A 72,089-nucleotide genomic window follows, 5' to 3' on the forward strand; every position below is an offset into this window, starting at 1 on the left:
AGTGTCATCAGGAGCATACATTTGTGCAAAATCAAAATGTCCTAGATTACTAAGAGAAGAAAAAGGCAGAAATGCTACCTTTCATTCTAGTCTCGGTTACCTGAGTTCCCATACTTCTCTCCCTTACAGAGTTTTAATCAAAGGAATGAAAAATCAAGTCCTTATTTTCTGGTGCAGGCGAGTTGTACACATACACACATGCTCAGGCTAGCTCAACACAGGCCAGCCTGCATCCCCCAAGACTTACAGCACTAACAAAATCGCCCGACTGCTTCCACAGGTAGCTCAAAAGCAGTATAGTCACTTCTGTGTGGAGCCCGGATTAAGTCAGCTTATTGGATCCAGGCTGGTTCTTCAACTTCCAGAGACAGCCCATGTCGAAGAGAATTCATGACCCCGGGCTCTGCATACGCTCTGCAGGTAACCCGAGTGGCTCCAAGGGAGATGCACTGCTTCCACAGGCTTGGATCCAAGTGTCTGGATCCACCAGGAGCACATAACTTCAGAAGCACTGACATACCCACATGCAGAGGCAATTCCAGAAGCAAGGGAACAGTAGAGCTAAAAGAATTCAAGCTGGGTATGTTCTGGCATTCAGAAGGGACTGGCATGCAGATGAATTGCATTTTATAGACAGTCTCCCCTAATTTTCCACACAGACATTCCTAGCATAGAATGCCTGAACAAAACCACAGTATGGCCAGTAAAATAACTCTTCTTTCCTAATAGCAAGAAATCTGTTTACATATTCAAGCTTTAAATCTCTCAAAGAGCTAAATCGTTACACTTCCACTCGTAATACCAAAACAAGCAACCTGTAAATGCTGGGTCCCTACACTACATAAATGAAAGGTGTTCAAACAAGATACAGAGCTAATACATAACAGCTTATAACACAACTTTTATTAGAAAAGTTATACATAACAGCATCAACTATTTTCAAGAATATTAACCTTGAAAAGCAACAAAAACAGACTAAAAATGTGTAACAAGAAACTAATGACCTTTTCTATAATTAAACATTCAAGTTATCTACAATGTCTCTTTTTACAAAGGGGAAAAATTATGGTTTTACAGGCACATCATGTTGAAAATAAAGCTGCAGTAACTTTATACAATTAACTTTTTCAAGGATTATTAAAACATGGTCATCATGTAGTCTCAGATTTTTTCAAACATTCACATAATTTTACAGTTGAGTACACACTGAAATTTCAGAGTCCCAAAATTATTTTGTAAAAGTGCCAACATTAAAACCAGAACCTTCAGTGTGAATAATTTTGCCCTAAAAAAAGTTAAGACAGGTTTCCATAATCAACATATTCACATAATTTCTGGTGCTACCTGGTCTAACAGTAAAGCTTCATTCTTTATAAGTAAGATCAAATGGGACTTCTTTTGCAAAACTGATAGAATGTTTTGAACACAGGAGTGTGCATTACTGGAAAAAATTGATACTAAAACCATAAATATATCCAAAGAGCCATTAATAGACTACACAATTAAGTGGAACCGTGCCCGTTTGTACTGTATATTCAAGTTTGTTGCCCTTTCGGTACAGGTGGTATCTGAATTTAGCATCTTTACAAAGGCAATCTGTTCAACTTCTCTTATCCTTATCTTCATATGCCTGCTTAATAAAAATCAGATAATTTACAATCTAGAAGTCTGTTTTAAAAAGTCTGGAATTTATATACAGCTCTAACAAACCTAAAGCATTTGATATCTTAAAGGTTTAAATGAAATGACTAGAGTTTTTATTTGACGCTTATTAACAGTAATTAGCCATTATCAGTAGTGGACCATAACGAGGTGATAAGTGAAAAGGAATGTTTCGTCTAAAATGCTTAACACATGTTCCATCCTTTCATGTATGCAATAGTATCACATAGAGGAAGTGCTTTCCACAGACACCCGTTTCCCCTTAGCATCAAGGGCTACAAAAATCTGACTGCAAAAACGCAGTGACAAAGCAAGCTGACATATCAGGCACTACCTTTCATATTGGCAGCTTTATGAGACCCACGGTATGCACAAAGATCTAGGGAAAGGGAAAAAAAACACCACTATGAGAAGCAGACTGAACATTTTAGACGAGTTTGGCAAAGTTTTTAATCAGACAATAGGTTGGCCATTCAGGTTTACTTGTATAGGTTAAAAATATCACTATTGAATCAACTAGTCAAATTATCGTAAGACATTTCCATTGATACTCAACATTACATGCACCAATATTGCACACATCTGCTCTGAGTTGTTAAAACAATCTTCATCTGGGTCCTTGAGCTGTCTGGTTTCTGCAGTTGGAACTCAAGCCACCCAACCCAGCAGTTTCACTAAAAATTTAAGTGGTAAATTTAAAATACAAAACCCAAAATAACCCGAAGAGAAAACCAAGGACTTTATACAGACAATAAAATCTAAATTTTCTGCAATGGTCTTGTGGGCCCTACAGATGGGGCAATACATGTATGCACTAGTGAAATGAACACTAGCTCTGCTGTACCTAACCATTCAAATAATATGAAATCTTGGACCAGGTGTTGCAATGATGTCACTGTAAGGCTCCTCCTGTGTCAGCTCTATAGCTTGCTGTTTTTTAAGTACCAGGAAACTGTAGAATTTTGCAGCTGCTTGTTTTCTATTCGTATTTCTGCACAGCTCAAGCAAACTGATAGATTCCGCTCCAGTCTTAGCAAGAGCTCTCTGAAAAACACAAACATTGATACCATAAATTAAACAGAGAACTACATACAAACAAGAATGTCCGTTGGCAATATTCTGTTTGTTGTCACTCCCAGGACACTGTGAGGGATTGGGAAGGACTCAACATTGGATGGGGGGCATTACAGCATATACATGAAAATTTCTATACAGATCTTATCTAAATGAAACCAAGTAGGCTTCCCAGAGATGTGTGAAAAAAAATGCAATCTTGAATCTGTGCAACTTATACCAGAAACAATGCAGTATAGCACAAGGTTTTCTTTCTGCACCAATAGCTAGCCAGTCTTTTTTGACTACAGGACAAATATTTTTTAAATAGGAATAAAAAAATGCTGGTTTATTTCTCAAAATAAAAATAACTAAAAAAAAAAAATTATCTATTGTTTAAAACAAAATTTTAAGAGCTAAGGTTCTTTAAAAGATGCATAATTTTCCCAAGGTGGAAGCCTGTTTATTTCCAAAACTCCTCTGTTTGTCTGAAACTAAGCACCCAAAGTCACTTACATTTTTTCAAAGTCTTAGCCAGAATATAAAAAAATGCAGGAAAATACATCTGTTTGCTGGCTAGAACAACAACTGACGTCTTCAGTTTAAAACAGAACCGTCTGCTCTGGAATATCTAGTAGATGAAAAAATATTAGGCTGGCCAAACCAAATTACTTTATATTAAACACATCTTAAATTCAAATCTCATTACAGACTTAATGTTTCAGCCATCCAGTGTCATGCTCTTTTGGGCACATGGAAGAAAGAATCGGGGAAAAAAAAAAAGCTAGACATTGTCCAAAGAGAATTCTGAAGCTCTTTTCAGAAATCATGATGAAGCATTCGGAGGAGAAAACATTATACAACATTACCGACTAAACAGCTGTATACTTAAAAATTTCTTTTAAGCAACAATTGTACTAGTTTGGGCTGGGACAGAGTTAATTTTCTTCACAGCAGCTCATATTGTGCTATGTTTTGGATGGGAGCAAATGTTCTTGGTTTTGAGCAAGTAGGCTGGGGGTGCACAAGAAGCTGAGAGGGGACACAGCTGGGACAGCTGACCCCAACTGACCACAGGGATATTCGAGACCATATGACATCACGCTCAGCAAATAAAGCTGGGGGAAGGAGGAGGAAGGGGGGGGATGTTCAGAGTGATGGCATTTGTTTTCCCAAGTCACTGTTACGCGTGATGGAGCCCTGCTTTCCTGGAGATGGCTGAACACCTGCCTGCCCATGGGAAGTGGCGAATGAATTCCTTGTTTTGCTTTGCTTGCATGCATGGCTTTTGTCTTACCTATAAAACTGTCTTTATCTCAACCCACGAGTTCTCACTTTTACCCTTGTGACTCTCTTCTCCATCCCGCTTGGGGGCAGGGAGCAAGCAAGCGGCTGTGTGGGGCTGAGCCGATTACCAAGGTTAAACCACAACAACCATTTAAAACTATCTTACTTAAACTAGCAGAATTCTTGCAGGTGTGCAAGAGAACTCAATTAAATCACATTAGTTTACAGTGTAATCTGAACTAAATTTAAGTGTATTTAAGTGTCATAAAGACTACTTAGGAGTTTAAAATTGTTTCATTGTTTAGAGATATAAGCAAGTAATTCTTATGATATAACTCTAGTAACATTTTCCAGAAATGTATAGCTTTTGCTTGATTATATCATACTTTTGATAAACTTAATAGAATATGAAACACTACTAAATCTCAGTTTACTGAAAATTCAGCAGTATTCCCCCCTGCCCTCCAAAATCCACTCTACTGGAAATTCAGAGATACAATAATGACAGTGAACTTTTATCAGCAGAGATGGAGCCTATCAATTTCACAAAAAAGTGAGCATGACTTTGGAAAACAAAAACAGCTTAGAGAGAAAGAACTGAAACACTTCAGTGACAGTAGAATCTCGGGAGTTGCCAAAATGTTTAAGGGAACAAAGGGGTAGGAACCACAACCTAGATGGAAAGACAAAGGTAGTCCAAGAATATACGAAGTAGAGACCTAAATGGAAACGGACAGCGATTTGTACTTAAGTTCAAGTATATACTAGGGATGTTCAACTATCTTATCAGAAAAAAGCTCTTTAGTTCTAGCAAGCAAGAATCCATCCTACAAAGATTATCTGTCTGTGCAGACTGAAGCCACATGCTGAAAAGTAATGCTGTACCTCAGCCAAGGTCAGATTCCCACAGTTGTTAATAGATTCAGCTTATCATAGCATGGAAGTTTTCAAACTAGCCTAGCTGGGAGTAAAAATCGTATAAAATGGTTTTATCCCTAGATTTTGATGGGGTTTGCCTAGGGTCACAGAGCACAAAGTCAGAGGTGCTACAGTTTCACTGAAAACACAATCAAACCCAATTATTTTAAAATTCAAATTTCTGGGACTCTTACTTGCACACCAAGTGTGGACATAAAGGTTGAAAAACACTTCAGAAAAAAATTTTACTTCAAATGCTCTTTGGAAAAAAGTGACAATTATATTATCATTTAATCAATTACAAGCTTCCCCCCCCTCTAAGACAGAACCGATATTTTAAGTCTGTAACATCTACTGCAAAGAAAGCTCTTTCTTAACCTTTTAACTCAGGTCAAAAGTGTCGGTGGGCACACTCAAAAGCTACTTTAAAAGAAAGCAAATTATCAGGTGTACCTGAAGTCCATGAAGCATTTGCTGAGTCCTCTTGTTCCATCTCCTTTCTTCTTGATCCTGATCACCCCCTGTGCCGTCTTCTTCCTGCAAGCAGCCAAAATTCGCATGTTTAGAAAACAATTATCGTTACATAAAAGTTCTAGATATCACTGCAGCTTTTTCTAGATATCACTGCAGCTTTTTCTTTTCATCAAGCCAGAAGGTTTAGAAAACTTGAGTCACAGGATACATCTAGGGAAGGCAGGAAGCGGGATGGAGGAAGACACACACATAAGCTGATGTACCATAGTAAGGTTGCCTGCCACTATGATTATACCTCGAATTGTTATTCTGACAATTAGTAAAACAAAGAAGTTCAGTCATGACAGCTGAATGAGAAGAGACACTTCAGTCTAATCTAGGATTGCTAGTACTGAACACTGTATCAACAATGCTTTTATTTTGCAAACATTAATAGACACAGACATTCTCATTTCACTGGGGAAGCAGAACCATTGAAAAGGAAAATAGGTTGCTGCTAAAAATTGTGAAGGCCAGCTGTAACGACTCAGCTCCCCATGTCCTATGAAGCACTCACAGAGAGCAGTACTTGTTTATGGAAGATGTGTTAGATATGGCTTTTAAAAGAACTTTATTTCAAATCAGCAATTAAAAAAAATCACCACAAAAGCGACACATGCAAGCAGTATCTACTTTGTTTCCAGTCTTAACCCAAGAACCTTAAACTGTGCAAAAAACTGTTTGGCCAATTTTTTTATTTCTCAAAATTAAGTCAGCATGTATTTCTTCCTTTTTATTGTACAACTTTTAAAGTAACATTTCTCTGCATTCGACAACATCCTGAAGTGGTCAGGCAGTTGGACTAGACGATCATTGTAGGTCCCTTCCAACTGAAAATATTCTATTCTATTCTATTCTAACAGCTTTCTACATTGCTAGGACAATCACCTTGACTGAAGTAATTGACTAAAGCAATTCACATTTCTTTGTACATGTGACTTGTTACAGAAGGAAACTTCACATGTCCAGATACATTCTTTTTCCAACAAAACAGTTTTTAAAAAACTAATTTAATATTATACATTTTGGGTGTAAAATGAAAAGAATCAATGAAGTTTGTTTTGATAGCCACAGAGTATTAAATATTGTATCTAAGAAACAACTTCAGTTATCACATTTTAGGACATGGACCATCTCTCACAAAAATCCACTTTTATTAAGTGGCACGAACTATTTAAAATGCAACCATAAAATTAAGTTCAAAACTGCTTGTATAAGGCATCATAAAGTGGTTTAATCCAACCATGTGTGAGAATAGGAGAACCCTCTAATTCAAAGCAGAATGTATATGCAGTTTATAAAATGGAATGGTATAAATAAAATAAAATGTCCGTGGAATAAATTTTAAAATCTACATTTCCAAAGGTGGTAACTTCCCAAGTAAGGACTGAAGATTTATTTCTTATGCCATTTAATGAATCCAAAGTCAAACAGTGCTGGGAAACACACAAACCCTTTCCACACAAAGTTCTTACCTCCTCTTCTTCCTCCTCCTCTTTCTCTTTTTCCTTCTCCTTCTCTTTTTCTGGCAGAAGTTCTAGCTCTGGTATTAGCTGGCAGATGTTTTGGGGCTCCTCTGGAGGCATTTCTACAGGTGGTATTTCCAGCTGTTGTGATGGTGGATGCTTTAAGAGTATGCAATACAGTTAAACCTATGGCATCATTTTATCAGTGCTTTTACAATAGAATGCTGATGCTACAAACCAGTTTCACAAAATCCAAGTCTCTACATCTTAGCCGTTTGTCAGAATTTTTCATTTTTGAAAAATGAAAAGCCATCTGTTTTGTTTTGCTGTCCATACATGTATTTTTAATCCTTTAGATTCTACCCAAACCAGAAATTATGACACCACTGTAAGGAAAAAGGCTTTTCAATAACTTTATTTTAGTCCACCATCCAAACTACTGATCTTGTTTCTCAGATCAGCACATGCAACTTTAAATCCCACATAACCAGATGCAGTGCTACATGAACACACTAACACACTGGAACAAGACAACTTCAAAATATCAAAATGTTGCTCTTTGCAATACAAGCATGAAGGCATTAAAACGTAGGTACTTCGTAGTTTCCAAATATGTATGACTGACTTTAGTGCTCAAGTATAATTCTCAGAAGATATTTGTATCAAGAGGAAGAATCCAGAAAAGCAGCTTAACAGGATTTATGTAGTTGGTTTTAATAAAATTAATATACCGTATTCTCCCCCTGAATCTATACGCAGTTAAGTTTTTGCTAGTAAAGTTACCCTGACACTTGAAACTGTTTCTACACATATCCTAATATAGCTCAAAATAACTTCTGTTTTAGAGTCACACAGCAGGTATCAGTACAGGTATGCTGCTAGAGGCCTGATCTGGTTGGCACGATAAAAGAATTCCCAACACATACCAACAACATTGACTTCAACACAAGGTACAGTCAACGCCAATTTCACCCAATGACATGGCCAAGGAGCAGCAGCTGCCACTCTTTTTAATAAGATAATGTAACACCTAACAAGTCTCATCCTATGGTGAACAACCTGTTAGCCATGAAATATGTGCAAAGTGGGGTTAAAAAATGCACAAGTATGAGAAAGACAGCATAAACCAGGACTGTTCTCCTCAGGTAACCATTCAGAAAAAGAATACACCTTTCATTTTTCCCATTTCCTCTCCCCTTCACAAATATGGTTTCCTTTCACACTGCATCACAGCTTTTACAGAAGAGGTAGATATGAGCTAGTTTCCAAGTCTACTCATAACTCAACTAGGAAATCTTTCCTGAAGATCAAAGTTTTTCTTTGAACCCTTAACCCTGGAACATTAGGACTGACTTAAAAAGAACGTTTGTGCAGCTAGCACAATCCTTTCTTCATCAGTGAAAGCCGTTCACGTACGCTTGCCAAGCAGAAGAACTTGATAGCTTTGTAAGCAATACACTTTACTCCTTAAGACTTTTTCTGTAGGACACAGTGCCATTTCTTTATCCTACATGCATTTTAAATGTTTCAGTAAGCTTTCATAACTCTGTGGATGAAAAACACCATAAAGACTACCCAGGGACAAAGATTCTGATACTAGTCCACCTATCTTACACCACCACAGAAAGCTAGTGCCTCAAATCTGTGTCACTTCCTGCTCAAAGACACTACTCACTTCTCGCTCTAAAAAAATAATAAAAAAAATAATAAAAATCTTACTCACAGGTAACACTGGCTCTGGTTCTACTTGCTGCAGTTTGCGTTTAACACCTGTCTGAGGTGGTGGGGGTGGCATAACAGATTCATCCAGGTTGGTTCTGCTGCCTTCCATCATCGATTCTTGTAAACGACTTGGTTCTTCCAGAATAGGTTCATCTATATTCCACAACAAACCCAGTTTCAGATACTTTGGTACAGTTTCAAATTACATTACTAAGTCCAATCTGCTATTAATTTAGAATTGAGCACTCTTAAACAGCCTGCATAGCTTTTGCAGTGACTTAAATAGAATTGGTACAAATGTGCATACAACCCAATCCAATATCTATTTAATTCACTGGATCAAATGGAATGTCTTAAGTGTCTTCTACTTCAAAAAAAAAAAAGCTATTTTAACCCACAGACTGTGTATCAAGCTAAACTACCATTCCAAAGCTCTTTGCTTTATTCATAATCTTTGGTGTCTTAATATAAAGCAGAAAAGAGAAAAATAAGCTCCGAGGGAAAGCAGAGCATCTTTGACAAGACACAAACCAATGACATCTCGTTGCTGCTGTTGCTGTTGTTGCTGCTCCTCTCTGGGAACCTCTGGGTTTTCAAAGTCTTTAAGGAACTCGTCAAGGTTGTCAGCTTCTCCGCCTTTCCTCCTCTTTCTTAGGTCTTCTGGTACCAGGGGTGTAAGACAACGAGTAAAGAGCTACAGGGGAAAGGTTACATTATTCACTATTGTAGTTCTCAGTGTCCCTAATTTAGTTTCAGATCACTTAATTATGGGCCATCTTCCTTTTCTGTTTTTTAAGCTCCTCTCCAACAGTAGTAACATAAAAAAAATTCATTTATTTCTGTAAATGATACACATTTTAAGCATTGGTGTTATCTTAGTTGTTTCAATGAGTTGTTGTTTTTTTTAAAATTATGAATACTGTTATCACTACATCACTATTCATATGCTGATGTTTACTATATATGAGGCACAATCCTGAATATAGTCCATTTAGAAATGAACCTGCACAAAAACATTACCTTCAGTAGCCTGTTATTCCACAAAGGCTGTGCAGGCAGAGAGAAAAGCTTTTCAACTCCGCCAGTTTCTTTCCACATCATCAGTTTCTTAGTAGGAGGTGCCAAGTCCAAAGTAGTAACAATATCAGAGTAGTCACTTAATTGGGCTCGAATAGTCTTGCTATCCAGTTCTTTCACACTGTCCACAATCAGTTTTCTCTTCCTCTTTGCTTTGGTTTCCTTGACTGTTGAGATTTTTAGCAAGTAATGAAGGTTAGTTCATACAGATACCACACTGTAGAAGAAGAATCGTGCAGGTTCTTTATATGTCTTATTTACCCTCGTATAAAGCTGCCTCAAGAATCTAAGGCAATGTTAGCTTTCAGAGGAGGAATGAAAAGCTATAAGCACTATGAAAGGTCAAACACTAGCAATGCTGTCCCATAACCTACAAATTCTTCTGTGTATACTTGTAGCTCTACTGAATCTACTTAAGCCTCAATGCCCTCAGCTGCACATGCCTCCCTCCCTCATGGCTTGCTTGTCAGGCTGGTGGTCTTCAGGAGCAAACCCCCGAGATGTAAGGTCCCTCCGACCAAAGAGTCAAAATACCACACCAAGTTTTTCCCCTACACACTAGCTGAGCTTTGGCAGTGTTAACGTGGGTGGTTATCTTACCTGTACCTCTCATCCTGCTCTAGAATGACTTTACTGTAAACTGCTTACAGCCTGGCACTCTGCAGCAGACCCTGAAGCTCTGGCAAACGCTGTCTTTGCTGGTCCCAGCGGATCAGCTAGGACCTCTGTTGCTAGCTTGCCACCAGAGGGCAGTGCTAGGGCTTTTTAATTGGCCAAGCAGTAAATCAGGGCCTGGAGTTCAGTCTGAAAACACAGGACAAACTACATTTTTTCCAGATCTTTTTTTTTTTTTTTTTTTTAAATAAAGCAGGGATCTGTTTATAATGAGCCAAATACAGTACCAGTTAAAATAAGTGTCTTGCATTAGAGAAAAAGACAAGGAATTTCACTATTTAGTAGAACTTCAAATACAAAGATGCATCTCCTGAACTCAGCAATTCATTAAAGCTATGAATCACTAGAAGAGCACTCATTCTCAGTGTAAACAGTCACTCCTGGCCATCAAACATAGCATATCAAGAACTGTGCTGCACTACAGGTACTGTATTAGAATTAAAGACTTGATGAGTTCTATTCCAACTCATTGTATTTTAACCAGCATGTTTATCAAAAGCTACAGTATCATGCCACTACACATACTGACTGCATAAACTTCAAACTAGTATCCTCCAAGATCATCAATGTAAGCTACCTACCTGGAAAGTACTGGAAGGCTACCATTAGAATAAAAGGAATTCAGCACTTGGTCCCTGGTTTCTCTTCCAACTGAGAAGTAGAGTTAGCAGCAGTGCTAGACATTCATTTCCACTCCATCGAGCTAAGGTGGTCTCTGATGACCCAAGTAAAATATTCCTAAATAGCTTGCTTACCAGTTATGTCAATAGGCTCCAGAGCAAAAGCTTCCTCTTCATTGGGAACAAGCGTTGTCTGATCAGTCATAGTTGGTAACGGTTCAACTGGATCTACTGAGTCTGGGCTGTCTGGTCCACCCACTGCCAATTAGAACAAGTATCTTGCACGATGTAAAAACATTAAGAAACTGTGCTACCCTTCCCATTCCCTCCTCCACACTTTAAAGTGGTTTACCACATTTCATACTTTTGAGCTCAACATGCTTTTAAGGAATTAGAATCCCCATTAAATTAGTTGAAAAAAAGTAATTCTACATCTAAGCCCTAGAACATACTCACTTGATACATTATCATCATCATCCATATCATCATGGGGAGGCTGCTCTGGCATCATTACTCCACTTTCTGAGAGTGCAGGTGGGTCATCAAAAATACCACCATCATTATTACTGAGAAGTTTGTCATCTGAAACAACCACATGAAAGAATCAGTTTTGCATCCACAAATTTCATGAAACAAACATAGACAGTACTGAAGTACAGACAAATTTATGACAACACAGACAAAGATAGTGCAAAGGTTAGAGAAACCTATACTTTCAATGCTGACACAAAATCAATTAGGAGTGCTTTACCAAGGTGCATTTCAGCTAAAATTTTGAGCTAACAGATAACATTTACTACAATACACTTGCCACATATTTGCATCTTACTAGGTTTTTAGTACTTCACAGAGAAGCACTCAATACAATTCTCAACATATTAATTAAGCCCTTGGAAGGAGTCAGAGAACAACAGTTGCATATTGATTTTTCTCTAAAGAACGTTACATATAGAATGGAAAAACTCTGGATGATTTAATTTTACTTCATTTGAAATATGCAAACACTTAACATGCTATGCATCATCTGTATTGCTGTAGCATTCACAAACCAGAATTCCACTGCTGAAGGGATAAGCTAGAGGGGGACCCTTGGCAACAAAGGAAACAACCTTCCCCCTATCCCCCCAAGAACTAATTATTGAGGCAGAAGGCAGGACAGCGGAAAAACAAATTTCTCAAACATACCCAATATTCCACCATCATTTCCTTCTCCAAAATTATCATCTTTGTATTGGTCTTCATATTCCAGGTGATTAGATTTCTCATTGAGGTGACTGGTGCTCTGTTCAGGTTCCAGTAGGAGATTGGAAGCACTGGTGCTGACTAGCATGTCATCCTCAAATGCACTACCTTCTCTCATCATCTCACGATCATCCATCCCAAAGTCACCTGCAAGAATACGATTTCACTGCTATAAATACTAAAGAACCAATATGCAAGAGACCTAGCTAATCAATCAACAAAGGCCCAAATGTAAGACCAAACTTCATTTCAAGTTATCTGAATTGCAGAGTTAATGACAAGATGTAAGGAATTATGACCAGCTATACCATAGCAAAAATACTGTTCAAACAATTATAAAAATAACCATCTCCTCTTCAAAGCATTTTATTATACTTATTTGAATTGATTTTAGCCAAATCTGACTACATTTTAGCTGCACTGAAACCAAAGAATTCCAAGAATACAAAGAAGTTGTACTATATGCCTCGAGGTTGGGCTCCATGTACAGAGAGCAAACCAATACAAAGTCAACATCACCATCAATACCTAGATTATACTTTCAAAATGGTTACTATATTATGGATTACATTCTTGTACTCTGGAAACTAGATATTAAAATACAACTGTCTTCAGGCTTTAACTCAGATCTTAGAACACTGTCCTTGAAAAGATACTGAAAGAAGCTAGTCACCACCAACTGCTTCAGCTTTAGAAATCTCCTAAGTTTCTGACTGAAAACATGCTTATGATTAAAGCCAACAGCTGCCTTCATATTCACACCATGTTTTGAAAATTATATTTGACATAGTTCTTCACTAATTAACCTGACTGAATATTCTTCAGCTTTATATAGGCAGCTACAAGCTTGCTGAATATTAGAGGACAGGCTTTTTGGAAAAACTGACATGTACAAACTAAAAATTAAATGTTGGAAACACAGCATTTTTGATCAAATTTGTTTTGTACTTAGTGGGAATTCCGTAGTAATTGCAAAACCATAACTTTACAGTTACCAAAACTAGCTTAGTAACACATAATAATACACGAGATTTTTACCAAAGTCATTATCCTGGAGGATACTGATGTTGCCTACTTCTTCTCTCATTGTAATTTCTTCCACTCTACTCTGGTTCAAACTGAACTGCTGGGCCACATCAATATCACTTAAACAAACAGAAGGCAATTATTAAAAATCTCCATTTAAAGAAAAAATTATCAACAGATAAAGCCTGCTTAGATAAATGTGAAAGTAGTTCCTAAAAAGTAAACTATACACTTAAGTCAATTAATGAAAAAGCTGATGGTGAATATAGAATAGAAAACACTACTTAAAAGAGTAAGACCATTCATGGTTAAAACCTATCATCCAAATTGCATTAGCTTCTAGGTAACATATCAGTAACTTCTCTTACTGCTTGCTGCGTAGGGGTCACTACTTTTAAAGGCCCAATTAGTAAGCAATAAAAGACTTCGCCCCCCCTTCAACTTCAAAAGCTATTAATATAATTTATCAAAAGGTATATCTAGTAACACTAGTGTGTTAAGGCACATTTCTTAGAAGAACACAGAATTTTTATGTAGTTTCAAGTTAGCGTATACTATATATAAACATACAAACTTTTCATATAAACTAAATAGAACAGTGAGTAAAGCAAACTGTACCCTAGAAATTCCATTATGAGTAATACAGAAAGGAACATCAATTTTTTACAGATCAAGAACTATTCAAGTTGTATACTTGTTATTATGTTTACAAGTAACTCATTAGTATTAAAAAGTTTTAAGAATTTAAAAGCGCCCCTACAGAAGGTCAACAAGGACATTTCCATAAAACTAATCTTGTCTAACCTGAGAATGTATGTGTTGTAGAGTGCCTAGCCTAGAAGAAAAACAAAAGCGATAATACACAGCTGAGTTTTTCCAAAGCTTCTGTAAGGACAGCTTTAACTTCGGTTAAAATTACATGCTACTATGAACTTAAAATCAATACAGAGATGATTGTGTACTTGCTTGGTATATTAAAAGACTTAAGAATACAAGTTACCTACAGAATTTTTTTTTTTAATTCAGCAATGAGTTTGCTGTTTAAAACCAGCTTCTCCTCAACTAAAACCAGACATCATTTGCATGGAAATAAAAAAAATAAAGCAAGCTTACTCTAGATCAGGGAGCGGTTGGTCAAAATCATGAAATTCCTCAGGTAAGGTAATAGCATTGTAAGCAGCCTCTCTGTTTTCCTCAGGCAAATCAACAACCCCTGCGAAGAAGAACACTCAGACATGAGTTCCCATTCCTTAGGACAACAGCATTTTCCCCTGTGCCTTCAGCATTGTTTTCTCTGCACGAGCTTCTTGTCTTTAAGTTGTTGAATTGAACTGATGCTAGACACCTATGAAGAAACCTCAGGTAATGTTAGTATTGAGATTCAGTCTAAATTCAAAATATATACCCTCAAGCCCTTGTACTGTTTTATACAACCCTGGAAGCCTCATATCACTCGACAATGGTTGTGTAGCAATGCAGAGCTGTGTAGCTAACACAGGCGCATGTCATCACAACACTATGCAGGTACCTGCTACAAAATCATTTTATCACGATACTCCAGATGAGCTAGTTAGTCCTATGTTTTGGTTCGGGTAAAGCACGGCAACATGGCAGCCTGGTTTGGGTAAAGCAGTAGCAACGCAGTATGACTAGTTTGCTACTGGTCATTTAGTCAGTTCAATTAGCTCTGAAAATCCCAGCACAGTACTGACTGTACTTGGGCCACACAACTTTTAGGCTTCTGCGTTTAAAAGAGCTGGATTACCTAAACCACATACATACCTCTTCTTAACCTCCTGAGGTGCTTAATTTGCTCTTCAGTGGGCACTCTCAGATCATGACTATCAGATTAGGAATCACACAAAAACAGTGCCAGTAGTTGGTGCCTCACTTTTATTCAAAGACTTAGAGGTCAGGACACTTGAAAGTGCATGGGAAATGCAGTTCAATTCCTTCTGTAACTTGCAGAAGATTTGAGGTCTATGTTCTGCCTCTGACCCACATGACACAGGCAATTCTGAGGTACAGATACTTCAGAAACACTCTGCCCACTGTGTTCCCCTCTGCAATGGATAATCAAAGAACCACTGTCCAGAGAGACCAGGAACAAGCATGAGTCTGTAGTTTGCTCATTTTGGTACCTGGCTAGGAATGAAGAAACCTAGTCCATCCTTTCAGGGCTATCCAACATTTTTACCTGGTGGCTGCTTAAAATAAAACATGTAAATGATTCTCAGAGCAGCCAGGATCAAGACAATGCCTAAGAAACAAAGCTGATAAACTGAGAACAAAGACTAAGTGCCTCAACTTGTTTCAGGTCAGCATGCCACTTTTTGTTAATCTTGTTTTGAGGCGATTCACCTTCTACATGTGGTCTGTTGGGAGTGGGAAAATTGGGAAAACAGATTGCCTTGTGAAATTAGACAAATTTATGTGTTCTCATCACCTGAGGAAGTTAATTGCAACAGTAAACAAAAAATAGGCAACTGACAACAAATTGCCACTGAAAGCTACATAAAATTGAATGTCTGAATCACAATGTGAAGATCAGGAAATGAAGATAAAGGCATTATATACCTTTTCTCAAGTTTACTGTTGGGCTGGCTTTCAAGAGTTGCTTTTAAAAAAAAAAAAAGTCTTCCTTAACTTCAGCTTTTAAATCTATTACACTCACAAATTTAAAAAGGTAGAGTATGATCCAGCAGCTGTGAGTATCCAGCAGCTGTGAGTATCCAGCAGCTGTGAGTATCCAGCAGCTGTGAGTATCCAGCAGCTGTGAGTATCCAGCAGCTGTGAGTATCCAGCAGCTGTGAGTATCCAGCAGCTGTGAGTATCCAGCAGCTGTGAGTATCCAGCAGCTGTGAGTATCCAGCAGCTGTGAGTATCCAGCAGCTGTGAGTATCCAGCAGCTGTGAGTATCCAGCAGCTGTGAGTATCCAGCAGCTGTGAGTATCCAGCAGCTGTGAGTATCCAGCAGCTGTGAGTATCCAGCAGCTGTGAGTATCCAGCAGCTGTGAGTATCCAGCAGCTGTGAGTATCCAGCAGCTGTGAGTATCCAGCAGCTGTGAGTATCCAGCAGCTGTGAGTATCCAGCAGCTGTGAGTATCCAGCAGCTGTGAGTATCCAGCAGCTGTGAGTATCCAGCAGCTGTGAGTATCCAGCAGCTGTGAGTATCCAGCAGCTGTGAGTATCCAGCAGCTGTGAGTATCCAGCAGCTGTGAGTATCCAGCAGCTGTGAGTATCCAGCAGCTGTGAGTATCCAGCAGCTGTGAGTATCCAGCAGCTGTGAGTATCCAGCAGCTGTGAGTATCCAGCAGCTGTGAGTATCCAGCAGCTGTGAGTATCCAGCAGCTGTGAGTATCCAGCAGCTGTGAGTATCCAGCAGCTGTGAGTATCCAGCAGCTGTGAGTATCCAGCAGCTGTGAGTATCCAGCAGCTGTGAGTATCCAGCAGCTGTGAGTATCCAGCAGCTGTGAGTATCCAGCAGCTGTGAGTATCCAGCAGCTGTGAGTATCCAGCAGCTGTGAGTATCCAGCAGCTGTGAGTATCCAGCAGCTGTGAGTATCCAGCAGCATCACTACCACAGCTACACTCCAGCTGGAAAAAAGTTTCCCAGGCTAGAATTAAAGAAAACTATCAACCATGTATAAGCCAAGTAATGAATTTCTGGATGGAAAGTCATTTCAGGTATTAATATGGCTCCCCATCTTAGTGGAAAAATCTTAGAGTAAGCAACAATTGAGGGAGAAGTTATGTGTCACACAGACAAAAGGGAAAACATCTTTGTTCTGCACATTACAGTTCACATTATTTCCAGAAACTAAAATGTGAAAGTGGTAAAAAAACCAAACCAAAACAAAAACCCAAACCTACAGCTTACTTCTATGTTTCTTTTGTAACTCACGGCAAGGCAACCGTTACCCTTGATGGAAACAAGCTCCCTTCTGTGCTCCTATTCAGTACATGCAACTGACCTTTCTCAGACTTGTGACAGAAGGTAAAAACCATGCAGTGTATTTCCATTTAACATCATAGACCAAAACCAGCCAAAATCATAATTGAGATTTTACTGAATCAGCACTAATAGGAAAAATTTTCATTTAGAATTCAATTAAAAGATGTATTTCAGCATACAACTCAGTCACACAGCCAGCCTGAAGCCACACTAATGAAAATAACTTGTCCTATAAACCTGTATAACTTCATGTAATTCTTCTACAGAGATGGGAAGGTAGAATTGTATACCTTCTTAACAAATATCATTATATAACAACGTAACTTGTCACAGAGTGCTTAAAGACAGATACCTGGACGAAAAGCCATCTTAATCTTAATGAAAGCCTCATTACAGTCTGCAAGAAGATATTTTGCTTTCCTGTGGTAGATTCTAACAACGCCTAGTAAGAGATGTCCTGAGGTTCGAAGTGCCATCTTCACCTAAAAACATATTGCACAATCAGTGAATTAGATGTAGCCTTACTTTTTTTCTTCAATGAAATTTCAGTCAGCTTTGCGTGAGTTTTTCAATAACATTAAATATCCAAAACAAGTATAAAAATCAGCACAAAACTGATGAAAGAAAGAAAGAATTAGTTCAACATATTATTTATAGATGACCTGGCAAATATCAGTAAATTAATAGCAGCTCTGTCTAGTAAAATAAAATAAAAGACAAAACCCATTTTACCACATCTTTTTCTGACATCTTTTTTACTTTAATTGCGAAAAAAAGTGAAAAATACAAAAACTTGGACAGCCATAAATTACAATTTGGTTAAGTAAAATTTGGTTAAAAACTGTTACCTCTCCATCTTCTGTCCTGCAGTTAAGGAGAAAATCAGAGAGAAATAGTGGAAGATGTGGGGTGTCCATAAACAAGCACTGCCACATTAAAACAAGTTTAAGTTCCTTTCCTCTTTAACCTCTCTGCTTTACTATGTAATAAAGTATCTGCTGTAGGAACAGAAAACTGATAAAAGAGAATTCAGGCAAGGACTCTTAAGTACTTTAGTCTGAAAGAGCATGAGACTGCTGTTGAAGGGTATATGGAATAATTGTCTCCCTGGAACATTAATCCATAGAGGGTTTAACCTCAAGCTACAAGAATTCAACATTTTTATTGCATACTATGTCTTTCTAATATTTCATCTGATAAAAGTGTTACACAAAGTTAAATATATGAAATAGTGCCTATCAATTTCTCCTTTTTCTGAAAGAATGCTGCAGCTCACTAGTGAGTCCATGAACATTACCTTCTTCCTAAATCCTTCCAGAGCTGACACTGAAGCAAATCACTGTTCTGGAATATTAAGTATCACTGCAATTGTACTATACATTTTCTGCCTACACTTAGCAGTTCTTCCAAAATCCAGAGTAGCATTATAGAAACATTGTTATATTTGTATCAACCAAAAGAAAAGATAAAAATAAGTTTTCTTTCTTTTTCAAATAGTTGCTTTTCTTATAAGACATTCAGACATCTATTAATTGAGCAAAGTCACAACCATATCAGTCCACTAGTTCTTAAATGGAAAATTTCATTTTCATGAGTAGTAGAAGGGGAAAAAAACTCACATTTAAAAACCCAAGTTCCTCAAAATTTCCTCTGGTTTCACAATAGCCATCCAGAAGTGTTATGTTCTTTCAGTTTTGTTGCTGTCTATTCACTTCCCAGAAAACCAGAGACTAAAAGCTTCAAAAGCAAGGCTTTTACACTACAGTGTAGCGTTTTTACTATATGGAAGACCATCCTCACGTAACCAGTAACATTACAAGCTACTGCGATACCTCAGATCTTTTTGCTGTAGCTAAGCCCAAACATGCTTTGAACTTAGGTCACAAGCATAAACAAAAATATCTTCATTATTATTTCTACAGCTCCCAGCAACAACAGCACTGAAAGAGTATTATCATAAGGCCTTTAAAAGTTACTCCTTAGAAAGCCTAGGCTTTCCTCTTTTCCAAACATTTGCTTCTAAATGATGCATGGTACATCAAGATACAAGTCTTCCATCTACACAAAGCAAAACATTTTGTAACTAAATTGCACAATACTTTAGCATTAGAAGATTGACAAGAAAATACACTTCAGAATCAAAGAGTCAATAGAGTATTTCACATCTGAAGGGACCTTTCCACTCTTTAGAACAGCAACATTAAGAATTTTATTTGTTTCAGTGACCCAAATGCAACTACCACCTGTACACACAACTTCTTTTCACTACAAGATAATGTTACATCAGTGTAAAATAGATACCTTTGGTGAAATGATACTCTCCACGCTGCTCTCCAGATTACATTCAAAAACATGGGCTTTGGTTAGCTTCTTATCCCAGTGGGCCGCCAGCCAGATTTTGGCCAGCGGCCCACGCTTGCTCAGAACAAAGTGGGCATAGAACATGGTCCCAGATGTCTAAAACAAGGTGCAAACCTGTAAAAACAAAGGCAAATTTTTTTTTTCCTAGAAGTTTTTTTATGAGGAATGTCTTTGTAAACACACCTCTTATCCGCAGTAAGCAAAGCACGTGTTTGCTTTTCAATCATTAAGGTCAGACTATTTGTATAAAATTTTTAAGAAGCCAACACTTACAAGTGGTGGCCATGTAATAGCATATACATTTATTGCAGAGGAAATACAAAGCAGGAAGAACAGCAACCAATGACCATTTACATAATTTAAAAATGTTTACCATCCCGCAAGGAAAAAAAACTTGAATATATTAAAATTTATGGTAATGATACCAAACTCATATAATGCAAACAAACATGTCTCAGTTTTCAGTCCACACTAGTTTTCTACCACTTCCACTTCTTTCTACTCTTAATTCAGTAGCTACTACTATGCTACACCAGTATATATTCTATATGGTTTCAGTAAAACATTCAGCATTATAAAATACACAGTCCTAAACTTTTTGGACTTCACCATACTTTCCTAAACAGAAAGTACAATTATGTCTTCATTTCTGAACAGACTGCTCTGCATTTCATAATCCTCTTAGTAATGCTTCATATTTTTTATTCAAGTGTTAATAAAAATGGTAAGAAAATGGACTGCGTTATTCCAAACTTCCTGAAGATTTCATTTTCCTCTTTCTCCTTCACCAGAAAAACAGAATTCCTTTTATCTACTTATCTAGTAACTACCTCTTACGGCTGATAAGATGCCAACATATCAAACCATGAGGAAGCAGAACAGCATGATGTCTTATGATCTAAACATGCCAATTTCATGCATGAGGTAAGCATACAATTCAGTTCAACTACAAGTTGAGAAAACAAAAAGGTTGCTTTAAAGAGGTGGAAGATTCTCCACAAACAGCTTCTTCTCCAGCAATATCTGTAACTAGGGAAAAAGAAACGAAAGATAAGAACAGGAGAGATGCAACAAGTGCATTTCAGTTTTTACCTCCTCCATGCCTACAGAAAAACTTCCAGGGGAAGCACAGCAACCTAGCAGTAAAAGCAGGGCAGTTTAATCTGGGCAGAGCCAGTGCAAGGAGCATCAGTTTCTAGCCATGAAAAAAACCACCAGTGTTTCCCAAATGCACGCCAACACAACTTATAAGCAAATAGGCAACACAAGGAAGCACAAAGCATTGGTAAAAGTGACAGCCAGAGAGAGAATCTCAGGAAGCCAACTCCTACACCATACCAATTTACTTGGAGGTGAAAGAAACAAGTTCCAAAGCAGCTAGGGTAGAGCTGTTGATATTTATAGGGCATGCTTCACAAAAAAACCCAAACAAAAAACCCAACAACCAAAACAAAAAAAAAAAAAAAAAGAGGAGGAGCACAATTGTGACCGCTAGAAAAATAAGTATAGGGGCAAGAGAAGCACTGGCATTACTGGTTCAGTGGAAGCAAAGCCAACCTCTTTGGTTGGATAACAAATGAAAAACTGTAAATCTAGGGGTAGATCTCTGAAAGTAAAGGCCAATAATTTTTTTTGTTGTGCTTTTTTTTTTTAGTTTGTTTAATAAATGGGATCTGAAGGAATATAAAGGATATGGAAAATTATCTTTGTAGTGGTACCATACTCTGTACTTGTACCCACTTATAGGTATCATTCAACATGCAAGATGATGAAAGCTTTGATTTTCAGCTGCATTAAACAGAACAGCACTGTTTGGACAACAGAATTGATTATCAAGCTTATCTGTCTTAATGACAGACTGGCCACTGCTTCTGTTCATCACCAAGAATGGACACAGTGGACAGGATTTAAAGGAAATAAAGGCCATGTTCAGCTTCAGCTAAAGTTAACACAATAGACAGAAGGGATTAAAACTACACTTGGGAGTGAAGTTGATAGTTTTGAGTCATAACAAAACTGCAGATTAACAAAAGGTTAAAATGCTATTTTTATTTGTTGAAATTGTGTGAGGGCCAAGGACAACACTGCACAAAGATGGACATGAGCAAGCTTTTCTAGGAAGCACAACGAAACAATTTTGGAAGTCTTCATCAACAAGTTATCTAACAGAAGGTATTCTACTTCCCCCCCCGCAACAGTGTTTTTTGAAAGATATCCCACTGTCTCAAAAGCCAGCAGACAATTCAATCCCTTCTGCATTTTCAAAGGCCTCACAGTATTTTTGTATATGCAAAGACATAACTTTACAGCACAGCATTTTGATATCTTGAGTTGCTACCACAACCATGCACTGCTCTGGTAACAGCAGGCCTGTAAATTACCCCTTGTCATGGTATAACCCCAGCCAGCAACTAAGCACCATGCAGTCACTCACTCACTTCTCCCCCCTCCCAGTGGGATGGGGAGGAGAATCGGGGAAAAAAAAGTAACTTGTGGGTTGAGAGAAGAACAGTTTAATAACTAAACAATAAACAATTAATAATGAAAATAATAACACAAATCTAATAATAATTATAATAATAGTAATGAAAAGGAATATAACAAAATGAGAGAAATTGGACCCAAGAAAAGACAAGTGATGCACAATGCAATTGCTCACCAGCTGCTGACTGATGCCCAAACAGCGATCCACCCCTCCCAGCCAAGGCCCCCCAGTTTATATACCAAGCATGATGTTCTATGGTATAGAATATCCCTCTGGCTAGGTCAGGTCAGGTGTCCTGGCTATACTCCCTCGCAGCTTCTTGTGCACCTGCTTGCTGGCAGAGCATGGGAAACTGAAAAATCCTTAAGTTAGGATAAGCAATACCTAGCAACAACTAAAACATCAGTGTGTTATCAACATTATTGTCACACTAAACCCAAAACACACTATACCAGTTACTAGGAAGAAAATTAACTCTATCCGAGCCAAAACCAGGACACCCATGAATATGAGGAACAGGGGAAAACACAGACAGTTAACAAAACCACTTGTATTACTCCACTAAAAACTTCCAACAACAATTGCAAAAGAATGTACTTTGATTCAGGGAGTTTGGTGCAATTATTCACCAATGTTTTACAATCACTAAAATATGTAGCACAGGCTTCACAAAACTTAAAAAAATACAGTTAACTGTAACCCTGAAAATATACTCAAGATTTCCTGTTAAACGTGAAACATACTACTTGGACAACTCAGACAGAAACAACTTACCACTTTAAATCCCAGAAAGCAAGGATAATGCAAGTGTTAAGACAACTATCTAAGATATCTAAGAGGAAGCAAGGTTCCCCAAAAAACTGAGGTGTCAGGATCACACCAAGGCTAATGATTTCACAACTTTTTTTCTTTTTTTTTTTTTAAACAGACAGATTCTGTCTTTTAAAGAACTAACAGTCCAAGTCAAAGTACTCCCCATAAGGGGGCTTAACATATATGAGGGAGTTTCAAAACATATGCTTCGTTAGCAATTAAATCAAAGTATAGAGGCTGAAAACTATTGCACCAAGGGAAGGCACAGAAACAATAAGTGGTCACCTGTGTTTGTGGTGTTTCATAGGTTTGACTACCACTCGAGTTATGGATCAAACCTAAAACTTTCTTGTAGGACTAATGAGAAGATTATACTACATGTGCAGAGTACTTAAACTTTTGGAGCAAATAAGAACCAAAAATAACTAGCTTCTGACAGAGGTCATCTGTTTCTCTTCATCCATTAATGAAGCCTTGCCACAGCAAAATACATGAAAAGAAAGAGTGACAATCAGAATACAGATAGTTTTAAAGTGTGTATTAATCTGAACTGTTATTAACAAATAATACTTCTATTCCCTGAAACACTAATTTCCTGTCACAATATGAGTCTCTGCCACTTCCAAATTCCAGCAGATAGTCTGCTCTGTAAGGTAATAGCTGGGTTACAGGAACTGTAGAAATCCCACCTTTACGGTTCTGAGCTGCAGCACTCCAGCTACTGTTGTGTAGAGCATCAGCACAATTGCTTAAAGCAGGCCCCAATGGTTGCGCTCACTTTCTCCAGAGTTTTTTCTTTCTTTTCAGATAATCGTTTTCCTTATTTCAGGCTTTTTGTCTGATCTTTAATTCATAGGGCATTATGCTGATGCAGTGGCATAAAAGGAGAAGAAATAGATTTTCTGGCATAATTCGAGACTGGGATGAATGTTAAAGGAACCAAGAGTTTCTTGGAGTGGCAGAGTGCTCATGCAGACATGTAAAACATATGTTGTTGGCTGCAAAAGCAACTCTTAAGAATCCTCAAAAGAAAAAGGATAGCTGATGGCTCTTAAAAAGCTTGTAAGGCAAAATGTAACTGTTAAATTCTGAAATTGACTGGGTACAAACCAGGACCTTAAAACTTGTTCTAAGAACTTACTCATTTTTCTGTCTTGCTTGCACTGCTCTGACACAAAAATAATATGTACTCACACAAGACCAGGTGGGACCAAATCCTGATCTTGCCAAACTGTGCCTTTAAAAGACTTTAAACTTGATTTTAATTAACTTCAAATTTGCTTCAATGGGCCACAATTGTCCTCAGGTTCCTCTGCCTAAATTGGTCCTTAACAATTGCAAAATCTCATTTTAAAGCTTTTTCTTTCTACAGAAGTGTAGGGAAAAAAAAGGACTGTAATTCTATACACAAAGTAACTGAACACGTAAAGCGAAACTAATACAATACTGATAGTACACACAATCTGATCCAGAATCTGCCTGTTTCATTCTGAGTATCTGGTAATTGATCCTCCCAAAGAAGCAACAAGAAAATTGGGTAGATGCTACCTATGAACTTGATCTTTACCATCAATTCACAAATATTAAGTCTTAAAATCCTTCTGCATATTAGAATGGCTAACTATCTAAACTCTGAAAAGCACTCTTGTGTAGCTTGAGTCCCATCCTTCAAGACATTCAGAAAGAAGCTTAATGAACTAACAGTTGGCAATAATATTGCAGACAACAAATACAATATTCACCATATTTTAATTTGGCTGTGGTTCACTCTAGCCCATTAAATCCACTTGCCTGTTACTCTACGAGGTCAAGTTATGTATACACACACCAGTTCAGAGGTTAAGTTCAGTCTTCAATTTGTTTTACTGTCACCTACTTTTTTTCCTGTTCTAAGGTTACTCCAGAACCACACTCATTCACTGATCAGCAGACAACTTCCATAGTACAGTTTAAAAATCAGCCAGTTATTTTAATTCATTTGTTCTTATGCTATCCTTCAATCTCTCTTCTCTGCTGGTTCCCCCCTACACACATATTTTCTTCCTATGCTGTCCCTGTTTCTCTTTTGCTAAGCCAAGCCAGCCCTGGGGCATATGGGGAAGAGTGAGCTCACTCTGCACACCTGCAGCAGTTCGAGTTGGCCCTGCTGGACTTCAGAAGTCCAGAAGAATTACCCTGAACCTGCAATTGCACTTTGAGTTCTTCAATTTTAACTCATAATCCTTCACTACAGAGTCCCTCTTACATGTCTAAAAGTTCCCTGGTGCAGGGACTTATAAACACTGTCTCACTAGCAAGTTTCATTAGCATGCTGAACACCTGACGCCACTGGGGAAAAAAAAAATTCATCACAGGACCAGTCTTCACAAACTCCACTAAAAACTCCTTACAGCTCAAAGCCTCTTTTCAGCACTACCTTATTTCATCTCCTTCCTTCAACCACCTTTATAATTCTCTGGTTAAGCTGCATCTTTCTGAATTTTAGTGTATTTCTTTGTGGCACCTGCAGCTTTGCTGAAGTTCAGTGACAAGTCACCTCAATTTCTTATGTCCACAAAATCAATTATTGAAAAGATGAAATTGAACTAGTCCAACCTGACATACCTTTGATAAAAGCATACAGCATTTTCCATTTGTCTCTAGGTCAGTTTTTCCATCAACATTTTTTCTGAAATCCTGTGGCTGAGGTTGCACTACCAGGCCTATAATTGCTCAAAACACACCACTCCTTTACAGGAACTGCATTCACTGTTCTCCAGTTAAAATATACTACGCACCTACATAATCAAATTGCTAGAATCAGTGCCCCACTAAAGTTACTAATTCAGAAGGCAGATCACTCAGAATTACTGTACAGAGTTTGAGATTATTGAACCCTACGAACGCTGTTCCCCCCAACTCCGTTTTCATATCCAAACCTGAGCAGGTATCCTGCCCTTGCCCCTAGATTCAGCATGTCTGCTCATCCAGTAGAAAACAATCTTTTTAATTTTAGGCCCTGTCTCGATTATCCCAACCTGTTTTGCACAATTCCAGTTCCAAGTCAAACTAATACACTTGCAGAAACCATGTATTAACACACTCCTTAAATGTACATAAGTTGAGTAAGAGAATTCCTTATGTTACTTCATCTTTTGCAGCAGTTATTCCTCTGCACTGTTCACCCAAAGACCCCAAACGTAAAAAACTAACTTTCTAACATTTTACCTCAAAGTAGTTAAACTCATGTATTGAGACAACTATTCTCATTTCTGTGGGAATTCCCATTATATCAGCAACCCTGATGGCAAAACAAGACTAATTTAATTGTGTGGTAATTTACATTTATTGTAGGTCACTAACATTTTGCTCCTTTTATTTCCCCCACCACAGTTCCTCTCCAGTTAAAACTTTAGATCAGTGGGCTTTGCGTTTCCAAGTTTCACAGAATGTCAAATATTTACAAGTGAGCCTCCACAAAACAAAATGCAAGCCTGGCCCTCCTAATGCTTTGATGGTTCCCCATTTTTGACGTAACACGTTTCACTGAGAAAGAGATTAATGGAAGTGTATGCTTACTGCACACGTTCATACAATGTGGGCCTAAATGACAACTTCTCCAAATTCACAATATTTTCTTCCATATGTCTAAATTTAACAAAAAGCCATTTTCACTGAAAGAGTGCCGTGCCATAAAAAAACCAACACCTTGTTTTGTATTTAACGGAAGCCCTTCATTCAGGATCAGGGAGAAACCTTAAAAGCTATAGCAAGATTTATATCAGAGCATCCACAGCAGCTGCCAGAGTAAGGTCTTAATTCTTCAAGAGACAGGCATTTTTAAAGGGACCTTTTATTTGCAGATCAACAGTCACAGTGCCCAGAAGGTAGTTCATATGTTACTAGTGAGGCTGGCGAGAACATTCAAGACTCCGCTTTATCTAAGCGAGAAGTTAAATTACATGAGAAAACAAGAGACAGGCAGACGCAACCTTGCTCCTCTCCCCCTCCCCAGACTGCAGCAGCCCCGCAGCTACGCCGTCCCTTTTGCCAACCCACAGCTTGGGGATCTGCTACATTACTCCGGCCACCGGACCCCGACACATTGCTCCCTCAGCTCCCCCGTGAACCGGCTCTCCCGCGGCAGCGGGGAGGTCACCGCGCTTCCGCGCGTGCGACCGCTCCAGGCTTACAGACCGTCTCCACCACGGAGCGCACACCCGCCTCTGCCTCCCCGCCCGGGGCTCAGCCCGTGCCGCCGCCAGGCCGCAGACCGGTTCCCGCTGCGCCCGACCGCGGCGCAGGTCACCCCGGGCCCCCAGCCCCGGCCCCGCCGCCCTGCCCCTCCCGGGGAGCCCCAGGCGGCGCCGCGCAGCGGGCTGCCAGGCGGGCCCGGCCCTCCCCTCCCGCTGCTGCTCGCCCGCCCCCGCCGGGAGGGCTCGGCCGAAGGGCCGGCGCGGCCGTCCCCGGCCGCGGGGGGGCCGGCGGCCGAGCCCGAGTAGGCCGGCAGCGCTCCGAGAGCCAGGCTGCGGCCGGCCCCCGCCGTGCCCCCTTCGGACGGCGACAGCGAGCCGGGGCGACCGGCGGGAGCGAGCGCGGCTGGAGCCGCTCCTTACCCTGGTCTAGGGCAGGGGGAGGCCGGTGCGGCGGCTGGCGAGGCCGGGCTCGGTAACCGCTCCGCTGAGCCGAGCCGAGCCGCTCACTCAAACAAACAAGATGGCGGCCGCAGCCCTTCCTGCCGCCCAAACCAGCCGTTCAAATCGGCAGGATGTTTACTGTTAAAATGCCCCCTCCTCCCCGCGAGCCGCGGCGCCGCCGCCCACTGCGCCTGCGCAAGGCCCCGCCACTCCGCGCGGCGGGCCGCCAGAAGGCGGGCGCGCAGTGGGAACCGGCCAGCTGCGCATGCGCCCGTCCCCGCCGCTCCCGTCCAGCGCCCGGGAGAAGGGGCGGGGCAGCGGGGATGACGAAAGGTCGGATGAGTGACACCGGCACGCGGGGCTTCGGGGTGGGGCGGGGCCGAGCCGAGGCAGGGTGGGGGAGACTGCGCCTGCGCGGTTCCCCGAGCTCTACCGCGCCGGTCCGCCGACCCTGGGGAGCGGCGGAAGTGGCTGTTGGGCGGGCGCGCGGTTGCCGTGGCAACCCCGTGGCAGGCCAGGCCCGGCCCGGCCCGGCCCGGCCCTGTCGCCCTCCCTCCTTTGGCGGCGGCGGTGTGGTGTCACGGACCCAGCCGCGGGGCACGGGCACGGGGGTCAGGCAGCCTGGCGGGCCGGGCAGCCTGCCTGCGGTGTGCCCGAGCGGGCCTCCGCGCCCCGGCGTGCTGCGTGGCGGGGCCCAGCCCGGGGCCGCCGGTCGGTCGGGGGTGCATAGCGCAACCTTCGGGTCCAGCCTGGGCCGCACCCGGGGGGGGACCAGCCTGGCTCCGTGTGCCGCTCGGCTCTTTCATTGCCCAGCAAACAAAAAGCGCTGTCTTGAAGGTGACTCCTGAATTTTTAGTTAACTTGTTTTAAATCAAAACAAAAGGCTCTCGGTTAAAACAAACATCCTTTCTTTCAGCCTGCTTCCTTGAGGAGGTTAACACATCAGGTCTTACTTCTGAGCTTCGAGACTTAGTCCTGCTATCTGGGGCACTGCGGGTGTTTCTTTTATGCTGTGGGGGTGTTTGTTGGCTACGTTGGGAACAGCTGCACGCACCATGTACTTTCTTTGTTTGGATTTTTCTGGTCTTCTTGCCGAGGCACTAGGAAGTCTGAGGCTACGAGTACATAAAATAACATTCTGGATCAACAACAAACAGTCTTTAGCCCAAACAGACCCAAACTACAAAAAAACTCATTCAAATAACCTCTCAGAAATAATATTTTTTATGGAATGGGGCATCAGTTTACAAAAATAATGTTAGAATACAAAGAAAATCTGCCTACCAAGGGTTTAAGAAGTATTACTGTTATTTGTGACACTCAGATGATATATCTTAGTGGATGATAACATCAACAAATAATATGTAAAAACATGCAGGCTCAGGCTCCCAATTCTCTTTCCTCAGATTCAATTTTGCAGATTCCAGCATTCATTTTCGTTCATAATGTCTCACTAGAACCTTTACTCAGAACAAACATTGATTCTCCGTATGGCCCACATGGAGCTCTGCTAGGTATAGTAATGCTTCAAGTGGTTTTTTTCTGCAAGAAAACATCTGCTGTATCACCGCTATTTATTCCCTCCTTTATCCCCATATAAAATGAGTTAGTGATACAGACATTGAACCAGAGCGTGCCAAGGCTATAGGCCATCGGACCAGTCATTAGAAACTTAAATTAGTTCAACAGTGCTGATCTACTGGATTGCATCAAATCCACCAAAAGCGTGGAACAGCAAAGATGCATCGTTTGCTGCTATAGGAAAACAACCGCTCCGCTCACAGGGGGGGAAAAAAAGCCACAGCAGTAAAGTAATAGGACAACTGTGCGAGTTGAAATCTAAACTTTATACCACGACCCATGCTATTACTGGAAAGTCTATAGCATAGCCCTGCTTAGGCTCTTGCCCTGCTGAGTACTTATCTCAGTTACATGCATTTTAAGAAGAAATCCTTTCTCTGTCTCAGCAGATGCTGAGTACTAGTGGCTTTTGGCCAACACTGCTTTTCTAGCTAGTATTGGCCAGTGTGTGCTGGTTGCCTGTCTAGAAGCCCTGTATCAGATTGCCTTTGACAGATAGCAGAAATTGAGGATGAGAGAGAATTATGATTTTTTTTTAAATTGTCCATACCATTTTCTTAATCATTGCCCATTTTTAAAATAAAATAATAAAAAATGGGTCTCTTTTTTTTTTCTCATGCTCTGTACTGTTTGAGCATGCAATTCTGCTTATAAAAGACCTCCTTTTTGGAACCAAAACTAGGATGCTTAAAGTCAAGTTTTTGGTAATACCTACCATCTAATTAAAAGCATAAAGCTAGTACCTGGGTCCAGTCCTTTCCAGATGACTCTCCGTAGTTAGAGTTTGCAATTCTTCCAAAGTTTAGTTTCCAGTCTTTCCATGCTTAGTTATTATAGGGCTTTAAAACTACATACTTCAAAGAAGCAAGTAGATGCAAATCCCAGAGAGTTTATAGTCTAAATCTGGCTCAGTTTAAATCTAAAGGATTTGAATTGTTATCACATCTGTTTCTCATGGCAGTATGTGACTACTGTGAAGATCAGTCTGTAATCTTGTCCTCTAATTTATTCTTGAATGTATTCTAAAATGATGCCAGTCTAATTTAATATGGCTTATTTTTTCCAAGGTTTTTCAGTCTGATACTTTTCTGCTTCATCTAACAAGAATGCTTCCTTCCATCAAAATTAAGACAGTTCATTTGCATTGTCCAAAACTAAGGTTAATCGGCCCATATAAAAATGTTTCATTTTTACTGTGGAGATGAATGCACTTCATGAGCAAGTTGATATTTGAATTTCAGCATAATTTTCAGATATTCTGCTAAAAATTAAAACAATTATAGTACAGTAAACAAGGAAGACCAAAATACAGTGTATTGGAACTCATGTCCATGAGTTCTATCCACTGACCTATCAGTTTTAAGTAACATAAATAAGATCTCTTCATTATTAATCATATATTAAATTATTGCATGACTCCTTCAAATGTTTATGATTAAGTCAAATATTTTTCAATGGTAGCCTTTTGCACTTTGGTTCTCATGAAGATCAATTCTTAAAAAAAAAAAAATATTCTGCATTACTAATGTTTGTTTACGGTTTTCTTTTCACTCAGATTGGAAAGTGTCCTGAATGTTCTGGCCTGAGACAGACGGTGTAACTCATCTTCCTGCCCCAATTTTTTTTTTTTTTTTCAATGAACTTCCACAAGAAAAGAAGCACACTGTTTGATTTGTATGTGGCACTCAGTACTTTGCTGAATTTCTCCTCTGGCTCTGCTCAGACACATGCATTCCAGATGGTACTTAAAAAAGCAAGTTTGTGACTATTATCTACACTCTTGCTAGCATATAGCAGATCACATTATGCAGTGACATTTGGAAAGAAACTGAGGCAAAAAGCCTATTTTTGTTTCCAGCTTTGGTCAAGTGTATCTATCAGGAAACACAACCATGATTTTCAAGTGCCGAACAACTTAGTTCATATATAAATAACTTTCTCTTAGGAGAAAGGACAACATATTGTAATTCCTTTTGAATAACTGAAGTAATAATTTTTCCCCGATAAACATTTTCCCTTGAAATTTGAGATCCAGATCCTTTCTTAAGTCACACGCCCATCTTCCAGTTCCTTCCAATCTAAGCTGTTTTGCCCAATCACTTCAAAGTACTAACAACATGGTTGCCAGATGAATTGCTTTTTTGTGCCATCAAAGAAGAAATTCAGGACAGTCACAGTAGTGCTTCTATCATGTGAAACAGAAGAAAAATAACATAATTTGTAATTTGATTAGAACCTGTGTACTCTAAAAACTTGAACATTTCAAGGCAGATAATCCAAAGTTTGTCCAATATGTTGGACCTTCTCTGAGGAACAATTTCAGCCTCTGTTTACAGCAAGTCAGCTCTGCTGCAGCTGTATGGAAGAGCAGCAGGTGCTAGAAAGGGACCTCCTACTGCAAGTGCACACAGACAGAAGTTCTCAACTGTAAGCCACAACTGCCTTTAGGTGATCCATAGGTGTAATGGTTTCTGAAACGCATTCAGCTGCCACCACAAAATCAGCATGGTACTCTCTTCTGAACGTTAGGAGACAAACATTTGCACTCTAGCTGGTACTTTAGACTTCCTATATTCAGTATGGGCCACCTGGCACAGATCCCACATGAAGTACATGAAAGATGCAAATAACCGAAAACATCGCATTCTTCCCACTTTGGCTTTTTGTTCACAATACATCATTTTTTTCAGCAGCTCCAGGCAGTAAGGTTTTGTTATTTGCTGGGAATTCTTTAGATGGCAAGTGAAAGATGTTTTCTACCACTTTATTTCATTTGAAGAACACGAAGAGGCATAACTGAGGCCAAAAAAATGTTTAGATTTCTGAAATTGCAATGGAAATTCAGCTCTCGACATTTGGTAATACTGGATAGGTAGAATGTTGTTAGGATCTGACACAGCAAATCATACACCACATAATCAGTACAAATAAACTTGTTTGTATTGGGGTTTTCAAGGTCTCTGTAATTTTGTTTCTTAGAATGAAAAGTATTTTTTCCCAGCTTAGGAGAAATGGTGTAGGAATTTCAAAGTATCTGTAGACTCAGCATTCTTGTACTGGCCTGTTTGATTCAATTATGTGTCAGCCCACTTCTGCTGAACAATTTTTAAAAGATTTAAGTTTGTTGTTATTCAAGAAGAAAACTTTGAAAACATCCTCCCTTTGTCCTCCTAGCACATTTTGTTTCTAGTAAACTGAAATATGCATTTAGCCATTTGTAATATTAATTTTCTGGAAAGTATGGGGTTTTTTAAACTGCAGCTTATCGGATGAAGTTTTTCTTGCATACTGGCAGTTAATAGCTTTCAGATTTAACCAACAAACACCAGTAGTGCTTTCTTGGGCCTGAATGTTTCAACTTGCTGCTCAGTTGCAGTCTTTCTTCTCTCCCGTTTTCTGTTACACTCTTCCCACACATTTCTGCCTTTCTCCTCCTAACCTGCTAGCCACAATTTGTGGTCATTTTTAACTTGTAAAGTTGATCAGAAGGGTGAAACTGATGAAACTGGCTGGTAGTAATCCAGGGAGAAGATCACAAGGACAGCTCTGCAGGGAAGGGAGAGGCTGAAGGCAAGCATCAGAAATACAAAAGAAACATTGATTTTTAAATAGATTTTCAGTCAAATCCACCAACTTTATACATACTTTGAGTGCTGATGCTCTACAGCATTTTAATTGAGAACAGTCTTACATTAATGTAAACGTTGCAGAAATGAAAGTATACATCAGATCTCTATCAGCGTGGTGATATTAATGTAATATTTGCCCTGGGAGTAGTTCAATAGTAAAATGCTGTTAGGATAATTTTGTCTGATCCATAGAACCAGAAAGGTGTATAATGCTGATGTATATGAAAATTATCTGTTATTGATAACGTCTGAAAGCATTCCCAAAATGCAATGCAGAAGGAGTTTCACCATTTCTTACCCATTATAACCCACCATAAATTTCTCTAAATAGAGAACTTTTTAAAAAGAGTACATAATTAAAATCATTTAGCAATCATGAAACCTTCTTTAACTGTGGCTCTGAGGCTAGTACATCTCTGGAAGATAAAATACAAATTAACTAGATTTTGGCACACTGTAGTAATTAGATGGATTAGAATATTTTAGAATTCATAATGAGGGCGTTAAGTATATATTGTTGGTCCAGTTGTCGTTAGGCTATTCAATTTTACCTCCCTCCTTTTTATCCAACTTCTCAGGCTCCTGTGATTAATTAATATCATTATTTTCCATGTATTGACATAAAAGGTATATTTACATCAAAACTACTGTTTTACTTATCTACTCATCACATAGTTGTGCTGTGTTGGTAGGCATAAGTCTTTTGAGTTAAAATTGTCAAAGGAGACAAATCTGATTCTTTGGCAAGTGTGTACTTGCAGGCTTTCCTACAAGTTTTGCCATACGGCAAAACTATTAATGGGCTCCTGGTAAGCCCTAAAACCTGTGGGTATCTATTAAATAATGGCACCCGCCTTCATCACAGGATTTCTTACTGTCTCTGCCTCATAACTTCCCAGTAGCAATGCAGAGTGCTGAGCTTTCAGAGGAAAATAACAACATGTTTCAGCAGAGACAAAGAAGCTTTTAAGCCACTGGGCTTCTGAGGCAGGCTCTGCACACATCACCGGGAAAGTACCCACCTTCCTTCTGGATATATTACAGCTACAGGACTAACTGTACCGAATGTACCTATCGGTGTTTTTCACAAGTTTGGAAACAGTTTTGCACAGAATGAAGCTTCTCCAACAGCCGTTCCCACTGTTGGTGTCTGTCTCTGACACTACAGTGGCAATATGTAGCTGCCGTTTTGAAAAGCGCCATCAGCGGCTGTGTGTGGCCCCCAAAGGTGCAGTCACCCAGTGGTGACATATCAAAAGACAGAAGGTACAAGTTGTACCTTGCTCCCAAACACTGTTGTTGCAGCATAGAAGACTCTTTTGAAAGAGTATGGAAAATTATATCGGGATTATACCTTGATGCAATTATAAGTGATGTCTGGAAACAAATCCTGACACCTAAAAAATTTGATTCCATGCTCAGAATTACATTGACTTCCAACCTAACTGGCTTCTGTTAAGTGTCCTCCAAGCCTTCATAGAAACTGTCCCCCAAAGCATGGTGTTTGAAAGGGGAGTGAAGAGAGCAGCATACCTTTTACCCAAGTTGAGCGTGTCATTAAAAATAAATTCCATGACCAACGCGTCATGGTAAAGTAAAAGTCAGCTCATTGAACGTGGATGAAGGATCCCCATTAGTGTGACATGACTTTAATAAATATTCTTACTGCAAGGTAACCTTCTTGAAGGCAAGGCTGAAATCTTGGGAAAAAATGTGGAATAGAGATTCTGAGTCAAACTATGTAACATTAATGGATGTTGAGCAAGGTTTCCCAGTGGCATAAATCAGCCTGCCGTTAAATCAAGTACTGGAAGTTAGTAGAAATACAGTATTTCATGTCAGATAAGTATCAGGTCTTAAAATCTTTTACTTTTAGGAATGAAAAGGCAGTTTTCTCACTGAATGAGCTTTTTCTTGAGCTATGCACTTTTCCTTTGTGAGTTCTTACATTTCACAATTCCTGTTTGCAGTTGCTTTACACTTCGAAGTGGTCATTTAAATATTTTTCAGTACAAAGTGTCTGGGACTATCTGTTGAAATTTTCTTCTGGATATTTTACTGTTATATATAGGTATGGCTATATTTATTTTTTTCATCAAATAGAACAATTAATTAAACCATTTAAGTGGGCTACATGATTTATACAGAATTATGATAGAAGTTAGAGCAACATGGTGGATCAAAATAGCTATTAAATAAAGAATGAAGCCAAATGCTGTTCAGCCATAAAAAACTATATATTATATATACAGTATAATAGCTATACTATCCAATTTCTAGTACTATTAAACATGTCAGCATAGTTTCTCTGTCTTTATAATCATAAATGATTCTTACAGGATACTGTAATTTTATTCTGTTAATAATAAAGATCTGCTTTATACAATATAACCCCCAAACAATAAATTGCTGTAGATGAATGAATCATACTTTATATGAAGGGTACATTTATAAATACTTCGTGTGGAATTAAGAGAAGATCAATAAATGTTATTAGTAAGTTACAGCTACATATAGAATAAGCTGAAGGTGCCTGGAAGCATATAAGTGGAAGACATATACCGAGGTCATAAGGAAGCTATAGACATATTGGCTTTTATGGCGGTCTTGAAGAGTGACCAAGATGCAGTTTGATGTACGTTTGTAGACTGATGAACCAGAAGAGTCTCCTCTGGTTGCCACTCTTCTGTGGACAAATGACATGACCTGGAACAGATCAGGGATGATGACGGCAAGCTAGGGGGAGATGCTCAGGAAATGGAGCCTCTCTTTCCATTTGCCCTCTACTCATTTAGCCTTCATTTACCTTCTCCTTTTACCCTCTGCTTAACACTGGTGAGGTCACATCTCAAACACTTTATAAAGGCTGGGCCCTGCCCCGTACAAGGAGGTTGTTGGCAGGCTGCAGAGGACTACTAAACCGTTTGGTGAGGGAGTTGGTGTATATGGCATATGAGGATAGGCAAAGCAAACTGGACTTCAGCCTAGAGAAGAGAAGGCTCCGGTGGGCTCTGAGAGCAGTCTTCCACTATTTAAAGGGGGCTTTAGGAAAGATGGGGCTTTAGTAAAGACAGGGCCAGAATAGTGAAAGAACAAGAAGCAGCAGTTGCAGGCTGCAGTGAGGGAAATTTTGATTTAAACATAAGAAAAAAAGCTTTACCATGTTCGTGGTTTAGCTCTGGAACAGGTTGCCTAAGGTTCTGTGAATCTTTGGCCTCTGAGATTTTTAAAAATCAACTGGATGAGTAGGAAATAATGTTTCAACATTGTTAACAAATCCGTGTGAAAGATCCCATGGATGTCAGGGCCCTGAGTGGCCAATAAGCCTTAATTGCCCTGATGAACCTCACTTGGGACCCTCACCCTCTTCCCAGGGGCCCTGGAGTCCCATTTCTGCTCAATCCTGCCTGAGCTATGCTATGGGTAAGTTTTTGCCCAGCTCTGTCCCTTGCTGATTTGCTAATGGGACTTCTTGGGCTGATCTTGGAGCTGACCCATCACTTTGCATTCATCTGATGGTCACTGGGCGGTCACCAGACCCTGTTCCTGTCAACCTGGCCCTGCTCACCTTGCGCGGGGGCGGCGGGAGGGTGCCTGGTGGGTGAGGGCACTGCCTCTGCCTCTGCCTGGTCGCCCTCAGCTCCTGGCTCGTCTCCCCTCATGGAGCAACCACGCTCTTGCTGCCCCCTGAAAATGGGACTGGAAGGTGATTTACTTTAAAACAACGCTGAGTTCACTCATGCTCTCTCATGCTCTCACAGACAAGCACCAGGACATGTATACCCAGGTAGTCTGTCCAGCATGCAGGCATCAGGATGCTTGAATCCAGGTGGTCTGTCCAGGAGTCCTGTTGAAGGACAAGGACACCGGCTATTGAGACCTCACCTTGTCTCCTGGTCTCTTCTTAGGTTGGGAGCTATGTGCTGATTTTTGCATGTGCCTTTTTGTACCCTTTAGGTCATCTCAGTGATGAGTTTCTCCATCCTATCCCACCTCTCACCTCCATGAGTTGTCAGCATTTACTCACTGTTCTTTGTCTCTGACCTGGGTGTTCTGAGAAGCTGATATCTATGTGCTCAGAGCATGATAAATTGCTAATCCCTAGGTGCCTTCAATATGAGGTCATTCCTATTGCTTTTCTCCTGCCTTTGGTCCTTCCTGCTGCTGCTTCCACACCCCATGATCTATCCATGCAACTAGCCCTGCCTTGAGCAGCAATGTTGGACTTGATGATCTGCAGCAGCTCCTGCAGTTTACCTTTCTCATAGTTCTGTGGCATAGTCATAATAATATAATGCAGGCAAGGCTTGTGTCTGTGAAAAAAAGATTTTAGGATATCCCTCTCCTAGAAAACATTTATGATAGCAGTACTGAGCACCAGGGATACTGGCCTCTTGGGAGTCTGTTAGGTGAGTGAAGTGGTGACAGGAATTATGAGGAGTGGAAAAGACATCTGGTTTTAGCACAAAGAAAACAAAATTTGATTAAAAAGTACACAAACAAAAGAAGGAATAAGTTAAAGAGTAGGAAAACATTGCTAGCTAGAAGAAAGTATTTATATTAATAAAAAAAGGATATAAAAAGGACTGTGTCTCATCTGTCTGAGAAATTGGATATAAACAGTAAAAAGCAACTGAAGTATCTATACAGTAATTATGAGGGGGTTACACAAAAGAAAGAAATTAGAACAACCAATGCAGAATATGAAACTAGATGTTATAGGAACAACAGAGACATAGTGAATAGCAATCATCTTTGTAAAGCATAAAATGTTCAGAAATAGGTAACTAGATATCACACCTTCAGAATAAATGTTAAAGGCAGTTTGGAGTGGAACAGATTGCTAAATGCTAGAGCCTATAAATGGGTATCTCCTATAAAAGGGCATGCAAAGAGAAAAAAAAATAGTTTTACTATCCCTTTTGATAATTGATTGTTAAGAAAAGAAAGTTTCCTGAAGGGATTGAATGAAGTTTCCCAGAGATCTCCCCTCAGGTTTCAATTTAGACATAGATGCAATTCACTTAAGTGTTAGTCTGTCATTCTAGCATAGATTGGAGAACAAATGGTAAAATTTAGATATTTCTGAGCCTGGTATCTGACAAGAGCATGCACCAAACAGCCACAGAACCAATCAGAAATGGTGCTGTATTAGACTTGCTTTGTGATGTGATGTTATCGAAAAGGTGGTCATCGAAAAATACTTTGAAATGAGTGATCAGAAATTAGATCAGCTATAATTAAATGGCAGTGTAAACAAAAGCAGCTTCTAAGGGCCTCAACTGCAAAAGGTCAGTTGATGTGATGTCATCCACGTAATGTGCCCATGAAAACAGAAAATGCAATCATCAACTGTATCAAAGTACCTCCAGTGGAGGTCCTGACAGAATGTAAATGAAGTCTCATTAATGTCTGAAATTCTGTAGCTATGTCTATATTAGTAAATAAATGGCTCATAAGCTTAGATTGCATTCCCCCTTCCCAACAGCCACACCTAAAAGAGAAGTCCAGGATTCATCTGAAAGCAGTTACTGGGAATGGCCATAACTTGCTGTGTCCCCCAAACCGTGCATTGTCCAGAGGGACATTGGATGGTGTGGGCTAAAGTTGTGCCAGGGAACAGGCTAGTGTTTTGATAGTATGGATGATCCTGTACTTGTGCCCTCATGCCCTGATAAGGCATAATTTTTTATTGGTATAAATATCATCTGTACAGCTTTCCATTCCTAGAAACACAGAATTGACTTGCAGTGCTGGGAGGTGGGAGTACTGAGAGGATTGGGAGAACAGGGAGCCAGTTTGTGTCAAGAGAATAAAAGGGATTGGTGTATTTAAGTTAACGAAACAAAAGCACAGAGGGATATGATGCAAGAGAGGTAAATGCCAGAGAAGGTGAAGATTCAGTTCAGCCAACTGGCAGTAATGACCCAAGGACAAACATATATAACCTTTTCACAGGAAAACTGAGGCTAGAAATTAAAATTTCCAAACATCAGAAAACTATGACTTTAGGATAGGAAATGCAAAAGTCAAAAGAACTCCCCAGCTGGTTTTCATATAAAGCTTGGTTAGTTTGTGAAGGGGGAAATATAACATGATTGGCAGATTGTTTCCTATTCAACATTGCTAAAACCTGTGATTTTATTTCCTAAATCTTTACAGATAATCTCTATTCAGGAAGAGCATTTCTATTTCAAATACAGATAGCTAAAACCTGTTTAAGCTATTTTGTTATCGTTTCATTGCAAAAAAAGCATTAGTAATTTTTCTGAGTTGTAACTTCTTCTAAACTCATATACTGTGGTGGGCATGATTATATTTGCTCCTAAATTATACTAGGATGGGCCTAGTTCTGAACTGCTTTCTCAATCACAGCTTCCCCTAAGCTGTGAGAATCTAGTCAGCAAAGAAGCAAAGCAATCAAACTGAGATCAAAAGACAGGAGGGGCTGGGTCTGAGTAGGAGTTAGGCAAGGCATACTGGAAGACAAGTGAAAAAAAGAGGAAAATACACACCGTTAGCCTACCGGAGACCCAGGGTGCCAGGAAACAGTAAGGTTTGTAATGGCTCCAGCCGCTATCCAGAGAGAGCAATGGAAAAAGTCTTACTTACATCTTTGGGATTTGAAATTTCCAGTGGAGTTTCTCTTGCTTAAGTTGTCCTAGTCTAAGTGAACTAGGCCTTCTAGTCTTAAAGAAGATCAATAAATGGGTAAGACTGAGAAGGAGACGAGAGCATAGCCTGCCCCTAGTTTGTAATAGGCTGCCACGGTTAGCAGCTAGCAAAAGCTTACAGTGATACATCCAATGCAATTAGAAGGCAATATTTATAAAATTAATACAAGAAAATATGAAGCATCTAATGCAAGACTGACCCATGGCACTCATGGTCAGACTCAGGTCAAGTGCTAAGTACAGTACATAAAAAACTTGGTATTTATGTAGATAATATCCCCACATTTAGACAGAATTTTCTCCAGTAATATAAACCCTGTATGTCATTGCGTAAAGCCACTACTACTGTCTTATGATGACAAGGGAACATTTTCTCCCATACACCGGTTGTCTTCAAATTGTCTGCCCCATAATTCGTCACTACAGGGCTTCCAGCACTTTCTATTGACATCTATTACTGGTCAGTGTTTCATTGTGTGATACTATGGCAACACATTTTAATATAAAATATACACTGTCTAATAGAAATAGCAGCAACATGAAAGCAGTAGCAGAAATTAAGATACAGTGCACAATAATATAGGATGCAGTAAAATAAATTGGCATTGCTGTACTGGTCTCCCTTCTTTGTAGGTCTGCAGACTCATCTGTTACATTGTGGAACATTTTTCAAGCTTGCCTTCTATTGACATGGTGCAAAAGATAAAGGAATTCTTGACTCTGGTGATAGTGCAGGTATTTTAGAATCAGTTTTAATTTGCTGGAAGAGCTTTCATGCTCGCTGTAATAGTTATGTCAAAAAAGCTGCAAGTAGTGATTTCAAATTAAATACTGCAAGCCCAAATTTCATCTTACAGTTAGGAAAGAAAAAGGGAATTTTCACTTTTTACTGTTGTTCTTCCCTTTGCCTAAAGTGCCCTTCTTGTTGCCATCAGAAGTATCTTTGTGTACCTGATGTTCAGATAAAGAGGGGTTAATCAGATCTAAATATATACATGTATATATGTATATGTGTATACATATCACAGTACTGTTTAATAATCAGGAAGCCACATGAGCCATAGAACTACTTAAATCTTATTTCCTATCAGTTTGCATCTCTGTTACTATATATTCACTCTGCCCTCCCCTGGGAGAGCACTAGTCTCCCTCACAGCCCCTAGCACTCTGCCTTTTCTTAAAATATTCCCCCCTCATTTCCATTAAGCCTTTTTTTCCCCCACTTTGTCCTCAGTTTCCTCCCATGGGCAAGGCAAGGGAAAGTGTGTACTGTGGCTGATCCTGGGCTGCCGGGATGCTAATTCCCTGGATGTACTGGGATGCTAATTCCCTGGATATACCACTGCTGAGGGGCTGCCTGGCAGGCCAAACGCAACAGGTAACTTGAGCTCATTTGTCTGCTCCACTGGGTATGCAATATTTAATTCTTCCTTCTTTCTGTACTTGCTTCTTTTCTGAAAGCTTTTAGGAACTTCAGACTGCAGAGACTTCAGTCCCTTGTCATTTTTTATTTTAAACTGGCCATCTGGTTAAAAAGTTATTAGGGAAGGATTGACAGAGACCTTAATTGAATAAGCCTCATTTCCTTTCAAATTCAGGCTAACAGCTTGCTCTGCTGTAGGCAGCATTTTGCAGAGAAAGCCAAACACAGATCAGTAGGACTATGGGTTTATTATGCTAGACTCCAAATTCCTGCTTCAAGCCATTGGAAAACTAAAGCTGCTAAACCCATCCAAATTGTTTAATATGGAATAAATAACTATTTTTCCTATCTTGTGGCTCCCTCTATTCCAAGAAAGAGATGAATTGCCTTTGGTTGAAATTTGGAAACAATACTAGTATGTAATCACCTACCTACTTACCTACCTATGTTCTAGTTTAACAAATCCTGCTTATCTCTAACTCTGATATATAACAATCTCAACATCAAGAGCTGTTTTTTCATTTAGTAACTGTATCTATTAGTGTGAACATTTACCAGGCTAACTGGGGCACAACAATCCCAGTTTTTTTTCTTGCCTTTATCAGTATAGTGTTTTGAGGATGAAAGCCATATATGTGTATACACCCCCTCACATCCTATTCTGAGGTCTTTATGTATCCTCAGAATAAGCTTTTGCATAAACCTTATACGATCTTTCAGCACAGCAGAGAAGTTCACCTAGTCAGCACATTATTTTTTATAAAAAGGAAGCTTTTCTTATATAGGAACAAACCAGTACTATTTGCCTGTAGTGTGATAATATTCCTTTCGGGATAAAATTGATGTCACTGAAACCCACCTGAGTTCTGATTCAAAATCTAAATATTCCCAGAGGTGTCATAACTAATATGCAGAAATCCCTTAGCTCTGAGCTTTCCAGTAAACTTCCTGTATATAATATCCTCGACTCCCATCAGTTAAACACCACATGCTGTTATAAATTCAGTTTTAATGGTCCTTCAAAGTAAGGTAAGTTTACCTTCATATTGTTACCTTAGTACAGAAAAAAATCAGACTGTAGGAAAGTACTTGAAAATTGCTGGTGATGGGAAAATGTCCACAGTGACCCCGGGAGAGCCCCAAAGACAATTTATATGAAATGTAAACATTGTAAGAATATTATTTAGAAGCATAAAAATCTTTGTTCCATGTATAGGGAGAAAAGTAGCTTTTAGTCTGATCATTTTTATGAATTACACTGCATCATGATTTCTCTTTATGTATTATTTGCTTATGTTTTCCTCAGATGTCAGTAGAATCCTGTTTTTACTTCAATGATGAAACGGAATGAATGAACAGGAGGTGCCTTGCAGCGAGCCCCTCCTGCATGACTGTATGGACAGTTTGGTAAGGAGATGCAGTCAAAGGAGAAGGGGAAGGAGGAGGAGGAGAAGGAGCAGGAGAAGGAGAAGAAGGAGAAGGAGAAGGCGAAGGAGAAGGAGAAGGAGAAAGTGGGGGGTATCTCATTTTAACTAACGAGGTTTGTAGAGTTAAGCAGAAGGACTGGACCAATCTGGCCCTGGGTCTTTGCATGGTGGAGGCCAGCCTGGTTTAGCAGCAGCATTGATTTTACTGTGCCATGATCCAACAGGACTGAGATAACAGCAGTTAAACTAGCAGTAGCAGAAATAACCAAGGAGCTACACTTGAGAGTAGGACTCGGACTAGGAGAAATTGGTGAAAGAAAGGTTATTTCTGTATTCAGCTGAGTCTGCTTAGCCCTGAGAGTGGTGTTACAGGTGAGCAGAGTTTGTGGGGTGGACAAGAATGCTAAACCATAACAACTTGCAGATATGGGGTTAGCCAGACTCCTGGTGTGCTAGTCTGGATACTTCATTTGGATACTTGACTTTGATACTTTCCAGGACAAACTTTGGGCTAGAAACAATTCAGCAGCTTTTGTCTGAAACACAGGCTCTGTGCCTATCTCCATGAACCACACTACTGCAAGCAGAAATACTGGGGAATATGGTGCACAGACATCTGAATGGCAAAAAACAAAGCTAAAATGGCTCTGCACTGAAATTAATAAACATACCAGGAGACCACTTGGCTCCAATACTTCATGCTGGCTGATGTTTTTAAGCTGCCACTTAAAAGTAAGCAGAAGTGTAGTCATTAAGGACAAATTCTCTCCTTGGACATATACAGATGACTTAGCAGAATCTGTGCGAACAGCTGAAGTCCTATTGCACTAAAATTTTTAAAACAGTTTATCACATCCATAAAGTCAACATCTGGTTTCCTCTGCTATAAGAAAACTCTCTTAAGAGCTACTATTTCAGACAACGATGGATTTGCCTTACTAGTGGGTATTGTTCATTTTACAGCAAAGTATGACATTGCAGTTAGTGCTGTACAGTACATGTGGAAATCCACAGTTTAGTGGGGTTGTTCTGGTTTCAGCTGGGATAGAGTTAATTTTCTTTCTAGTAGCTGGTGTAGTGCTATGTCTTGGGTTCAGTATGAGAAGAATGTTGATAACACACTGATGTTTTCAGTTGCTGCTAAGTAATGTTTAGACTAAGTCAAGGATTTTTCAGCTTCTCATGCCCAGCAAGCGAGAAAGCTGGAGGGGCAGAAGAAGTTGGAAGGGGACACAGCCAGGGCAGCTGACCCCAACTGGCCAAAGGGGTATTCCATACCATGTGACATCATGCCCAGTATGTAAACTGGGGGGAGTGGGGCTGGGGGAATCACTGCTCAGGAACTAACTGGGCATGAGTCGGCGAGTGGTGAGCAATTGCATTGTGCATCACTTGTTTTGTATATTCCAATGTTTTTATTAGTATTACCATTTTATCATTGTTACTATTATCATTATTAGTTTCTTCCTTTCAGTTCTATTAAACTGTTCTTATCTCAACCCATGAGTTTTACCTTTTTTTCCCTGATTCTCTCCCCCATCCCACTGTGTGTGCGGGGAGTGAGTGAGCAGGTGTGTGGTGCTTAGTTGCTGCCTGGGGTTAAACCACGACAGGGGTTTAAGCTGGGATTCATCTCACAAATTGTTAACCACTTGTCGAGGTTGCCTGAAATGGAAAAGACTCGTGCTTGGCTCCTGCTGTAGTGTCTCAGCAGGTCTTAGGTAGCCTGAATAGACTTTGAGAGTGCCTTTCTCACGTTTTGTGCAGCCCCGTGGTATGTCTCACTTTCAGGATGTGCCTGTCATTCTCCAGTCTCTATAGAAGGTCCCTCAGTCAAATGACTCCTCCCATAGGTACCTTGGAAGTGTACCTAAACAAAGGTGGAGTAAATCTGAGCCTTACAGCAGCCCCAATGCAACAGCACATTTGTGGAGAGCTTTATCTCACAGATCTTCAGTCACGTAAAGGTTGAGATTGTCTAAGCTAGCTGTCTTCACATTTAGTAGGCTGCCACAGGTACATCCAGAGGGCAGGTCCTCTTATTGGTGCCAGACACACATCTTGAGAGGTGTGTCTGCCTGGTGAAGATACTTGTCTCCCTCCACTGACCAGAGAGGTTCCCTGGACAACTGTTTTGAACTAGATGGCCAACTTTTAGATAACAAATGTGAAGATAAATGCACCATGGATGACCACATAAAGGTCCCTTTGGAATGTTTAGGGAGACTTTACCACTGATAGCACTGGGTGCAGACTTACATTTTAGGAAGAGATGTGCATGACAGGTAGTCAAAATATTGTAGCTGAGGAAGATAGTCTGTGGTGGTGCATTTCTTCCCCCTCCCCAGGCTGATTTACGAACTCGGGAAGGCTCGCTAGGCCTTAGCATAAGTGTGATGAGTCGGGCCGTTAAGCGCCCCTTGACTGTGCCAGGAACTCTTACGGAGCTAAGACAGGGAGACAGGCTGTGCATCTCAAGGACTCCTGCTGCCCGGCGGAGGGGGGGACGGGAGTAGAGACGGCCAGTTCTCATAACAACCTGCAGCCAGCTCTTTCTCATAACAACCTTGAGGCATCACAGTCCTCCCCTGACAGTCTTGGAGCATCCCCTATCTATGTTTTGAGTTTTTCTCAAACAGCCTCGGAATTTTCCAGTGCAGTTGGGATTCTAGAAATTTGTTGATGACAAAAGTCAATCATCTCCCCAACCTACAAACAGCGGTACTGAGTGAGGCCCTTTGAGCTCTTCTGGACCGCAGCGGGCTGCGACCAGCACCTCCCTCCGAGTGGAACGCCTCTCATTGCTCACAGACTTTCCTGTTTGTGAAAATTGGAGGTCTGTTGCCAAAAGCCGACATGACCTGGGCTGATTCTCTCCGTTCCTTGAGGCTTGACCCTTTGCCCGTTAAGAAAGAAGCTGAAGCATTCGAAGTGAACATTTTCACTGACCTCGAGGGGAATTTTTAACATGTATACCTCTTTTTCTCTCTCTTTTACTCTTTTATTCTCTTTTACTCTCTTATGTATATCTCTTAGTGTCTTTATGCACGTGCGTGTAAAAACCTGAGTAGTCTATAATAAGCATATTATAGCAAATATAAGTTATTACTTTCAAATTTATACTTAAATTACTGTCATAAATTTCATTCAACTGTGAATGAATCTTAGGCTGCTATTATAATCCCTTTAGACATAAACCATTGACCAAGTGTGGGACTAGTAGTCGATCCAGCCGCACCTAGACTCCAACAGGAGTTTAGAAAGCAAGGGGCTATTCTCTGAAGCTTGTGACTCAAGGGGAGGGTCTCCCTTACCCTTTCCCACATTCCCTATCTGTGGACAAATCACAAGAAATTAATTCTTTGTAACATTCCCTTTTACCCTATAATGTTTTTGGTCACTACATACATAAGTTTAGTTTGATTCTAACTTAATTTTTCTGTGTCTATTTCATCCATGCACTAAGTAATAGAGTGAACCTTGCCGTCAAATTCTGGGAAGTCACACTTTCATATAAATTTCTATTAAATCATTTTTCTATTACTAATACAACTGGAGGTGATTCTTTAAGCAATCTGAACCCTTCTTCTCTCTCTCTCAAGTCCCCCTGTGGCATAGTCCAATGTAGAAAGGGACTTTTCTTATAGCAGCTTTATTTCTTCAGCTAGATCTTGATTTGAACATCTACCAGAAAAGACATGTAAGTGCAGAAGAGAACTTCTATATGTTGGGTCCTCTAACATATTTTTTAAGCATACCTTTATGAAAAAGTATACCTTTATGAAAATGTGTATCTCTATAGTTTGTTTCCTGTGGCATTTTTTTGTATCTTAAGGTTTTTTTCCCTCTTATCTTCCTAGAATAGTGTAACACACCTTTTGGGATCATCACTGAAAATAAACTAATATCTGACTTCAGCTCAGATGATTTCTAAAACTGTACTGTGGTAGTATGTCACATCAAAGAAGAATTTTGCCCCCAACATGGTATTATATTGCTAAGATACCATTTCACATATAGACGAAACAGAGCACTGAGAAGACATGAGACAGAAGGGATTTAATGGAGGAAAATGCAGTAGAGGCCTGTTACAGAAAATTGCATGTTTTTAAAGGTGACCAACAGAGAATTTTTTTAAATGCTGTTTGTAACCTGTTTGTGTTTCCTTACGATGTGCAAAGAAAGCTTGAAATGTGTTATTTTTCTCAAAGCCAGTAACAATTTCAAAAAGGAAGTGTCTTTTCAAAGAGTAAATTTCATGCCTCCTATGGAAAACATAACAGCTGTGAGAAACACATACCCAACTCTGACACCCTCTTCATGCCAGCAGTTTGTACTTCCACCTGACTCATCAGTTTAACCACAACCTTTCAAGTACCAGCCTATGTTTGTTCAGAGAGAGAGAGAGAGGAAGGCCCTTATAGTTGTGTGAGTGTATAAAATAGGCTATTATTTTGCAGCATGAACAAGAATGAAGAGAAATAATGCTTTCACTAAACATCTACCTATTTTTTGTAGAACTTAGTTTTGGGAAACAAGTTAATATCTAAGGCTATACTTGCATATCCTTTTAGAAACCAGGAGAAAACCGTGAAGTTTGGGGCTGGAGGGAGACATGAAGGCAATTCTAAAGGACTGTTTTGGGGAAAGAGAAGTGGTGATGGGAGAGAGGAGAGGGCAGAGCAACATTTAGTACCCTTCTGGGCTGTGCTGCTGAAGACTGCACGTGTGCAATGCTCACCTCACCTCCTCACTGGCCATGCTTCCTGGGAACGGTGGACCACTGCTGTAGGCTTGTTGACACTTTTCTAGTGATCCAGTTGAAGTCCTGTCAGAGAGGTTCAATGCATTTTCTTCAGCAGTGCTGCTCCCAGTCACGAGTCAAATCACCTGAAGTATAAAATTACATCCAAATGAACCTCTCCATTTCTTTTCAAAGTCTTCACTGAGGAGGCTTTTCTTCACACAGCTAAAACATTGGAGGATTATTATTGTTTGGAGTTTATTTTATTGTTGAGATTACTGTGTAATCTTCTGATCCAAGAAGCGACAAATACCACAAAAGCTGAAAACTCGTGGTCTTTTCTGCTCCCTAGGGCACCAATGCAAAGTGATTTTGCCTCTGGAGAGGAGAAAGACAAGAAATGTGTAACAGATACACTGATTTATTTTCTTGTGTACTAAAGCTAAGGTCTGGCAATTCAAACACAGAGGCTGGAGGCTTGGTTCTCTATTATATCAGTTTTATACTGAAATAAAACTCATACAGTGGAGTAAAGAAGCAGGTCCAGTATACATTACATGTGCCAGGCTGGTGCCAGGGGTCTGGGGAATGTTGCTGAAAGAAGTTCTAGGGAATCCCTGTAGAGTTGAAATAAAATGGCAACTATTTAATATTGAAGGTGATGATAATGTTTGAGATTAACGTCAGAGCTTATGCTGTAAATCCTTGCATAGTAGGACAGGGTTGTTTTTAAAACTTCTTTGGTCAGTGGGTGGCTGTACAGCATCACAGTGAGATTGTCTTCACCCACAGAGTATCTTCACGTGCCGACTCACCCTGCTGCCCAAAGCTCGGCAAACCTCACCCGCCTCTTGCCATAACGTCCTCTGCGTGCACCCGTGATGCGCACCTTGCACTCCTCTACCTCTACCCTGTCTCTTCTCGGGAATGAATGACCTTGGTCCCAGCTCTGCGATGCCGATACCCAAGCGCAGCCATTCTCTGTGAGGAACCTCAGCTTCATGAACCTCCGAATCCCAAGCTTGGCTAGTACATAGTGTTTCTGCTTGTGCTATCCTGTACCAGCTAGGGATGGGGAGGCGTGTGGGGGGGAAGCCACCCCGCTAGCCAGCTGGGTCCACTGAGCTGTCATAACTCTGAAGAAGAGTTTTGTGTGAAGCCGTTCGAAACCTCCTCGCAGAAGGCGTTTCTCTGGCATTTGCTGTCCTCCCACTAGAGGCCTCTGTTAGCGTAACAAAACTTGACAGGAGCGTTTCAGTTGTGGTGGGTGACAAAACGGTGTACAGTGGGACGAGCGATCCTGAATTTATCCACTAAGCAACAGCACCAGGATCATTAGATGCCGGTACCCGTATGGTATCCACGCTCCTGGACTTTTGCCCAGCTCTGCACTGCTCTGCCTAGTCCTTCCTCCTGTCCTCAAGGCCTGCTAAGGGGCATTGTGGTGTCTGTCTGTCTGTCTGTCTGGGGCTCTCGGGCTACCCGCTCCTTCCCCTTGCTCCCCAGTGAGAATTGCACTAGGGTAATGTCTCCAGTACTCAGGTGAAGGGGGACAGCGGGAGGACAGGGAGCTCCAATGCCACCTTACAGGCTGAAATCTCCCTGGGACAGCTCCTAACCCAAGCCAGGTCAGGTCAGTTTGGAGAAAGGCTTAGTAACAGGAAAGAAATTATAAGCGTGAAGTACAAATTTGTAGGTCCCACAAAATTATGTTGCTAAAAATAAGTATATCCTATTTTTTTTTAAGGTGTATAATTAGAATCCTAGTGGGTTTAAAATAAATGAAATGTAAATCCCCAAATCCTGAGTTCCATTTGTTCTCCCTGGGTTTATTTCTTCTCATTTATAAAATGATCATGTACGTAGTTTTGTCACTTAGCTGCTAGTTAAAGGTGCCAGCATAAGAAAATTGAAGGGCGAAATCCTATGGTGATTCATAGAACAAATAAAATGAAAGTTTCAAATATTTCAAGTTGCCATGCACCATCAGTACAGGTGCCCTAGTAATATTTTGAGTAATGAAATCTTTCGGTCTTGTAGCCATGTGTTTCTTAGCTCCTGAAGAGCCACCACAACACACTGTTGACTGCATGGTCCAACATTGTGCTGGCTTTTCCATGCAAGAATAAACTCACAAGGACGTGCAATTGGACCACAGCTGTTTTTCTACTGAACAGCCAATCATTATTAATGAATTCCAGTCATTAAAATCCAACCTGGACTTGTTTTGGATTTCTTGTGCTTGGGATATTTTTCAGCTGAGGTGACTGGTTTCTGAATCATGGAAAAAACTGCAGGTTTGTGAGTTGTTGTATGCAATGCATCTTCTTCTCTCTACATTTCTGATGCCTCTGAGGATGACATGTCTTTTCATCAGTCATGTATGCTTTTGATTTTCAAGCATCTTGTGCCAAATCTCATCTACCAGATTTTATCATCCTCTTATACTTCCTTTAACTCATCTCAGAGTGAAGATTTCAAAAGCAAGTTAGAAGTTCTGTCAACATCTACATGAGAGACAAGACCAGAGAAATTATATCTTTCTGTATTTCTCCTTAGGACAGACTAGTGCAAATAAGATAAAACAAACATTTTCTGGAGAGAGATTCTGTGTCTCTTTCTGACTAGAAGTTTTACCAGAGTTCTTGCCTCTTATTAGGTATAAGTGGATCTGAGTTGTGAGAAATTCACACGCTATTAATCATCAGATGTATTAACGTATAGATTTGCATAGATTCTCTGAAGTTTTTGCCAACCCAGCTTCCTAACGAGGCTAGGCAGTCTCTGTACTTAAACCATAAAGAATATGTAATCTTTGAAAAAAAACCAGAAAACCTGAAAGCATCCTCCTACCATGCCGTTTTTAAATAGAAAGCTGACTACTGTGTTGCTGATTTTGTGTTGCATAAAAAATGATTTTCAAAGCAGACAAAATTCAGTCTTCTGGTTTGCGTGATTTGAAGGGTGATAGTTTTTTTAAAAAATGTATGGCTTGTTTAATATCTTTACCAAGATCAGCCTGCAAGAGGTCCTGTAGAAGAGATGTCATTGCCCTACTAAATTAATTTAATTATGCTAAGGCATACAATAGCAGGTGGCCTTTTTCAAAAAACACTTTTTATTCTCATTTATTATTTGGTACTTTTCTACACAGGGAAGAGGGAACAATATATTTAGAAAGCTCTTTTTAAAATTTCTTTATCTTGTCCTGTTGCGGGAAAGTTAGGAGTATCTGCAAGGATATATTTCTTGGTGATTATAGGCAGAGTGCCCTAGCATTTCCAACGTTGGATACATAAAGTCACTTTTATATTTCAGATTAAGACATGAGCCAGCCTGACGACCTTAGTCAGTGGTTTACTGTAGGTCAACAACTTATTCTATACTCAACTAATGCAATGCAGTTAGCATGGCTAACGCTCCACCGCATACAATGAGGAGGTGACAAACAGCAGCTGCACACTGTGCTGGCACTGACGTGATGGATATTTTAGTGCCTGAGGCAAACTTATTGAATTTGTAAGGGGACTGTAGCCTTCATGGCAGTACGAGTATAGCACCCAAGTACGAATACAGCACACTATATCATTGTCGCACCTTGCCTTGGAACGAGGGCATAAACAGTTGGTACCAAGCTGCAAGTAGAGCCTGTCTCATCAGCAGCCCTTCTGAGCAACGTAAATTGTTTGGTAAGCCACAAGTAGCTTGGAAACTGGGAGTTGGCATGCTTTGCCATGATGATTTAATGACTGGAAAAGTGTGAAAGATCTGTGCTGACTTCCTAAACTAATCATCTAGGCACAAGTTCTCTTCCTAGACCATGCCAGGTAAGTTGATCTTCTAGTAACAGCAGCCTGCCTTGATACTTCAGTCTCAAGGCTGGTGTGGCCTCAGTAGTCCCTGTAGTCTCCTCAGAAAAAGAAAGACTGAAAATAAGGTCCCCACAGAGTTTTATTCTGTAATTCACAGGGCCTGTAAATCTATTAATCAACCTTAATGATTCTCCAAAATATTTTCACCTCAACGCTAATGGCTAGATTGCCCAATAAGTGAGACAGATTTTATGATATTTTGTCTAGTTCTATTGTACTTTTAGTGGCTGGAAAGCTTCCATATAAGTTAATCTCTTGTCTCTCCTTCAGGAAACAAGGTCAACTATAGCATCAGTTTAATATATGGCACGACATCTATTGAGACTTCTGGATCTTGCAGTTGCGGGGGACAGTTTCAAAGTGTGCAATCCTTTGCTAATATTAAAAAGAAAAAAACCCTTAATGACAATTAAAACTGCTTTGATTTTTCTACCTCCTCTGTTTGTCTACTAATTAAATCCAACCTCCTTTTGCTTTCTGTGCCTTGGAGGGTAATATTTCTTTGGAGTTACCTCTCTATTCCCTGTATGACACAGTCCTACTTCCCCTTGTTCTCTTATTCCTCAGCCATTTCTCTGCTGCCCTGCCTCCGTTCTCCGGCTTCTTTCAGTCAGCCTGGAAACACAGTTGCACTTTCCGCCCCGAGCTTTTCCCACACCCAATTAGACTTCCAAACTTTCATTCCTGGCTGATATTTATCAGACTTTCTTTGTTATCTAGTTTTAGTATCCACTGAGACCCCCTTCACCAATGTTCTTTCCTAGCCAAAGCAGAGGGCTTCTTTCAATTCAGATCCCCCTTAACGCAGTCTTCAGGACCACTGGCACTTCTCCACGTCTTCTTCCTTTCCACCTTATCCTTTGGTGAGCCTGTGATCTCTGCTTTCTACTTTTACCTCAAACACTGTTCTCTTCAGCACCTCTTCTGGTAGATACTCCCACTCCCTCTCCACTATCTGTTGGCACCCTTCAGATTTTCACCCTCAGTCCTCCTCCTTTTATCTTTATAGTCTCTATTTTGACTAACTCATCCTCTCCAACAGTTTCTGCTACTTACAACTTTTTTTCCTGCTTTTGTGAATTTTTGCCTCTGACATACCTTCTTTGGTGTTACCTTGCTATTTCAACCTCTCTTCAGATGAGACTTTTTTAGCTGTCCCAAGGATGCTCTTTTCTCCCTTTTTTGTTTGTTCAGAACTGTACTGTCCTCCTTGTCTTGCAGCCTTACTGTTACCTTTGATTTCTCATTCTCCCTTTGCCTTTCCATCTACACATTTATTAAATCAAATAATTTTATTCCATGTGACATTAGCAAGCGTATCTATGACAATTTATCTTCATTGCTAAAATACTTGTCCATTTCTGCCCTCATTTCCAAACATCCTTTTGCTGTTATCTAAAACAAATCTGCTAAACTCATCTTCACCTTCTCATTTCTAACCATATCTTCCTCCAATCTGAATCATTTCACCTGCTTTGTGAGTCTTAATCTGTAATCCTTTTGAATGCCTTGCATAATCTGTCCCTCCAAGAACCTCTCTGAATTTACCTACGACCCCCCCTGCTTTTTTTGACTCCCAGGGTCTTCATTTCATTGTCCTTTTTTTCCAGGCTCCTTGCCGTTTGGGGAGGAGTAAATATTCTGGGTCCTGTTTCTTCATCCTATCTCTGACATTAGCAGGCAGATTAATGCCTTTAATGCTCTTAGGATGCTCACACCTAACACAAGCACATACATACTAGAGGGACTACAGATAGATGCAATGGGGCGAGGCTTCTGAACCGAATTTATTCTGTCCCTTTGATTCAACATTGATTTATTTACATTGCTTTCCAAAAATCTCATATCAGTGCTAGTGATCTGCAATTAGTATCCTTTTGTCTCGCTAGCCCAGGGAGATGGGGAGGAAAGAGATAATAGGGAGACAGTTTTTCTGTATTTCCTATATGAATCGTGTTGGATGAAGGAACAGTCTCATTCCTTTGTGAGAAAAAGTAAGCACTCTCCTGCAGAAACCAGCTGGGAACATTAAAATAGTGCAACGGGGACATGTAACCAGCATTTTAGCCCTGAAATAAGCAGTGTGACAAGTAATGTCTTTGTCTTTTTATGTACTATTTTATAGGATTGTCCTTAATTTTATCTTACAGCAATAATGTTCATGGCATTCCAGCAAAAATGGCTTTTGCAGTTATTAAAATGCTGAGGTGTTTACTCTCAAATTCTATGTTGCAGCATTTTTTTTTCTCTTGGACACCAACTGTTAAAGAGACCGTCATCAAAATTCAGTGGTACTGACTTAAGTCTGTCTCTTTCTAATTGCTCAAGTTGGTGTAATGTCCTTCTGCAGACAAAGCATTTTTAAGGACTTTGTGAACTAGCACCTTTGGTAGGTATCACCCTGGCAGCCTTGGAGAAGGAAGCTCAGGTTATTACTGCAGAATATGCACAGTGCAGATTTCCTGATATTATTGTCTTACCTTGCTCTGACCTGCAAACGCTGCCATCAACGGCTAATGCAATAGTTACTGGATTTGCTGCTGAGCTTGCCAACCAGGCTGTCAACTGTGTATCACAAGTCTGTATCACAAAACTGTAATTAGTTTTGTGATAGAGAGTTGTGATATACAGTTTTGTGATACAGACACCAGTATGCTTTGAACTAGATGACACTAAAACCATTGGACTCACTTCTTGTAGGACATCAAATAACCATAAAATGGTAATTTCCATTAACGATTAGTCTGTTCTGGAACTGAATTGGGGAACTTAGGTGGATGAACACTGTGATGTCAGATCTCTAAGTGTATGAACTCTCCATCTTCAACTGCATTAATTTTGCTGTACCTTTAAATGTTTCCAAGATCATATTTGATTTGCTTATGGGACTGTGTTTTACACAGCAAGTTGATGTAGCATAAGTGGATTATTCATACATTTTCATAACTTGTAAATAAATGACTGTATAAAATGACAGTGAAAGAAAAAAAGAATTCAATAATGTAATATTAGCAAGATGCCTCCCACCTACCAGTCTGCAATAATTTAAATCCTTTTCTTTCGCCTTTGGGGGGAAAGTACCTTCTATTTTGCCGGATTTACACTGAAAATTTAAATGGCTGTTTCCTGTTCTGTGTCTGTAAAATGCCTAGTACCACCCAGCATGTTTACAGCCCAGGAAAAATCTGTAGAGTAAAAATAACCAGTGATTGAAATTTACTGGAGAACAGGCGATGTAAATTGTTAACATTCAAGTGTGAAAAGTTCGCCCAGTTTTTAAATTTATCATATGCACAAATGTTAATTACATTTTTAAATGCCTGAAGTCTGCAAATTTTAAGTGCACAAAAGAAACTATAGTAACCTGTTAGACACTTGTCCTTTTCTTGGACTTTTCTTTGGCACCCTCGATAAGTGAGTGCTAATAGAAAGGCTGACAACACAAGTGCATTTCTGATGCAAAACACCATGGACAGGATGAACGGTCAAACCTTTAAGAAAAGAATGGGGCCTTTTTGTTGTGGAAATGAAGCTGCGATAATGTTCCCAGACTATAAACTGGCAGTCTGGAATGGCAAAAACCATAGGAGCTTTTTCAAATTCTTTATCAATGTCAGCAGATTCTTTTTTTTCTTCCTGTTGGGGTTTTAGCTAAGAAAAATGTGAAAATTTATGTGAACATTTGTTACTGTATATAGCTCTTAGCAACAGGGCTGGAGAACATAAAGGCAAACATTTTATTGTCCATTCACGAGCCGATTACCACTATTAATGAGAGAAAAATGCTGTGGACTGAGGTGTTCTGTTTCCAGAAAGTAAACCGCATTCAAAAATGAGTTAGTCTCTGCAAAAAGTCATCTGTGGACAGGAATACTTAGTAATCTTTACATGACTACCCACTTATATCTGCTTTACTCACCGGCTGAAAGAGGCAGAACAGCCTGTAGCACCGTCCACCTAAGGATCTTGGTAATTTAATGCCACCATTATTGTTAATACATGTATTATATTTCTATCAGTACGTAGATGTCATGAGTGACCTCAGTGAGCCCAGGATACCTGGGGTATGTTGCTGGCCTGTCCTTCCCTGCCCCCATAAAAGCCTTCCTCTCTCTTGCCTCCTCACCCCAGAGCATCGTCCCTTCCTCGCCCATCCCCTACAAAGACAGTATGGCATCTTCTTTGCATTGCCTCCTTGTCTCCAACCGTGGGGGAGAAGGAGGTAAATTTTTCAGATAGGGGAACCAGTCAGGGGGAGATACAGACTACTACCACCAATATTTATGGGAACACATTTTATGAATTAAGCTATTAGTAATAATAGAAGCAAGCTGTTACTGTTAATAGCAGGTAACTATTGGTACCGTCCATTCAATTATCCCCCTCAGTCCTTCATTTTACCCAGCTAGAGCAGCAGTGGGGACGCCAGCCCTGTGTGTTTACTGAGAAGCGGAGGGCCATATCAATGTACCCGAGGTTTTTAGGAAGGTGTTCAGAAGTCCCTTCCTTCCCCTGGCATATATAAACCCTGTAGCCTGTGGTCTGTGTCTGTATATAGCAGTGGCCACCCCCTTGGCTATGGTCTGAGTTATAAAACCCAGTGTTGATGCTCTTGCGTGCTGATGGCCTTGGACACAGCCTGCAGACTCTCGCTGTTCTGAGCTTATCAGCTATCAGATTCAAGAGGACCGCAAATCTCCAGGGCTTATCAGCTTTTGGGAGACTTTCACACGCTACCTTTCCATGTGTACTTTTTCTCTTGCTGTTTTCTGGTAACTATCTCTGTATGCACACAGGTATGTATCTACAGAACTCATTCACACAAATTCACCAAGAAGAGGGGTTTGTGACAAGGATCAATAAAGAGTAAGCAGCCCTCCCTGTGTCCCCCTGCAGCATGAGGTGGATGCTCTGTTTGTACCATCCTTGTAGAAAATTCCTGTATGGGGATAAGTCTATGCTGCATATTGCATCATGGCTTGGAGCTAGCTCAAGCATCAAAAGCGTCTTCACCACATCAGCATGGACCTTTGTCCATCTCGGAGAAGCTTGATGACTTTGGCTGTATGAATGTCCTCTTTAATGAGACATATCATTTAAAGATAGCACAGATGTCTATCTTGTACTGCTACGTTCACTGTACACATACAGCCAGATAGACCATTTGCCCTGAAGACCACAGAATTATAGCCAGTACATAATAAAGACAAATGGCAAAATGGATATAGAGAAGAACTGAAATACACTGAAGGTCTCCTAACCCAGCTTGCAACATGACCCTACAGATGATGCTGCAGTGAATCAAACCTCCCTGTTTTCTTCACATTCTGATTATTGCATTTTCTTTTCCTTAAAAAAATAAAACAGACCCACAAGATATAATCAAGAAGTCAATGACAGACCTGGGCAAAAAGCCCAGAAATGCCTTGTGCCTAGTTGCCTGACCTATGCATTAAAAATTCTTTATTCTTTTAAATTTCTTTTTGCTGAAATGAAAACTACTCTTAAATTCAACATAACAGAAGCTTCACTGCTAAAAACTTCAGACTCAATTCAGCTGAGGCAAAGCACAGTCTTTACACACAAGGTCTGAATTTGGTCTTTCCCCTTCCCTTTGATGAGTTCTTTTTTCCAGAAAGGCCAGCATACATCTGCCTCATGAAATAGGAAACGCGAGCTACAGATTTTTCAGCACTAATTATCCAACCAGTCTTACCAGGTCTACTGAGGCACCACCTATCCCTGCAAGTGTTTGAAGACAAGATCAAACCCCTTAGCGGTCAATAGGATGGAAATGTAACTAATTTTCACTTGTCTAATATTGCCATTTGAAGGATGAACTAGCTCTTCAGGCATTTTTGTACTGGAGATGGCCAAGAATTGATAAAAAATGTATTTTACTAGTAATTTTACAGAAGTTTTGCAGGTATGGTAAGGCAAAAGATTTAAAATACTCATAAGAGACAGAAAAGCAGCTCTCCCATTCTCTAGCAATGCACAACCATTTTCTGAATCTGTTGTGCAGAGACTAAAACGAACAGCATAACAAACCCCTCTCTTTTCCCATCTCTGCCTATCAATAGTCATATTTTTCACTCACATCTGTATTTGTAACATTTTTGACCTAATCGTCAGGCAATATATATGCAAGGAAGATAAAACACAATTTCTGCTCACTGACCTTTCAGTCCCTTAACATATAAATTGTTTAACAAAACCTGCTGAATATTTTCTTATCTTCTGTCATCAGAAATTTCACGCTCCCGATGGGACTCAGTAGGATGTTTATTATAGACACTGCGTGGTGTGCTGATTGATGGGACACGCTGCAACCCCAACAGCTTTCTGTGATTTAAAACAAAGCAAACCACAAAAAACCCCAACAACCACACAACATTTCAGAAACACACATTTTCAGAGCCACGTTTTCCTGTGGGGCTGGTTCCAGCAGAGAAAGGAGGGCTGGGTAAGGTCCCTTCCCAGTCACCAAGCAGCACACCCGTCCCCATCCCTGTCCCTCATGGCCGGAGCTCCAACCCGTTAATACTACTGCTTAATCCTTCACGTGTATTATGCAGAGGTGAGATGAGAGCCGAGGGACCATACTCTGTAAACGCTGGTCTCCAGGGCCATATTCTGGTGTGGTATAAAATCTATCCAAGGCAAGCTTTAAATGAGGGAGGCTGAGTGCTGGAAGCAAACTGGTTGCAGTAGTGCTGTGTTTTGCATCAGCAGTCTTGAGTAAAATTAATCCATGTGGGCCTCTGTTATAATGCGGCAGTATGGCTTCTCCTACCCATATTTTTTATTTAAAAGTAGTTCAGGTATCTGTACATCCCTGCAGCGAGCAGTGCTGATGTGTGCTGTGAAACCACACTAGACCTAGCCTACGCAGGCTGTTTCAGTTAATGGAAGGGAGAGGCTGGATTTAGCAGCAGATGAAGTCTGACTTGAGCTGTGACATCCCCACTGATTGTGTAGTTGGTTTAAACTGTAACTTAAATTTTGTCCATCTCCTACTAGCAAAAATCATTATCAGGTGATGTTTTTACTTCAAGGTAGCTGAGCCCTTAAGAAAAGCTCAATCCTAGCCAGCAGATGCAATGAGAAAAATGTTGAGAATACAAGAAGTCACTAATGCTAAATTCAATCATTCTGGTAATCGTCTTACTCGTTTAAGCTAATTGATGAGCTTATCTTAGTACTTGTAAACTAGGCAGAGCCAGCTAAGGTGAAAAACTATTGTCCAGGTGCAGAAGAGAGGTTTGACTGGAGTGGAAGCAGGTGATGGAGCTCCTGTGGTAGCACTGCTTCCCAGGTTTCAGCCCCTCGGACCAAGCAAACAGCCCGGAACATCCCCGTCATAGAGAGCTCAAGCTGAGACGCTGAGGAGTTCAGCACGGGGCGCGCGCTGCAGCAAGGGCTTTTCAGGCAGCAAACTCCAGCAGAGCGGGTGGTGAGGGACCCCTGAGTCGCTCCGGACGTGCCACAGGGGACTTGCCAAGGGTCCTCTTCCAGCACGCTGTTTGTTGTCCATCCGTGGTAGCCAGAGGCAGCTCACCTGAGAAGATTCGTGGCGTGAGGAGGTTCCCTCTACGCTGCTGGCATTCGTAAATGCAACTCTCCACCAGGCGATATGGTGTCTGCTTATTTCATTTATTCTATATTTGCTTGGTGCTTTTTTTCTTTTTTAAGAATCTGCTCCATGTAAAACATAGGAAGGAGCTAACACCGACCCTTTGAAAGCCAAGTTTCTTCAGTAATGCTTCCATTATGTCAGCGAATGCTAAATCTCCAGTGTATCTCTCTGCTCTTAACTTTCCTTTTAACAACATTCTGAGAAATTGAAATGTCTGTAGCACTGTCATATTTAAAAAAGAATTTAAATTTAATTGGAAGCAATTATTCAAAGAAAAGTTCTAATAAAAAAGTTATACACTCCAGTTAAATGTTAATAATATTCAATATATTAAAATACTGACAATGCTTTATACTCTGTCATAAAAAAGGACAGTCAAGTAGCATCCCTTTTTACAGTCAATTTCATAAATCTACATCAGAAAAAAAGCACATTCCTAGTCCAATTAAATGTGTGTAATTAAATATTTACATGCAATTTATGACTTCGGGTTATAGAATTGTTAAGAGTTAAATCCAAAAGTGGGATTGTATTTCCAGTACATATATTTTATTAATTGTGCCTACAAATACTATGTACTTTCAGAAAGCTACTTTCAAAAGTTAGGATGGGAAAATGAAGGACACAGAATTTAGGAAAAAGCAAGATCTGGACTATTTATTCCTTAAAAGTTAGAGCTATAATTTGCTTGCCCTGATTATGATACATACAATACAGTCTCACAAATTAACGTTCTTAGAGTTCCCAGCAGGTCAGGGAGGTGATCCTTCCTCTCTGCTCAACCCTGGTAAGGCCACACCTGGAGTGTGCTGGGCTCCCCAGTACGAGTGAGACATGGACATACTGGAGGGAGTCCAGTGAAAGACTAGGAAGGTGATTAAGGGTCTGGAACATCTCTGCTATGAATAAAGGCTGAGAGAGCTGGGACTGTTCAGCCTGGAGAAGAGAAGGCTCAGGGGGATCTTATCAATGTATATAAATACCTGAACGGAGGGTGCAGAGAGGACAGAGCCAGGTTCTTGTCAGCGGTGTCCACTGACAGGACCAGAGGCAATGGGCACAAACTGAGGCACGGGAGGTTCCTCTGAACGTGAAGAAACACTTCTTCCCTGTGAGGGTAACTCAGCAGTGGCAGAGGTTGGCCGGGGAGGTTGTGGAGTCTCCCACCTTGGAGATTTTAAAAAACCACCTGGACACTGTTCTGGTCAAGCGGCTCTAGGTGTCCCTGCCTGAGCAGAGGGGTTGGACCAGATGACCTCCAGAGGTCCCTTCCAATCTCAACCATCCTGTGATTCTGTGAAAGGGACAGGAGCTGAATCAGTCATTCCTGTGTTCCCAAAGAACTAAAATAAATGAGTTTTCTCTGTTCTTCTGTGCTAATCTCTGGTGATGCTTCTTACTGGTGAAAGCGGTGGTCAGTTCAGGCAACTATCATGTGTTCATGTAGTTATAGCCTTTCAGGCTGTAGTCGTTGTTGCCCATGTCATCCACATCAAACCCGCTTGTAGGGAGACACTTCAAGATAACAGGGATGGCACAGTTAGAGCTCATCAGTCCAGCACATCTCTTCCCAAGTGACAATTTATAAGGAGTCACGTTAATCTTCATATTTCCTAACTTGAAATACTCAGTCTTACAGACAACATAGTCTTCTAACACTTTTAAAATCTCTTAAAAAATAATTATTTTACCACATCTAATTCCATTTAGTAGATCCACAAAGGACAGTCAGTAACACTGCTCTAAAGACATTTAGTCATACAGCCCAGGATTCCACGAGATGAAGCCAAGAAACAGCTGGTAACACTGACACAGACACCTTGGAGGTGTGAAGGACACCTTGGGCGTTGCTGAGATCAGTGTGTTCACTGTAGGACAGCAATGTAGATCGTGAACTGTGGGTTCGGTTCTTGGTTCTTGAAGCAAATTGTACTCTGATTTTTACGGATAGGCATGTAGTGCACTTGGGGTGTTAAGTTAGCAATTTAGCCATGTGGACTAATTGCTGTTGGAATCTGTGGTACTGAGTCCACTCTTTCCAACAGAGGAATAACGGAGCTGGCTTCTGCAGTTCTGCGCTGGCCCTCTGTGGCCCACCCAGGAGTGGTGTGGGCTGGCAAAAACCAGCAGGTCAGGACAGAAGGAGGGGGTCGGGGTTAGGAAGCTCAAGGAAGTGCACTTTGTGCTGGAGCAGCAGAGAATCAGGAGGATATTCCTTAGAGCTAAGAAGGTTTCCCCTCTGCCCCCAAATGAACGGTTTATTTTCCCTGGTCAAAGGGTGATTTCTGCAGTGAAAATTCACTTAGAGCTATGCATCTTTTCCTGATGGTATGCTTGCTATACCTGGCATTTATAAGTTGTTTCAGGGGGGACGAAGCATGCTCAGTGCAGATGGGATGCCCAGTGATATTTTCAGCAAACAGCCATGAAGTTCCCCCAATCAGCGTGTGTACAAATGTTTTTATATATATAATAAATATTTACATATATTGTATTTATATATAAATATCAAAATGGATATACAGAAAATGTATATAGACAATATATATAATATAAATAAATATTAAAAATATATGTATTTTAGAATCTCGTCATCTGCCCAGACTAGGTTTTTTTTCATGGCCACAGGACAAATTTTGCTAAGTTGCATTTCCCTACCACTATCTGTAAATGTAAAGAGCACGCTAAAAAAAGCATCTAAAATGTTAGTTCAAGCTCTTGCAAAGTTATTGACTTTTTTTCCCCGTAGTTCTCAGAAACAGCTCTGGCTCTACCAAAACCTAAAAATTAAAATAAAAACATAACCAGCTATAGTAAGGAAGGAAAATGTAGTTTAAATGGTTGTGTTTGGCAAAATATAAGCCACTGAAAACAAGAACTTCGTGGGAAAACATTAGACAGCTAGAATTACCAGTATCACCTATCATGATCCACTGATCATTTAATAAGGTTAAAATGGAAATTGATGTCAACTGTAATGAAATCACATTATGGTTTAATTTTGCATTTATAGGAAACATTAGGGAATGCCAGAATTTAGTCATACTTGATGTCTCTTAACTCTTGTACTTCATCTCTGAATTTTCTAAGACTCTCATAGTAGTCGGCAACTTTTATCCTTGCAACAGAACTCCTGCCTACACCTAAATCAACCTGAATTTACTAAGAAATTAAAGGCATGCAATAATCCCTAGGAAATGTCCAGCATTTTCTGTGGCATGTAATTCTCTTCTAACAACTTTGCATAATAGGCAAGATGTGGTAGTTATTGCTAATAAGAAAACGTTAAAGAAAATAGAGAATGATGGAAAAAGTACCTGTTTAGGGACAAAACTTTCATAGAGGTTGAAGAGTTAATTTTAAAAGGATTTACAACTTGATGGGTGGGCTGGAGGTGCTTTTAACAAAAATGGTGTACTTTAAACTTAAACTCTCTCTCTAAATTGTGGCTATACAAACTTTTAAATTATAATAGCCATTATATAAGTAGAGAAGCAGACTTCAGGATCTACATGCTTATGTCTGTCTGTAGATATTGTATATTTGTAAGCTATATAGTTAAATCTTACACTCCAGGACATACAAAATGAGCATAAAGGGTGCAATCCTGCAAGATGCTGGGTACTGCGTCTCTATTCATTGCCACACTAAAACAACTGCCTGCAGTCATACCCCGATGGGTCTTGTGTGATGTGTTTGTAGTTAGAAAGTGTGCTTAAGAGACTTGTTGGGCTTCGTTCAGAGATCAACACTGTACAATATTAAGTCTGTATTAATTTGTGTACTTGCGTTTGAAGGTATATTTCAGCTTTCAGATTGTTCACTTTTTGATCCTAATTATTTTTGCTTCCTTTTCAGATTATTTAGGTAGCTAATAAATATACATCCAGCGGTTGCTTCTCCAGTGAAGGATTATTTTGGCTGCCCTGTAGCTAGCAAGAAGGCTATATCACTCAAAAAACTGTATGAGAAGTGCCTATTTTTGTGATGAGTTTTATGGCAATTACTTTTACGTTTCCACCCAAATGTATCTATCTGTCCTTAAAGAGTCATGGTGTAATTTAGTTTGATGGTTATCTTCTGCTAATAAAAATCTTTTCCTCCATGTTTTTAGCTGGAGGTGCACTCCTTGATTCGTCAGCTTGCCAGGACTCAACTGGATTTAAACACAGATATGCAGAGACTGAGAAATGAAAATGAACTGTCAGCAGCTTTTGAATCCAAAGCCCTGAACATTGCCGTGAGCCCAGAATAATAAGCTGTGTTTCAAGACATAGACCCTGCGGATGAAATATACGTTCCATAAACGGTTCTGACAACAACATTATGGATAAGCTGCATGAGCTGCTTGATCCAATTTGGTAGCAGAACACATGGCATTGTTTGGAAATTACAGAAATATTTTAGCGAGGGTGTAAGGGAAAGTGATGTTTATATTAGAGTTTGCAGTTTCACTTGTCTTTTGGGGAGAAGAGTTGGCTTTGTGAAAAAAGTGTCTAAGAAGTATGTATGTATAGGAGAGGGTCTTTGTCTCATTCTCAAGATAGTCTTCATACATTTAATGTTGTACAATTTTTAGTTCTTTAAATGTCTATGCTGATTTCACTAGGATACGTGTCACTTCAGGTATTCATTTGTTTAAACATTCTTTCCTGAAAATGAGAATTTTTAACTGTGCCTTGGATTTAATCCTTTGCAAGTTGCTTTTTTTTTTAAAAAAAACAATGTTAGTACCATCCAGCAGTTTAACTTTCATTCCTAGATTCAAATAGCTAAGGGATCTGAGGATGATTCATAAATGCAGAATTGTCTAGGCAATAAAAATCAGTGCATATAAAATGTATGTAACTGTAAAATTTAACATTTAGTCATAAAAACTAATGTCTACAGGCACGGGAGAAGCTGACTTATTAACCCTTTTATTGCATGCAGGGCTTTTTAAGAGGTTTGTGGAATAGGCAAATTTTATATTCATTTTGGTAAATGTGCCGAGGAAAGACCATATTGTATTCTCCAGGAATAAAATCTATTAGAAACTCTGTATTGAGTTCTCAGTTGTTTCTCAGAGAGGGCAGCAAGGACAGGCAGGCAGTGTGGCACTTTGAGTTCATACATGCTCCCACGCTTCTGGGATTCTCTTGCAGGTCTCTGGGCTTTTGTAGAGGTACAAGAAAGCTGCACCTTATGATCCAGTACTTGGATTGCATGTCAGAAGAGAACTAAGTGAAAACAAGAAAACCAAGTAAAAACAAAGCTCCAAGGCAGGTCAAGACAAGTTTGGGCAGAGTAAGGCATGCAAGCCTCTGTTCTGAGACCCTGCAAACTCGGTGCATGCCCAGCAATGGCAGTGCTGGGCTGCTGGAGACCATGACTTCGTATCAGCCAGAGCTGTGTGCTGGCTGGTTTTGCCCTGCCTTACCTGCCTTCCCCTCCGCGGGGGTGGCTGAAGGAAGCAGAGAAGCCAAACCAATTTGTATTCTGTGACCGTTACACTTCTGCATTGCCTCTCTAAATGAATGTGAGTTTTATCTCAGCCTGGCAATGGTAGGCTCAACTGCAGTTTTGATGGGTGAAGCTAACAAGCAATTTGCTTAAATGGGTATGTATTCAAGGCCCAATTTGTTCCTGACTGATGGCAATAGTAGTCTACCATTGGCTTCAAAGAAAGCTAGATGAGTATTACTCAGTGACAGTAATATTGCATCTCCTCCTATATGCTGCAATTAAAGTACTAGAAGTATCGCACAGATCTCTGTAATTGCTTTACAGTGTAAGGCAGCTTTTGTCTTTGCAAAAGATTTTGCCTTAAAATAAACTGGAAGGCATATCAGTGTATCTTCCATAATAAAAAACTGGCTGTGGAACCTTACTTCATAGGAAAATCAACATCAAGAAGGAGAGCAGGGAAAACGTGTTTGTTTATATAGGGGAAACTTAAAAAAATGTAATCCAATTGGTTGAAAACTTAGAATGACAGGCTCTTTAGAAATGCAGGTATCATGATAATAAAAATGATGAAGATTGGATGGGAAAGTTAATATGATAAAGAAAACCTGATATTATAGTCTGGATGGTTGAGCCCTGGTGTCTTCAGTGAGGATGGGATGATGTAAGATCCACTCTTAAGTTAAGAATTTTAATATGGCAAAGGATGCTAGACTTCTGAATTTTCGTTAGGGAATTTGAAATGGTGTAGTCATCCTGGTCTCAGATTTTAGTGGATTTTAAGAGGTGACGATATCAACGCTACAGGCTATGGTCTCACTGCAGTGTGGCTGGTTACATTCAGCATAATGGCATTTGGGTGAGATGGTATTGCCCTGTGCTATGCAAATACAACATTTTCTGTAGAAAGGAAAAATACCTGCTACTTAGATCAGGCATCTTTAGAACTACTGTATATGTCCTTTGCTAAATACTGTAGTGTTTAAATACCTTTAATACTTCAACGTCTTCAATACCACATTCATGTTAATAAAGGATGCTATGTAAAGAAGATTTACATATGTAAAAGTATGTAAAAGTATATGTAATATATGTTAAAAACATATGAAAAATCATATGTTCTAAGCATGGGGGGATGCTGATCATCAGTTTTGTGCACATTGTACAGAGTTGCGTTTAACGATCAGTGATTTTTGTTGACATCTACTTTAAAGAAACTCATGCATTTCTTGAAAGCAATCTAATTAGCCTGCAAAATAAATACAGAATCATCTTTTATTTTCATTGCTGGTCTTGCCCTCTGCATAAGTGGTAATGCCATGGTTTTCAGGATGATCAGTCTTACACACACGATATCAAAGTAGTCTAAAAGTAAATAACAGGAAGTGCTTGAGCTTTCAGAGTTCAGTAACCAGATATTTATAACACTACTTGTTCTACCCTCATGGATTATCTACTTGGCAGTTAACCTTACTACTCCTCCTCTTCTCTTTAAAGTGTGTCCCGTTTGTTCGAAAAGGAACAGGGGGAAACCAGCACGATGTGGCTCCCGCACTGGCTGTTGGCCAGCTGCCTGCCCGGCTCTGCTGGAGAGCATCTCCGGAGCTGCTGAGCTGCGGGTGGCTCAGTCCCCTTGTCCCCCTGAAGGAACCCCCTCCTGCTCTTCCTCTCTCTCTCTTTACAAGGTTCCCTCGGCCCATCTGGGTTTTTTTCAGTCCTGGCAGCTCTGCCTTTGAGGGTTGGGACTGGCAACAAGCACCAAGTGACCATCTAGTGTCTGAACGTTATTAATCCTAATGGCAGGGGTTCTCTGAAGGCAAGGATTTGAACCACCCAGTCCGTGCTGGCTGGCCCTGGGAGAAAGCTGGTTTCAATCTGAACAACCTCATGTTGAGAGACTTGAGCACTGTTTAGGTGTCCCGAGTCTGTCTGGCCTCTGCTGGCAGCTCCCCTGCCGCAGCCGTGTCAGCAGGGGCACCCGGCCGGGACCTCTCTGACAGGGCTTGCTTCCAGCCCAGCTCAAACCTGTCCCGAATGACACAAATTAAACGAACTGAAGTATCCTCTGAAAGCACAGTTTTGCCCAGATCAGGGCTTTTGCTGGCACTCCTAGGTGTGATTTTTCCACGCTCGTAGCCAGCACAGCTATGCTTGTAAAGCTTCCTAGTAAAGACCTGGCCAGAATCCTTCAAATCCTCGATCGCAGCCTTGGCAAAACAACCCTTTTAACTTTGTTGGAGCCAGGACAGCTCTACTCTTCCCAATTAAAAGTCCAGACTTTGTTCCCTCAGTACCAAAAAGTCGCTCATGTGGGATTGGCTTATCTCTCCAGTCACTGCTTCATATCCTGCTTGAAATATTACCCTGGCACATCTGTCTGCCTTGCTGGATGCTGACATCCGTCCTGTGCTTTTGAAAAGGCAAATCAAATTCTGTGCACATGCCTCTTCTGGCATGTTAAAAGCTTTGGTTGCCTGTGTCCACGGGGCATACTTGTATGTGTGTGTAGTGCTGGGCTTGCTGGCAATATACTCCACATCTCCAAGCCCTCTATGCAGCAGCAGTGCTGAAGTACTGCCTTCCTGGCCTTGCCTTGACATTTCCTCGGCTGATGTTATGTTAGCATAAGACTTTTATTTGCCCAGGATGATGCTTAATTTTGTCCATGTGTAGAGGTGATAAAGTACTCCAATACACTAGAGGACATTTTCCTAACACCATGTGGTGTGTTTATGATGTGTTGACATTTTTTAGAGAGAAAAAGTGGCTGAAAACATCAGAGCATTGCAGCAGTATGCATGGGTGTTGGATTGGTGGCAGAGAAGAAACAGAGAGATATGAAAGACAATGGATATTGTGGTTGGTACCTTATTTTCATGCTTCACGTTGGCATTTCTGGAAGAGAACTAGTGTGATATGGTGAGATCAAGTCCCTCTGCAGAGATGAGATATGCAGCAATAGCTCCAAAACTTCTTGTCGTGGTTTAACCCCAGCCAGCAACTAAGCACCACACAGCCGCTCACTCATTCCTCCCCACCCAGTGGGATGGGGGAGAAAATTGGTAAAAAAAGTAAAACTCGTGGGTTGAGATAAGAATGGTTTAATAGAACAGAAAAGAAGAAACTAATAATGGTAATGATAACACTAATAAAATGACAACAGTAGTAATAAAAGGATTGGAATGTACAAATGATGCGCAGGGCAATTGCTCACCACCCACCGACCGACACCCAGCCAGTCCCCAAGCGGTGATTCCCTGCCCCCACTTCCCAGTTCCTATACTAGATGGGACGTCCCATGGTATGGAATACCCTGTTGGCCACTTTGGGTCAGCTGCCCTGGCTGTGTCCTGCGCCAACTTCTTGTGCCCCTCCAGCTTTCTCGCTGGCTGGGCTTGAGGAGCTGAAAAATCCTTGACTAAATGCTACTTAGCAACAGCTGAAAACATCAGTGTTATCAACATTCTTCTCATACTGAACTCAAAACATAGCACCGTACCAGCTACTAGGAAGACAATTAACTCTATCCCAGCTGAAACCAGGACACTTCTCCATGAAAAAATTAGATAGAGGTGACTGAAGGCAGTTTGCCCCAGTCCCCTCTAGTGCCCCAGGACCTCCTCCCAGTGGTGCTGCTCTTAGTAGTCCCTCATTCGTTTGGACAGGGCATCTTCCCACACATTAGGATGTCAAACTCGGCCATCAGGGGAGGTGCCCAGATAATTCACCAGCACTTTCAGCACTGGCAGAAGCTGGTGATCACCAAAAAACCAAGGTGGTTGGTTTCTCAAATTTATTTGAATGCAGGTTTTGAAAGCGGCATGTAGATGATGTGGCTCAGTGCAGTCTGCTGAAATCCTCTAACACTCACAGCGTTGCTTTTACACAAAGTAAGCACCAAACAGTGCAAACACTGACATGAGTGGAAGACATCCATGAAAGCAATCTGGGCCCAGGATGAAAGAAAGCAAGGGCAATAATGTCAGTTCTGTTTTAAGGAACAGCTGCTAAAACATGTTGTTCATGGACAGTGAACATGGGCTTTTTTCCATTGATATTTTACAGTGTTTTCAGTGCTAATTTTGCTCAGTGCTTTAAACTCCTGATGTGAGGAAACAGGTAATTCACAAGAGGTGTATTGAACCTTGTTAATCTGATGAAATATGTTGGGAGGATTGATTTATTCACTATATTAAATAACCACTTACATGCAAAACTCTCTGCTTTCCAACTGGGAACATGAGGACATGTGTTGGTTGCTTGCTGATTTTTTAATACTTACATGAAACCTTTTGGCAAAGTCACAGCAGCCTCTCTGTTTTTTTGTTTCTGTTTTTCACAGTTAAGCAGACAGCAACGCACGCTTAACAAAAACACAGAGCTTTATTAGGCTTAGAGGCATGTGCAAGAGACAGCTTTAGAAAAATAGTTTCAAGACATGCTAATCATCTGCAAGAATTAAATATGTTATGGCACAGTAACCAACGAACGGACCAGGTCTTCAGGAGATGTGTGGGCTGTAAAACAGTCTGCAATGCAACTCCACATAAAAGATGCCAAAGCAGCCTCCAAGGGAGTAGTTACATCTATTTGTCACAGCTCAGCACCACACTTGGTCACTGAGGCCAAATGATGCAGCTCTTTGACATCCCGTTCAGAAGTCAGATTGCTGAGCACAAGCCAAACGATCTCTGCCCTGTGCTCCATCCAGTGCATGGTGCTCAGCTGTGCCCAGGCCTCTGCTCTCACAGCAAGGGCCGTATCCTGCTCTGGTCAGAGCCAGCACAGACCAGCAAGAACGAACCCCTCCGCTTGTCTTGGGCAGCCAGGTACCATCCCACCTCAGAAGCTACTACTCTTCCAGACCTGCTGGTGTATATTCAGTGTGTGAAAACTCTGTCATCCAGTTCAGACCTCGGTTAGAAAAAACCCAGTCTGTAAATTTTAGTTCGAGTTTTGACAAAATCTGTGGGGAGCAATTATGCAAGCAGCTATTCCAGCAGATCGGAGGGGTGGGATGCCTGGGATGGAATCCCTGCCTGCCAGTAGTGTCCTCCTCACACCAAAATGTGTCTGCCCTTGGTCTGATTCTGACTGAAACGGCTCTTACCCTTAAAAAAGGAAAGAAATCTTAATGCTTCATTTCTTGCATATATTTGTAAGTTTGGGCTATGACAACACCTTGAGGAGTAAAGACAAAACTAAATATTCAGGTTTTCCGATCAAAGAATATACTTGAGTTTCTTTCTATTATTCAAAGGAGGTTTTGAATTACATGCGAGTCTAAGTTTCTCCATTAGAGTGGACAGGTGTCGAATTTTCATATGAAAAAGTCATTTATTATATGTATATTGTAATAGTAGGTAGCTGTTGTCCTTGATGCCTATATAGCAGTGACCTCATTTAGGCTGACAGTCTGTGAGTGGATGGAGTTATATGCAGTTAAACCATGGAGCCCTCCCTCAGGGTAAGGGCTCCGCAGTGGAGCACTTCCACTGTGCCTCTGCAAGACGGACCCCATCAGCACCAAAACTGCCTCTTGACAGAATTTACTTGCGTGACTCGGTTCTGGAGGACTGGACCTCTGGGCTTCTTCCTTTAACCACTAATATATGAAAACACCAAATATCATTCCAGCTCCATCTTGTACTCTTCCCCTTCCATTTAGCTTTAAAAATGGGAAAACTGACTGACTCTGTTTCAATAGGATCTGTATTGCTAGAAGGAAGGATGTGATAACATCTGAGATATGGCAACTCCAAAATGCTGCAAATCTACTGGTTTAAGTTAGTTACAGGGGGAAAACCACTTTGTTGTCAGCGAGTTGGTGTAAAGGACAGTTTGGGACAGTGAAGAGGAACTATTAAGAATTGAGCAACAATTTTGAAGCTAAGCACCCATCTATGTTGTGACCCAGAGAGCAGCAGGAAATGTTTGGTACTTCTAGCTCTCATCTCACATTTATCTATTTTACAGCATTCTGCACATCCATACAGATTCAGCAGAAAATTTCTTTGAAATTAAAACAAGAGTGAAGAGAGCTTGCAAATGAGAATAAATAAGAAACAAGGGACGGCAACACCTCGAGGCTCTCAGTTATTAGAACAGATTTCAGCAAGTGCCTTGGAATGATCTAGCTGTTTGTCTAGGCTTTCTAAGACAGGTTATTCAAGGGCAGACGCAGCCTTCGTCAGGACTGGGCTCTGCACCATGTGGCTCTCAACCAGCCACGGAGCTGCTGGAGGGCTGTGTGCTCTTCTGGACTGTAGATCTTTACCAACCCATGCAGTAAACTTGTGCCGCTTAGTTATCTGTATGTCAACTTCTATCCATATTACACGCCTAAACAAAGCGGTTTCATCAAAAAAGGAGAAAACTGTAACACTGTTACATTACATCATTACATATAGCACCGTGGTTCTATCAAACCGCAAGGGAAAGAATCTTTGGGGAGTGTTTTGCTAGTGTAAGTTGAAACCTGTTGACTTTCTTGCTGGCAAAACAACATTTGTTTGTGGCTTTTATTCCTGGCGGGTGCTTCTGGAGCTGGGTCTTTAAATCTGGCAGCACCAAACAGCTGCAGCTTGTGGTGGCCCTTTTGTAACATCTTGCTGCTTTCCTCTCTTTCCATGGACAAATCCCGAAACTATGAGTCTTTTTCCTTATTGCTGACATAACGGTGCATCCTCCCAAAAATAATAAAAGCAGACCGGGAGTACAATAGCTGGCCTTCTGGCTAAGTATTTTGTAAATACCACATGAGTATTTTAGGATTAATGACCTATTTGTATTTGTCAGTCAGGAACATTGTCTGAGTCTCTGTCTTTTCACTTTCTTTTGCTTCTGTGTTAATTAGTGTCAACGTTGCTTATATACAGAGGAATATTATTAATCTGATAACTGGTTGATCTGTTCTTACTGTTTTACCAGGTCCATCCAGCTATCTAAGGTGATTAGTGGATTCCACACATTTAATGAACTCTAAACATGTATTTAGGCCATTAAAATAAATGTACTTTTTTTAAAGATTTTTTTTTTTAAAAACATGCTTATAAATTAACAGTGAACAGATCAGAAAAATTATTATTTTCTTCAGTTTAAGTAGCAAGTTTTATGGTCACCACCATCCTTGGCCTTTTGAGGAGAAAGATGTGGATGCAGAAGGAAACGGCTTCATTGCAAGGATCAATGGAACTGCTACTCATTTAATAACTGCATGCAGTTATATGCTGCAACTGGAGTAACACTTGTGGAAGGCAAAAGGGCTGTTCAGAGAATCATTTAAGATTTCGTAAGTTCAAACACAGCGTACACAAATTAAGAGGATGAAGAGCTTGCTAAATACTGAAGTCATTTGATCACAAGTACAAATTAAGGCAAAGGCAATGGAAAAGCTTAGGAAAAAAATAGTGGGAGAGATGATAAAACAAACTATTTAGGAAACATCTCCTAACAGAATTAGAATCTCGTTCATCATTGTTATTCAGGCAAAAACAACTTATGCAACAAGGCTGTTAGAGGTGAACAACAGGCGAATTGGAAATAAGATGATGGAAAATTTGATATAGTTTGGAAGAGTAAGGGGAGACCTTAACAACTATCAGGAGAGTTTCACATTGGGAGTTTTTTGCTATACCAAGAACTGTTGAAGTTTTGAGCTTTGAATGTGTGCTGAGAGCTAAGAATAGGAAAACATTTTCTTGAACATATATCTTGTTCCTTTTTGCTGATTTTGATGTGCCAAGAAGGGTAAATGTGATATTTCTTTCTCCTTCTAAGAGGAACAGAAAAGGACTGCCCATATGGGCTTACCTTTCAATCACTAAAGAGTGAGAAATGCCACAAATCTATAACTCTTTTTTTGGGGGATATCTTGGTATACATACAGGTGCAGAGCTCCAAACATATGCAAACACTAGCTTGTGTATATTGATGGGGAATCTTTCAATAAATGCAGATGTGGCACTCCAGAGGATTGTGCATGCCAGTTTTTGGATGTCACAGCTGCTTGCAGTTAAATAATTGTGCATTGAAATAAATACATTCGTGTCTGTATATATTTGAAGCACTGCACCTGAATACAACACAAGGCAGCCAAATATATCCACTAACTATGAAAGGTTGCTTGATGAAAACAGATGTCCCGCTGTTTGGGTCCAGACGT

General features: G+C 40.3%; 1 protein-coding gene across 2 annotated transcripts; it reads right to left on the minus strand.

Annotated features, from left to right (window-relative positions):
- Positions 1-881: 881 nt before the first annotated feature.
- On the minus strand, positions 882-27,668 carry RAD21 (RAD21 cohesin complex component). Of its 2 annotated transcripts, none has more exons than XM_075023845.1 (14): positions 27,471-27,668; positions 19,518-19,691; positions 17,569-17,698; positions 14,375-14,474; positions 13,274-13,380; positions 12,179-12,382; positions 11,450-11,575; positions 11,129-11,251; positions 9,642-9,865; positions 9,153-9,315; positions 8,623-8,774; positions 6,909-7,058; positions 5,374-5,457; positions 882-2,706 (listed from the first exon to the last, which is right to left on the minus strand). In XM_075023845.1, exons 2-14 carry the CDS (start codon positions 19,659-19,661, stop codon positions 2,515-2,517), a joined length of 1,899 nt encoding a protein of 632 aa, XP_074879946.1. In that variant the 5' UTR covers positions 19,662-19,691; positions 27,471-27,668; the 3' UTR covers positions 882-2,514. The 2 variants fall into 2 exon arrangements, with proteins under 2 accessions (XP_074879946.1, XP_074879947.1); XM_075023846.1 differs by lacking the exon at positions 27,471-27,668 and adding an exon at positions 20,408-20,550.
- Between the last annotated feature and the right edge of the window lie 44,421 nt (positions 27,669-72,089).

The sequence above is a fragment of the Buteo buteo genome, chromosome 3, assembly GCF_964188355.1.
Source record: "Buteo buteo chromosome 3, bButBut1.hap1.1, whole genome shotgun sequence".
Lineage (NCBI taxonomy): Eukaryota > Metazoa > Chordata > Aves > Accipitriformes > Accipitridae > Buteo > Buteo buteo.

Coding starts and splice junctions, on each gene's coding strand:
- RAD21 (XM_075023845.1), bottom strand. CDS start 19,661: ATGTTCTATGCCCACTTTGTTCTGAGCAAGCGTGGGCCGCTGGCCAAA. Junction 11,252..11,449: donor TGATGATGATAATGTATCAA/GTGAGTATGTTC, acceptor TCTAATTGGCAG/TGGGTGGACCAGACAGCCCA. Junction 8,775..9,152: donor GCAGCAACGAGATGTCATTG/GTTTGTGTCTTG, acceptor TGTGGAATATAG/ATGAACCTATTCTGGAAGAA.